This window comes from Podarcis gaigeae, assembly GCF_964106915.1.
Source record: "Podarcis gaigeae genome assembly, chromosome: 16".
NCBI lineage: Eukaryota > Metazoa > Chordata > Lepidosauria > Squamata > Lacertidae > Podarcis > Podarcis gaigeae.
Genome location: NC_139693.1, coordinates 33,346,538 through 33,418,626, shown reverse-complemented (window position 1 = coordinate 33,418,626; position 72,089 = coordinate 33,346,538). Strand labels below are relative to the sequence as shown.

The 72,089-nt window shown below is 45.9% G+C and overlaps 1 long non-coding RNA gene across 1 annotated transcript; it reads left to right on the top strand.

Moving 5' to 3' along the window:
- The first annotated feature begins 32,921 nt into the window (after nt 1-32,921).
- Nucleotides 32,922-50,841, top strand: LOC310834360. Its single transcript, XR_014559224.1, has 2 exons — nt 32,922-32,992; nt 49,979-50,841. It is a non-coding gene; the product is annotated as an uncharacterized lncRNA (long non-coding RNA).
- Nucleotides 50,842-72,089: the final 21,248 nt, after the last annotated feature.

The following is a 72,089-nucleotide window of genomic DNA, read 5'->3' as shown; positions in this document are numbered from 1 at the left end:
ACTCTGGGGTTGCGCGATCATCTCGCTCTATAGGCCAAGGGAGCCGGCATACAGCTTCCGGGTCATGTGGCCAACCATCTGGCGAACCAGAGCAGCGCACGGAAACGCCGTTCACCTTCCCACCGGAGCAGTACCTATTTATCTACTTGCACAGGCATGCTTTTGAACTGCTAGGTTGGAAGGCACCCCAAATGTCTGTTAGGATCATCCTCCCTTTGTGGCACATAACTCAGGGCTACATTCTTGGCAAAGTCCTGCTGCATCAGGCTGCTTTTCCCTTCCCTCTATGTAACTTAGGGACTGGGATTTTTACCCCTTCCAAAAGGTCCGTTCCGCAGCTTAGTTCAAGCTGGAACTACCTTTTCCTGTCCTTATCAAGCTATAAATCAAGCCTTCTTCTGCCGGCCTTAATTGCCTGGCAAGAACTTCAAAGGCTTCTTGCCTTCTTCTGTGCGCTAGCCGCTGGCATTGGCACAAAACAGTCCAGCTTGCCTTTTACTTTCACTTTTAGGCATTCGCCGTACTCACACAGTCTCCACGCAGTTGCTTTTTCCCTTCCGTCTCTGAAGAGGCTTGCTTCACTCTGCCAGTTCCAGGAGATGCCACCCGGGACAAAAACAGCCCCCAGTCCTACCTCTGCTGGCACCGGGTCTGTGGCCCCAATTCCTGGGCCCATAACCATTGTTAGGATCGTTCTACTCTTGTGTGGGACCCTGGCAGAGACACATGCCTGAATGGCATGTTCTCTCCCTCCTGGTCGATCGTTTGGGAGCTTCAACAGCTTTCTTCAGCCTGAACCTCACAGTGACCGATACCAAGAGGCACCAGCACACTCAGGGATCCGCAAAGTATTCGCAGTTTGTGTAACGGAACTCAGTAGCTCAGCATTTTGGCTAATCTACATTTATTTATATACAATACACTTGGAGCATTCTGCCTTAGCTCCTTCCTCTTTCTCATCAGACAGCAAAGAGAGAAAGAACAAAGGACAATAGTCCCACTTCACGGAACACAGTAACAGAAACATCCTGTCTCCCTCACTTCCCACCAGGTGGAATGAAAACATACACCATCATGTGATAGACAACATTCTCATGACTGCAAACAGGGAGCAGGAATCTTAACAGTGTCATCTAGTCCAACCCCTACAATGCAGGAATCTCAACATGTGGTCCCCCATCCAGTCTAAAACCATACCGGACCCTGCTTAGCTTTGCAAAATGTGCATGCAGTTTTTAATCCCTATCGGTCCCAGCCAGCAAGGCCAATGGGCAAGACTGGTGGGAATGGCAGCCCAACAATATTTGGAGGGTTGCAGGTTCCCTGTCCATGCCTTACAAAGACCCCAGAAGCTTTTCCCTCACTTTGCAACAGCATCCTCACTCCCTGTCATTCATGGGAATCAAGCTCAGAAGTGCAGGCTTCTTGGAAGTAGAAAAGGATCGGCAGATAGATGCAGAAGCAACTGCAAAAGGTCACAGAGCAAGGCGCTGGAAACCAGGAACTTCCATTCCATTGCAATTGGTTCCTCGAGGACATATCATCCAAGAACCCAGGAAATCAGAATGGCAGCTTATAAAGATCATGCCAGCCTATTTTGGGGACTGTAAATGGAACTCCTATATCTAGGAGGGTCTGCGCAAGCAACCTCAGCTTCAACGTGATCTTGCCTGGTAAATGGAAGCCTTGCTGCTGAACGAAAACACACACATGGAGTATTCCCCCCCCCCCCGCTCTTCCGATGCACTTTTGTCCCTCAGGGTGGCTTACAACATATGTTGAAGACATTGCTACCTCGCATTTATTTATCTATTTCATAAAATTTATACATCGTTTGATTGGGGAAAAAGAAAGAAACTCTCAAAGAGGTTGAGGGAAAAGATAAAACAATCAAATTGTTGATAAAACAATGAATGAAAATAATTGAAAACATCCAAAACAATTAAAATCAACAATAAACCATATTACACCGGGCCTTAAAGACTTACATTGCCTCCCACTATGTTTCCAAGCACAATTCAAAGTGTTGGTGCTGACCTTTAAAGCCCTAAATGGCCTCGGCCCAGTATACCTGAAGGAGCTGTCAGTATATGAGAACATCGCAGCTGCAGATAGCCAGCTTGTTGACATCACAAGATGCGGCTAGCTGTGGGAAAGAACTTTCCCGGAAGTTCACAGGCTTCTCAGAGCTCTGTGAAGAGTGTAATTTGAGACCTTCCGTTTGCATATGTACAGGAAGTTTGTCAGACTTGCTGGATGAAGTTTGAAGTGGTCGGACATGATTTCTGTAATGTCAGAAATAAACATCATGTAAATAGATTTCTGACTACTCTTCTTTCCCCTGCTAGGGAAGCAGGAGGAGGGGGTGTGCATTTACCCATGCTGGGAAAATGTCGCCTATCAAAATCTCCCTGGTCTGTCCGGGAATTCAGCCAGAGGAGGTTACCGGTACACGAGCTCCGAGAGCAGTGAGAGGGGCCAGCCTCTCTGGAAGGGGCTTCTTTAACCAACAGGAGCATCTCCACCTCCATGGTTCAGTCCGGACACTGAGGTCCAGCGCCAAGGGCCTTCTGGTGGTTCCCCCACTGCGAAAAGTGAAGCTACAGGGAACTAGGCAGAGGGTCTTCTTGGTAGTGGCGCCCGCCCTGTGGAATGCCCAAACAACTGACTTTTAGCAGACATCTGAAGGCAGCCCTGTTTAGGGAAGTTTTTAATGTTTGAAGTTTTATTCTGTTTTTAGTCCTCTGTTGGGACCCACCCAGAGTGGCTGGGGAGGCCCAGCCAGATGGGCGAAGTATAAAGAATGAAATAATAATAATAATAATAATAATAATAATAATAATAATAATAATAATAATGCAGATTAAACGATGCACCAAACATGTCTCTCCACTTCATTAACAGGGATACCGTAAGCTCCTGCAAAACCTGCCTGTTTTCTTTCTATAAACAATCTTTCTGCAGCAAGGAACAGGATGTGACAGATAACTTCAGTAAGGTCTTTCAGTCCACCCATGATAGATGAAAGGTGTTTGTGGGAAAAGTCACCTGATACAATCCATTGTCAAACCATCTTTCTGATTAACAGGTATGACCCTTGTGGAGCACCACCAGTCGTAAATTTGTCATGGATGATCAATGCTTCCAGTAAAAAGCTCCCCCCACACACACATTTTGTGAAGACAATGCTAAGGCTCTGTTTATAAGTTATAGGTGCCTATACCTCCTAGAAAGACCATCATAGGAAATCAAAGAGATCTGATCTTGGCTTAACTTTTACAATCAAGCCTTGTGATGTGCCTGTAGTGTTCTTTCTGTGATCTGAGCCGGCAGCCTGAGTTACTGCATTTGCAGACAAGGCCAGCCCTATTGTGAGATACTGCAAATTGGCTCTATCAGGGGTCGCACCCTCCTTCCCTCGGCCAGCCAAGGAGCAGAGTGCACATGGGCACCCTTTTGCTGGCCATAAGGAGAAGGAGGTGCCACCGCTGCCCCAACCATGAAAACCTGTCCCAGGCATGGCTTCCTCACGGGGTCTCTGCCATGGGAGCAGATTCACCCAGTGCTTTTCCAGCTGCACTGGCTCCCGGTAGAGTACAGGGTCAGATTTAAGGTGCTGCTTTTGACCTTTAAAGCCCTTCACGGCCTAGGATCCTCGTACCTACGGGACCGCCTCTCCTGGTATGCCCCACGGAGAGCCTCAAGGTCCATAAATAGCAACACCCTAGAGGTCCCGGGCCCTAAGGAAGTTAGATTGGCTTCAACCAGAGCCAGGGCCTTTTCAACACTGGCTCCAGCCTGGTGGAACGCTCTGCCTCATGAGACCAGGGCCCTGCAGGATCTGATTTCTTTCCTCAGGGCCTGTAAGACAGAGTTGTTCCGCCTGGCCTTTGGCTTGGAGCCAATTTGATTCCCTCCCCGTCTTTCTTTTTTCTTTTCCTTTCTCCTCCTGCGATGAGGCTACATTTTAATATTTTAATGTTTCAATATTTTAATGTTGTATTTTAATCTTGTTTTAAAGTTGTATTCATTCAACTTGTTTTTATTATTGCTTGTTAGCCGCCCTGAGGCTGGGGAGGGCGGGGTATACATAAAAATTATTATTATTATTATTATTATTATTATTATTATTCCTTTCCTGCGGCTCTGGCCTCGATGAGGGAGCCTGTTGTGTGGGGACCAGGTTGTGCCCCCTAAAAAAAACTGTGCCTGGGGCCACGGCCTCCAGCACCCCATGCTACGTCCCTGGCCAGAGGCATAACTGGGTGAAGCCGCAAATACCAATTCCTCTTTGAAGCAGGCAAATTTCTACCCACTCCGTCACATGCCCCTCTCTAGCCTCCATCCATCCAGGCAGGTGGCGTTATCAGAGCTCACCTGTAGCTGCATGGTGAGATGTGATTAGAGACAACCCAGTCTCTGCAGGCATTTTTTTTTTTTTTAATCTGAGAGTTAAAAATACTAAGAAAAGATTATTGTTTTTTTCATGTCTGCCTACCAGCCGGGCCCAAAACACTTTAAAAACCCGCCTCGTCACAATATTGTCACTCTTTTTGCGGTGCTTTCCTCCTCTGAAGCATTTTTCATTATTGATTGACGTCGCTTCTCGGGGAAGTTGAGACGGCATGTGGAGAAGGGCATGATTAAAGAACTGGTTTGAAACTGCAAAAGCGCTGATGATTCCTGACAAGTGTTTGGGTTTGTTAGAATCATAGACTTGTCGAGTTGGAAGGGATCCCAAGGGTCATCTAGTCCAACCCCCTGCAATGTAGGAATCTCAACTAAAGCATCTGCGATGGCCTGGGAATCTGATTCAGAGGCTGAACCTGAGGAATCCCAGCCTGCACAGGAGTCCCTGCCTCTAGGACCAGCTGAGCCAGGGCTGGGGCTTGAACCTGAAGGGCCCTCACCTGTGCCGGATCCTCAGGAGCAGACACCAGCTGAATCTGCTCTGGCTCCTGAGGTGATGGAGGACCCATTGCCTGCAGGTGCTCCACTCGAACTCAGAACGCAAGGGAGAAATGTGCTAACAGGAAGGCACGCTTGGGAAATCCACATCGTGATCAACTCCTGCCTGGGAACTAATGTCCCCACTGTGGAAGGACGTGTGGGTCCAGGATTGGCCTCCACAGTCACTTATGGTCTCATTGTTAAAACCATGTTTATGGAAGACAATCTTACTTGGCTACGAGGGATCGCCAAAGAAGACGAAGAAGAGAAGATAAAAAAATTCAAAAGTAGAGGGTCCATGGCTTAGCTTTTGCAAAACAGAGGGTCTGCAGTACTTAGCTAATTGGGAATCACTCTCCCAAACCATTTTTTCAAAATTGTGCTATTTCTGATAATGATGTCAATTCCAACACCAGAGAAATAATCTGTGTGGACCAACTGTTGTTCAGAAATGGCTTTGCCACCACATCTACAATAAAGACTTTTGAGGCCATGCGTTCGTGGAAAAGGCTGTATTTATCAATTTAATAGGAAGCTGACAGCCAGGAAACCCCCTTGGATTGATTGGCAAGGGTGGTGGGGGCAGGGGGCTGCCTGAGGTTTGTGAAGCAGCCCCCCATTCGTGCCAAAGGACTAGCACCCACCGAGTAAATCTCAACAGTCTGCAAGCTACGGCACACCAGACTTGCATAGCTTACTTAAGAGGTTGCAAGAGATTCCCTTAACCTTTCAAGCATTTTGCAATGCATTCGACAACGCACCCGTTCTTGCTGAACTTGACAAATTCGCAACCGGGATCAGTTTGCCAACTGTGCTGCGGAACAGCAGGTAAAGGTCAAGCTCAAGAACGCATGACAGATTGAAGCTTGTTCCTTCCAATGTAGCAATTTTTTCCCTTAAAATGCTGTTGTAAATTCGGCATGACACCGTGCAACATGAGACTATTCTTAAATATATTATTAGACTGCCAGAAGGGGAAACTATTACAAATGTGACCGATTTGCAAGGCTTAGCATACTAATGTCGATTCCCCCCCCCCTTCTCATACTTCTGCTGCTGCAAGAAATTTTGTTGTTTGGCTTCTCTCCCAGTTGTGCCTCCATACAGGGCCGGCCCACCCATGAAACAGACTGAAGCAAGCACCTCGGGCAGCGGAATCCCACAGAGCACTGCCCTATGTGTGCCCTGCCCTCCCCTGCCATCAAGGTTGTGTGGCTGTGGCATCTTCTAGTGAGATGTCATCAAAACCCACAGCGCAAACCTGGTAAGCGATGCTTCCAGGGGTGGGCCACACCTTCCAATTTTGCCTCAGGTGGCGAAATGGGATGGGCTGCCCCTGTCTTCATGCCATGACTCCATCAGCCTGCCACTGTCAATCAGCTTGTGCCTTCAGGGTTTCCCCTCCTAACGTTTAGTCATAGCATCATAGGAAAAGGTAAAGATTGAATTATGGTGCTGGAGGAGACTCTTGAGAGTCCCATGGACTGCAAGAAGATCAAACCTATCCATTCTGAAGGAAATCAGACCTGAGTGCTCACTGGAAGGACAGATCCTGAAGCTGAGGCTCCAATACTTTGGCCACCTCATGAGAAGAGAAGACTCCCTGGAAAAGACCCTGATGTTGGGAAAGATGGAGGGCACAAGGAGAAGGGGACGACAGAGGATGAGATGGTTGGACAGTGTTCTCGAAGCTACTAACATGAATTTGACCAAACTGCGGGAGGCAGTGGAAGACAGGAGTGCCTGGCATGCTCTGGTCCATGGGGTCACGAAGAGTCAGACATGACTAAACAACAACAACAAAGGTAGATAAAGAACCCCTGGACACTTTAGTCCAGTCAAAGGCGACTATGGGGTTGTGGGGCTCATCTCGCTTCTGGCCAAGGAAGCTGGCATTTGTCCACAGACAGCTTTCTAGGTAATGTGGCCAGCATGACTAAACCGCTTCTGGCACAATGGAACACCATGACGGAAACAAGAGTGCATGGAAACACTGTTTACCTTCCTGCCGCAGTGGTACCTATTTATCTACTTGCTCTGGTATGCTTTTGAATTGCTAGGTTTGCAGAAGCTGGGTCAGAGCAATGGGAGATCATCCCTGTGGGATGCGATCCATGAGAGGCAGTCAAGTACAACATTCCTTGTGATGCTAGAGAAGACATTTGAGGGAATGTTTGGTCCAGCCAGTCGAAACTTCCTGTTTCTCTTGGCTGGAGCATCCTTCCTTTTGCATGTGATAGAAGGTGGGTGTGACCTAACCTGTCCAGGTAACAAAAGGACGAGTCACACAGCACACCTTCCTCTTTTTGACTTCCTTCTTTGTTTGACCAGCTTCTAGCTAGGACTGCTTTGCTAGCTCTCAGCTAGCAGAAGCACTGGGATTATTCCCCCATATGGAATAGATCCACATGTACATATTTGTAACTAAGTCTGCCTTCAGGAATCCAACTATGAACTGATGTAAGTAAACTTCTTTTATTGACTTTGAATAAGATTGTTGCGTCTTTATTCTTTTAAGAGGGATTCGAGGGAACTTACCAGGAACATACAATTTAGTCTGAGATATATTGAATTGTATAACAGTGAGAGGCTCGCATGAGCCTGCAACTAGCTCGCTGCTGTGCATATAAAAGGGGAATGTAACTCTTCTACATAAAGGAACTTGCTAGTGCAAGTTAGGAAGGATACTAAGATACAATATATCCTCTCTTGCCACCCTGAATATTCCCACAACCCCGTAAAGCGGATTCGAACTGCCGACCTTCTGGTCAGCAAGAGCCCCAGAGGCTCAGTGGTTTAGACAACAACACTCCCTATAGAATCATAGAATCTGAGAGTTGGAAGGGACACCAAGGGTCATCTAGTCCAACCCCCTGCAATGCAGGAATCCCAGCTAAAGTATTCATGACAGATGGCCATCCAACCTCTGCTTAAAAACCTCCCTGGAAGGAGAGCCCACCATCTCCTCCAATGACCTCAGGGTGCTCTGTATGGTTCTCCTCTTTTCCATTTCCTCCTCACAACAACCCTGTGAGGTAGGTTAGGCCGAGAGACCATGACTGGCCCAAGGTCACCCAGTCAGCTTCCTAGTGGAGCCGGGATTCGAACCCTGGTTCGACACAATACCATTACCCCACAGTGGCTCATTGTTTGGCTGGGGAACCACGTTTCAAAATAAATAATATCTCACACTTTACCTTCTGTTTGCAGACATATTTGTTTGCTCCCCCCGCCCCGTTTTTGTTTTCCATCAACATGCACACACACATAAAGTCACTGTTCATCTTTTATTTTCACGCTGTGCTCCAACCAAAGAATAATTAGAGCTGGATCGATGCTGGTGGAGTTACAAGAAGGTAATATTTCTACAGCAAAAACCCAGCAGAAATAAAAGGATCTTGGAAGTAGGGGGTAGTTGTGGTTTGTGTGTGTGTGAAGCATAAGAAGCTGCTGGAAGGCAAACTAATAATCTCTTGGGATGGACATTATTCCGTCTCCAAATTCTCTTGTCCCTCTTCCTTGCACCTCTCCCTTTCACCACCTGCATCTCCCCTTGTACTGAACACATCTCTATTTTTTCTTTTCCCAGGGAAGGTGAAACACAGATCAGAATCTATTTAAAGCACTGTGTGCGCTACCCCACCCCCCCACCATTTTCATTTTTGCAAAAATGTCATGGAGATATTCAAAGATATTAGGACAGATTAGGACATGCTGAGGCAAAACTGGGAGGTAGGAATGGGCAAAATGTCAATTTTGGATTCTCCCTATTTCTCATTTTGCCAGTCTTAAAATCTCCACATTTCCACATCAGTTTGTGATGATGATTATTTTGTATGAAAATGTATCATCACGAATTTCTGCTAATATACACGTTTGTAAGCATTTTTGCCCAGACATTTTTGCATAGCAATTTTGCCTAATATAAATGCATTTTTTGCAAAGCAATTTTAATAAAGACATTTTTTGCAAAGCAAGTTTTCCTAATATATAGACAGGGGAGTTGTCCCCCACAGGGATAGAAGGGGGAAGGGCCACAGAACACATCTGGCTTGAAGTGAATATGTAGAAGCCCAATTGTGCTGCAGAATTGTACATGCATGGGAGCTCCCTCACCCACAGGGAATCTCTGGTCTGAGGTTAACATGCAGAAGCCAGTTTATGCTGGAGATACCAGGGAGCTCCTCCAGCCTATGGTTTTTTTACTGGTGTTCTCCCTCCATACTTCCTCAAGTGAAAAGTAAATACAGGATCAAATCCAAAACTCCTTTCTCAGGCCTAACTTCATCTTTACATGCGCGAACAGGTGATAAAGCATCCAAGATTAACAACTCTGGGATTTCGCCTCGCTTGCGTTTTAGCCATTTATATAGCAGCTGATTTATAGATGCCATTAGAACTGAGAGTGGTATTGATCAGTCTGAACTGCTCAAATTGGTAAGTAGATATTGAAAAAAGGCAGAATGCCGAGAGAGACAGAAAGACATGGTCTAGGGGGAAACTCAGGTTTTGCTGAATTTATTCTGCGCCCCCAACTGGGGCGTAAAGCAGTTTTTCCTGAAAGTTTTTGAACCCAGGTTGTCTTTCGAAACTTACTGTACCAGGTCAGCATTAACAGTCATGCAGCCATGCAGTGCTATTTTCTAGAAAAAGAGGTGCCAGAACTCACCATGAACACCTCCCTTGTTCTCTTAGAATAGCAATGGCACACACCAGAGAGGTAGCAAAACTGATTTCAGAGCGCTCCAGCTGAAAAACAGCCCTGCGGCTATCTGAGTACTCCGATGTGTGTGGCTTTATTCTGCAGATTGTGGCTGCACTTGAGGACCTCTGCTTTGAGGCACCAATCTTATACTGTAATTCATGAGAGATTCTGCCATAGCAAATACACTGGACTTTAGGGTGCCACAAAACGCTTGTTGCTTTTAATCTGCCCCTGCCTTTATTCAATCTGACCTTAGGCACTAACAGACGCGGGTGGCGCTGTGGGTTGAACCACAGAGCCTAGGGCTTGCCGATCAGAAGGTTGGCGGTTTGAATCCCCGTGACGGGGTGAGATCCTGTTGCTCAGTCCCTGCTCCTGCCAACCTAGCAGTTCGAAAGCACATCGAAGTGCAAGTAGATAAATAGGTACCGCTACGGCGGGAAGGTAAACAGCGTTTCCGTGCGCTGCTATGGTTTGCCAAAAGCGGCTTAGTCATGCTGGCCACATGACCCGGAAGCTGTACGCCGGCTCCATCGGCCAATAAAGCGAAATGAGCACCGCAACCCCAGAGTTGGCCACAACTGGACCTAATGGTCAGGGGTCCCTTTACCCTTTACCTAGGCACTAACAGCACCTTCTCCCAGCTTCGGCTAGTATGCCAGCAACAGTAATTCTTGGACTGGGTTAGTTTAGCCACAATGACTCAAGGCTGGATTTCCGCCATGTGCTCTATGTGGGACTTGTTAGGGAAGTCGCTTAAGTAATGCAGGTGGAGTGCAGAGAGAAAAAAGATCCCAATAACGTTTCACTGAGGAAAACTGAACAAAGACAGCGTATAATTTGAGAAGAAAGGGGGCATTGTTGTGCTCGGGTCTTCTCCTGAGTATCTGTTTGGCCAGTGTGAGAAAGGGATGCTGGACTAAGTGGAACTTCCACCTGGCCTGGCAGAGCTTTCCTTGTGCTCTTAAACTCATTGATGGGAACAGAGAGCTGCATTGCTCCTCTGGGGGCCTTTGCTATATCTATTTTTTCTGTCCGCACACTGTGTTCACCCTAAACGTGAGTGTGGTCATATGCAAAGGGATCAGAAACCCCCCCCCCCACAAAGAGCGATTTTGTGTATGTGAGCCCTATGCATTCTAAACGGTTGAATTAACTTGCCACCGCCGTGATATATAAGAGAGTTGGCATTGTGAATAAAGATTAGATAAACTGTTTAAAAGCTCGCAGGGCTGAATCATCGTGTTTGTTAATTGTTCTGTCTCCATTTATCTCTGTGCCTTATTTATTAGGAAACAGGCCCTGAAACTTTAATAAAATGGATCCTCAAAGGGGGGGGGGATTGCAAACCTACCCACAGCGACAACCCCATACCAACCTATTTAATTAGTTCCATTTAATTGAGCTTCTTACAACTTGGCTCCTGCTACAACTTACAACTTGGCTTCTTCCTATTTCTCTTCCAGCAGAAATAGCTGCGAGCATTTAGTCTGCCGTCGCTCATTGGTGGAGGGCATCAGGAAGAAATGTGGCCCTCTGTTACTCTCTGCCTGGCCTCCAGTGCTCTCTCCAGGCCACACACCCCATTGGGCCTGTTTCACACCCCAATTGTTTCTTCCTGGCTGGAATGTGTGCTTGAGCTGTGATGCTGCAGTCTGCTTGTGTGGAATGGAGGATGGAGATACGTTTTTGTGTTGAGAAACTAGCCTGCTGCACAAAAGAAAATATTAGTAGTGATGTATAGAAGTGAGAGCTGGACCATAAAGAAGGCTGATCGCCGAAGAATTGATGCTTTTGAATTATGGTGCTGGAGGAGACTCTTGAGAGTCCCATGGACTGCAAGAAGATCAAACCTATCCATTCTGAAGGAAATCAGCCCTGAGTGCTCATTGGAAGGACAGATCGTGAAGCTGAGGCTCCAATACTTTGGCCACCTCATGAGAAGAGAAGACTCCCTGGGAAAGACCCTGATGTTGGGAAAGAATGAGGGCACAAGGAGAAGGGGACGGCAGAGGACGAGATGGTTGGATAGTGTTCTCGAAGCTACCAGCATGAGTTTGACTAAACTGCGGGAGGCAGTGGAAGACAGGAGTGCCTGGTGTGCTCTGGTCCAGGGGGTCACGAAGAGTCGGACATGACTAAACGACTAAACAACAACAACAACAACATGTACCCAATCAGATCCTGAAGCTGGGAAAGATCAGACAGAGGACGAGATGGTTGGATAGTGTTCTCGAAGCTACCTGCGTCTATGCATGTCCGCGGCACTTCTGCGCATGCCCAGACACTGGAAATGGCACCTGTGCAGAAGCGATTTTCTCTCACTTCCATACATCACTACTGGGAAAACCATAGCTTTAACTATACGAACCTTTGTTGGCAAGGTGATGTCTCTACTTCTCAAGATGCTGTCTAGGCCTGTCATTGCCCTTCTCCCAAAAAGCAGGCGTCTTTTAATTTCGTGGCTGCTGTCACCATCTGCAGTGATCATTGAGCCCAAGAAAGTAAAATCTCTCACTACCTCCATTTCTTCCCCTTCTATTTGCCAGGAGGTGATGGGACCAGTGGTCATGATCTTCGTTTTTTTGATGTTGAGCTTCAGACCATATTTTGCGCTCTCCTCTTTCACCCTCATTAAAAGGTTCTTTAATTCCTCCTCACTTTCTGACATCAAGGTTGTGTCATCTGCATATTTGAGGTTGTTGATATTTCTTCCGGCAATCTTAATTCCAGCTAGGGATTCATCCAGCCCAGCCTTTCGCATGATGAATTCTGCATATAAGTTAAATAAGCAGGGAGACAAAATACAGCCTTGTCGTACTCCTTTCCCAATTTTGAACCAATCAGTTGTTCCATATCCAGTTCTAACTGTAGCTTCATGTCCCACATAGAGATTTCTCAGGAGACAGATGAGGTGATCTGGCACTCCCATTTCTTTAAGAACTTGCCATAGTTTGCCGTGTTCGACACAGTCAAAGGCTTTTGCATAGTCAATGAAGCAGAAGTAGATGTCTTTCTGGAACTCTCTAGCTTTCTCCATAATCCAGCGCATGTTTGCAATTTGGTCTCTGGTTCCTCTGCCTCTTCTAAATCCAGCTTGCACTTCTGGGAGTTCTCGGTCCACATACTGCTTGAGCCTTCCTTGTAGAATTTTAAGCATAACCTTGCTAGCGTGTGAAATGAGTGCAATTGTGCGGTAGTTGGAGCATTCTTTGGCACTGCCCTTCTTTGGGATTGGGATGTAGACTGATCTTCTCCAATCTTCTGGCCACTGCTGAGTTTTCCAAACTTGCTGGCATATTGAGTGTAGCACCTTAACAGCATCATCTTTTAAAATTTTAAATAGTTCAGCTGGAATACCATCACTTCCACTGGCCTTGTTATTTGCAGTGCTTTCTAAGGCCCATTTGACTTCACTCTCCAGGATGTCTGGCTCAAGGTCAGCAACCACACTACCTGGGGTATACGAGACATCCATTTCTTTCTGGTATAATTCCTCTGTGTATTCTTGCCACCTCTTCTTGATGTCTTCTGCTTCTGTTAGGTCCTTTCCACTTTTGTCCTTTATTATGGAAATCTTTGTATGAAATGTTCCTTTCATATCTCCAATTTTCTTGAACAGATCTCTGGTTTTTCCCATTCTATTGCTTTCCTCTATTTCTTTGCATTGCTCGTTTAAGAAGGTCTTCTTGTCTCTCCTTGCTATTCTTTGGAAATCTGCGTTCAATTTCCTGTATCTTTCACCATCTCCCTCGCATTTTGCTTGCCTTCTCTCCCCCGCTATTTGTAAGGCCTCATTGGACAGCCACTTTGCTTTCTTGCATTTCCTTTTCATTGGGATGGTTTTCGTTGCTGCCTCCTGTATAATGTTACGAGCCTCCATCCATAGTTCTTCAGGCATTCTGTCCACCAAATCTAAATCCTTAAACCTGTTCCTCACTTCCACTGTGTATTCATAAGGGATTTGACTTAGATTGTATCTTACCGGCCCAGTGGTTTTTCCTACTTTCTTCAGTTTAAGCTTGAATTTTGCTATAAGAAGCTGATGATCTGAGCCACAGTCAGCTCCAGGTCTTGTTTTTGCTGACTGTATAGAGCTTCTCCATCTTTGGCTGCAGAGAATATAATCAATCTGATTTCGATGCTGCCCATCTGGTGATGTCCATGTGTAGAGTCGTCTCTTGTGTTGTTGGAAAAGCGTGTTTGTGATGACCAGCTTGTTCTCTTGACAGAACTCTATTAGCCTTTGCCCTGCTTCGTTTTGATCTCCAAGGCCAAACTTGCCAGTTCTTCCTTTCATCTCTTGACTCCCTACTTTAGCATTCCAATCCCCTATAATGAGAAGAACATCCTTCTTTGGTGTCACTTCTATAAGGTCTTGTAAGTCTTCATAGAATTGGTCAATTTCAGTTTCTTCAGCACAAGTAGTTGGTGCATAAACTTGGATTACTGTGATGTTAAAAGGTCTGCCTTGGATTCGTATCGAGATCATTCTATCATTTTTGAGACTGCATCCCAGTACAGCTTTTGCCCCTCTTTGTTGACTATGAGGGCCACTCCATTTCTTTTACGGGTTTCTTGCCCACAGTAGTAGATATGATGGTCATCCGAACTGAATTCACCCATTCCCGTCCATTTTAGTTCACTGATGCCCAGGATGTCAATATTTATTCTTGCCATCTCATTTTTGACCACCTCCAACTTACCCAGGTTCATGGTTCTTACATTCCAGGTTCCTATGCAATATTTTTCTTTACAGCATTGGACTTTCCTTTCGCTTCCAGGCATATCCGCAACTGAGCGTCCTTTCGGCTTTGGCCCAGCCGCTTCATCAGCTCTGGATCTACTTGTACTTGTCCTCCGCTCTTCCCCAGTAGCATGTTGGACGCCTTCCGACCTGAGGGGCTCATCTTCCAGCGTCATATCTTTTATATGCCTGTTGTCTTTGTCCATGGAGTTTTCTTGGCAGGCATACTGGAGTGGTTTGCCGGTTCCTCCTCCAGGTGGATCACGTTTGGTCAAAACTCTCCACTATGACCTGTTCATCTTGGGTGCCCTGCTCGGCATAGTTCTGAGTTCTTCAAGCCCCTTCGCCACGGCAAGGCAGTGATCCATGAAGGGGGATTGGGTACATACCAGAGAGTAAATTCTATTGAACTCAGTGGGACATACTTCTGAGTAAAAATGTTTAGGATCGCAGTGTAAGACTACACAGTTATCTGGGAGTAAGCTCCATTGAATCTTACTTACCCTAGTGTGTCTTACTTCTGAGTAGGCATGTAAAGGCTAGCAGCGTAAGACTCTATTTACAATAAAGGAACAAAAATGCCACATGTTTTCTAAAAAACTGCTGGCTGCTGAACTATTGCAATTCAAGAGTTTAAAGTGGGTTGGGTACATTTTCCTTTTTAAATTGTAGGATGGCCTTCATATGTCAGCTTCACCTTTTATTTCATTTGGTGCAGGAATTTCATTTCCAGTATAATCAGGATTCCAGTTTTGCTACCGACACCTTCATTGGACTAGAGCGGAGCTGAATTTTCTAAGAAAGTCACTGACTTTTCCAGGATCCCTCTGGACTGTTAGATGTTAGGAGAATATTCAGTGACGTGCCCCCACTCCCTGATGACATGGCCTGGAAAGAGGGGGCAGTCCCCCTCTTTCAGCCTTTATATACTTTCATTCCTTGCCAAACACACATTTACCTCCACCTCTGCCATTTGTGAATGGTAGGCAAACAGTCGCAATATGATTTGCAGACAAATCCTCAGGGTATCCCATGTGATGAAAAGTATCCCATCGGTCTCCATTTCCCTTTCCTCTTTCATTGCTGAAAAGACACCCCCTTTCGCAGTGAAAAGGCCATTTACTTCACCACAGAATATTTGTTTCCATGCCTCTTGTATTCTCCACTCTAGAATGATGACACATTTGACAGCATCTCAGCACCTTTTGGCGCAGCAGAGAATCCATCACACATAGTTTGGCTTCTTATTTCCCCAAAGCAAAACTAGATGCCACAGGACTCTTGTTGCTGGACTGCAGCTCCCATAATCCCTTGCTATTAGTCATTGTTGTCTAAGACAGAAGGGAGTTGGAGTCTGACAACATCTAGAGGACCATAGGTTCCCCATCTCTGTGTAAGCACAAGATACAAGCCAGATGAGATGGGCTGAGGGTATTTTTTCGGAACACACAGGAACCTGCCCTGTATTCAGATTGAACTTCTGGCCCATCTATTCCCATGCTGATTACTCTAAGGCCTCAGGTAGAGGTCTACCTGCTATTTGAAAAAACGACAGCCAACAATTGGTAATGCTGGGAATCAAATCTAGAACCTTCTGCTTTATACCACTGATGGTCTTCCCCAACTAATATCTATCAACATGCAAGCATTCAAAAGATGTCAGCCAGCCAATCAAAAATTTCACTGCATTAAATGAAGGTCACCACACTTTCCTCAAGGAGCAAGACAGGCAGGGAAAGACAAAAATAAATAAATAAATAAATAAATAAATAAATAAATAAATAAATAAATAAATAAAATTGAACTACCTCCAAAGCATTGGATAGGTATCCTGAAGAATGACAACTCTAGCAATTCAACCCTAACCTAGTTTTAATAATCTTCAAAAAGACAATCATAGCAATGGGGATATATCAGCAATGGGAATGAGAAGTTAGAGACGGCTTCTGTGCATAGGGGACAGCAGGTGCACACATTGCTCTCACATTGCTGTGGGCCTTCAGATTTCCCCTGCTTCTTCATCTCTCTAGTCTTTTTATTATTATTTTTATTGAATAATCTCTACGGATCTATTATGCGCTCCCAGCTTGCAGTGACATATGACTGAAATTGGAGAGATACATGGCAGTGCTCTCTCCAGGGGGGCGCACATGGCAGAGCCAGCTTTTCACTGTCAAACGCATCATTCTTAACAGGATGTATGAAAAGGGAAAGTGTCTGTCGCGTTGATGGATGCTCGGATACATTCTCAAAAGCCAGGGCATCTAGGCTGCAGTGTTTGAGGGAAAGAAGAAGGGGGGGGGGGGAGAGCAAGAAAAGATACCCAAAGAGGGAGATGTCATGGTTTAGTTATTCTGGCCTAGTACCTCCTTTAGTTTCAATAGCAGGGATTTTTAAAAAGGGCAAAATGGAAGGTTGCCTCTGCCAGACGGCAACTAAGGTTAGTTTTGCATTGTTAAGCAAAGGGCTTAATTAGCAGACACACACACATATATGAGATCTCCTCACTATTTCTAATGGAGGGGTTCTTTCGATGCATCGTACATACCTTTCTCTTAAGAGAAATCTAACTACCACTTCTTTTCAAGATGCCTTCGCCCTTGAAAAAGCAACATATGTTTAGAATGGCATTCATGTTGAGGTGTTTTTGAAGCAGGGCATTCAGCGAGGATGAAGAAAGGCCACTGACAACAATTGCACTTTAAAGGCTGAATAGCACAGGGATGTCAAAGATCACAGACTCAACGTTGCTTACTATTTAAAGCAGGAGGTGTTCACCTTTTCTGTAGCCAGAGAGCATGTTTCACCCCAATCGCAAAGCGCAACTCACTTTTCCTCTGGCTCTGTGGCATTGCATAGAGAAAGCTGTCCTATATTGAGTCAGAACATCAGCCCACGTTGCTCAATATTGTTTACACTGGCTCTCCAGATTTGCAAGACAGGGGATATTCCCAGTCCTATCAGGAGATGTTGGCCATTGAACCGGGAACATTTTGCAAAGAAAACTGATGTCCTACCATTGAGCCACGGCCCTTCCACTTTCTCCCTTGCATGCAGAAGGACCCAGGCTCAATCTATGGCTAAACCAGGGGTAGGAAATCTTTTGCATTCCAGATGTCTTTGGGTTCCAACTCTCATCAATCCCAACCTGCTGGAAGAAACAGTCCAACCACATCTGGAGGGCTGCAGAGTCTCTATCTCTCTCAAACTCCCCCCCCCAGGTGCTTTTTCTAAAGTAATTAGATGGCAATCCTAGTGTCTAGTGTCATATTCCCAATAGTGAAAATCTGGACAAAGTTGCTGAGCCCTACTTACCATATGTCTAGGTTTTCCCCATTTTCCGATTTGGTAAAAATCTGCCGAAACGCCATTTTGCTGAGTGATTCCCATATGTGTCCAGCAAAACCAGGAAAAATACGACAGACATACTAAACACACCTTGTTGTTGTTTAGTCATTTAGTCGTGCCTAACTCTTTGTGACCCCATGGACCAGAGCACGCCAGGCACTCCTGTCTTCCACTGCCTCCCACAGTTTGGTCAAACTCATGCTGGTAGCTTCGAGAACACTGTCCAACCATCTTGTCCTCTGTCATCCCCTTCTCCTTGTGCCCTCCTTGTGCCCTCAAGGAGTCTTTTCCAGGGCATCTTCTCTTCTCATGAGGTGGCCAAAGTATTGGAGCCTCAGCTTCAGGATCTGTCCTTCCAGTGAGCACTCAGGGCTGATTTCCTTCAGAGTGGATAGGTTTGATCTTCTTGCAGTCCATGGGACTCTCAAGAGTCTCCTCCAGCACCATAATTCAAAAGCATCAATTCTTCGGTGATCAGCCTTCTTTATGGTCCAGCTCTCACTTCCATACATCACTACTGGGAACACCATAGCTTTAACTAGACGGACCTTTGTTGGCAAGGTTATGTCTCTGCTTTTAAGATGCTGTCTAGGTTTGTCATTGCTTTTCTCTCAAGAAGCAGGTGTCTTTTAATTTCATGACTGCTGTCACCATCTGCAGTGATCATGGACTACACATACCTACTTGGGAACAAGTTCTATTGGACTAAGTAGGAATTACTTCTGAGTAGACATGCATGGGATTCAAAGGGGCTATATCTTAACCATGGTTGCTTGCATCCTAGCCATTTTCTCTTATATCACCATTCATTGTTCACTTTCTCATAGACAGTTGAAACGCTCATTGTTATTACGCAGCCCAGTGTTTTCTATACTGTCTCCTGCTTTTTCAAACCTGATTGCTCATTACAGATATATTTTGCAATAAAATGCAATCATGGTACAAAACTATCAGTGTGGACAGGTGAAGCACTATTGAAGTTTCTAAGACAAGAGTAGGCAACCACTGGCCCATACGCCAAATTAGGGCCACAAAATCTCCCTATATGGTCTGTTAGCATGGGTTGGCTCAAGCCACGCCTACCTGCCCACCACCAGACATCAGGGCCCACACTGAAAAGAAAGAGCTGAGAGCAAGCAGTGGTAGAATTAGGCACTGATTTTCTGCCTTTTGCTTTTGCCAAAGTACAACTGGAAAGGAAGAATTGGGAGTGCACTTAGACTGTGCTCCTGATAATTCCTTTGTATCCGCAGCTGATGGTTGAATTCAAACCATGGTTGCAAAGGAAAATTAGGCACACTTAGGGGGTATGGTGCCAATTCTTCCTTTGCAAGCCACAGATTCAAAGCTGAATCACCTGACATCAGATGATTGATAGGTGGGTGGCCCTGCCAACCTGTCAAAGGGGCCTGCAGAGGCTGGGGGATTTCAGGATATGTCCTTCTATGTGAATCCAGTTCCCCACTGCTCTTCTATTGGCTCCTGTGCTTTTAATTAAAAGCTTCCTGCTTGTAGGTTCTGACTACATTATTTCTTCCTTCTCAGAATGACTGGGGGGTGAACTATTGCTTAATTGGCTGCTGTTTTCCAAGGGGATGAAGTTAATTACAGGTTTCCTTTAACCATTGTTTCTTTCCTTTATAGTGAAATAGCACTGTTTCACTAGAACATAAAGGGGCAATCAAAGGGCAATTCATCATTTATCCTCCAACCACTCTGCAATGGTAAAGTCTTCCAGGAATTAGAGTAGCTTCCCCTATCTTGTTTGGTCACTGGGTGTTTTCAAGCGGAAATGATATAAAGGCTTTCTATTTCAATTTGCGGCTGGACAACAATAGTCTTGCCTTGTTTTCATTTGTTCTGATTCTGACCTCTCAGTCCTGACACTTGGCTCTAGGAATGGAGTGATCTCTCAATTTTGGTCCTCTCAGTTTCTCATTTCCCCAATCTTAAATTCAGTTCTCCCCATTTCTCAAGGCATTTGCTTTTTTTTAAAAAAAAACAAAAACAAAATATCCTCATGAAAATTCTTCAGCATTTTAGTGCAAATTTCTCCCAATAAACAATTTTTTTATGCAGATTTTGACCATTGTAGACATTTGTGCAAGCAATTTCTCTTGATACCATGCATTCCTCCATGTTATTTTCACTAATACATTCATTTTTATGAACATGTATGCCCAATTTACTCATTTTGGAACACATTGTCTGGTTGGAGAACTGCATCAGAAAATTCGGATAAGTGCAAATTTTCAAGTTGGGCTGTGTTTTGGTTCTCATATCCTTTCAGAAAGTGCAAATTTGATAGATTCACCTTTAAATCTGAACTGCATCAGATTTCTCCCCCATCCTAACCTGGTTCTCCCTTAGCAGCTTATCTCCAGCCATCTCCATCCAGGATGTGCCCTAGTCATGGATCACAAGGCATCAGCTGTAGATGAATACAATTGATTAATTGCCTCTTAACGCTCTTGCATATAATCAGAACTGTTACATCCACAAAGCCAGAGAGAAGGCGAGAGGAAAAGAAACCATTCCTGGCAAACCCCATTACATCCTGGAGTTAATTTATGTTCTTGCAGGGCGCCTACATTGAGGATGAGCGATTGCCGATATCCATATACATGAGGCCTCAAGTGCAGTTGGAACACACTTAAGCAGCTCACTCTTTTTCTTTTTCTGCCTCGGAGAGGTGTCAAAACTGGTTCGCCATTGTTCTGTCTGAGTAATTTAATTTCCTTTGCAGTGTTTATTAGGGCAAGAAAGAAGGGACGTTCTTTGGCATAATTGAAGCAAATCCCAGCAGGACGAGGAGGAGAACAAAAACCTCCCAGTTACGGTGTGTCAGATCCTTACCTACAGTGTACCATGAACAAATGCGTTCTTTGTGAGTAAAGCCAGTTTCCCCAATGAGCTCATTAGCTTGTGAAGTTTGAGAATCCTATGATTACACACACACACACACACACACACCCCTTTTGTAACTTTTCTATAAGGAATTTTAACTTGGGGTGGGCAGTTGAGGCAAGGATTCGCAAGGCACGGTGTTGCTCTGATATTTAATATTTACTCAATACATTGAGTCCTTGCCTTTTGTGCAATGAGCTCAGGGCAGAAGACAGCGCCTCCCACCCAAGCCGACCGGGAGCCTAACTTAATAGTAATAATAATAATAATTTTTTATTTATACCCCACCCTCCCCAGCCAAGGCCAGGCTCAGAGCAGCTTACAAGCAATAATAAAAACAAGATGAATGATTACAACGTAAAAACAAAAATAAAATACAACATTAAAATAATGGAACATTAAAATATTAAAATGTAGCCTCATCGCAGGAGAAGGAGAAGGAAAAGAAAGAAAGAGGAGAAAAAGAGAGAGAGAGAGAGAGAGAGAGAGAGAGAGAGGGAGGGAATCAAATTGGCTCCAAGCCAAAGGCCAGGCGGAACAACTCTGTCTTCCAGGCCCTGCGGAAAGAAATCAGATCCTGCAGGGCCCTGGTCTCATGAGGCAGAGCGTTCCACCAGGCCAGAGCCAGAGTTGAAAAGGCCCTGGCTCTGGTTGAAGCCAATCTAACTTCTTGCCATCTAACTTGGCAAGCGAGCGACACCAGAACTATGAGGGCATGGGGGGTTTGAAGTAGAACATAAGAAGATCCTTCAGCAACCTGTTCTCACAATAGCCAACCAGATGCCTCTGAGAAGCCTTGAAAGCAGGACCTGAGCGCAGCACTGCTCTCCCCACTCACGATTCCCAGCAACCGGTAACATGAAAGTCCATAACAACATGAAGGTTGGGGAAAATGAAGGTCTTTAACAGCTACTCGGTCCAGTATATCTGAAGGAGCAGTGTATCTGAAGGAGCGTCTTCACCCCCATCGTTCTACCCGGACACTGAGATCCAGCACCGAAGGCCTTCTGGTGGTTCCCTCGCTGTGAGAAGCCATGTTACAGGGAAACAGGCAGAGGGCCTTCTCAGTAGTGGCACCCGCCCTGTGGAACACCCTCAAAGAGAAGAACAACTACCAGACTTTTAGAAGACATCTGAAGGCAGCCCTGCTTAGGGGAGATTTAATGTTTGATGCATTACTGTATTTTAATATTTTGTTGGAAGCTGCCAAGAGTGGCTCTGGGGAAGCCCAGCCAGATGGGCAGGGTATAAATAATAAATTATTATTATTATTACTACTTTTGCTACTTTTGATTCCCAACAGGTAACTTAAGAGCCCTGCTGGATCTGGCCAAAGGCCCATCTGGTCTCACAATTGTGTTGTCCATGGGCAGCCTCCAAGCGTGACACAAGTGAACAGTGCTCTACATTTGGGATTCTCAGCTACTGGCATTCATAGGAAGGCTGACTCTGACAGTGGAGATACAGGAGATAATTGCTACTAGAGATTGAGTGGCAATCTTTACCTGGCCAGGTGAGAGATGGGGAAGAGAATGACAGGGGAGACCCTGATGGGAGCTGGGCAGGAAGGCTGCCACAAGAGGTGTGACTACCATCCTAAGAGTGTAAATTAATTGTGGTGTGTAAGCTTTTGTGGAATGTCCTTTGGGAATAGTGGCCTTTCCACTATTTTATTTCTATGCAGTTTAGTCTTAAGTTGTTAAAGCTCATGACCTTATTTGTATTGTTTTTATATAAGGATTTATTTTGATATTTATTGACATCTTGATTATTGTCTAATATATAGATATTTAATTGTTCTATTTATTACTACTCATTTAGAATGTTGTGAGCCACTGCGGGAAAGTGGAATACAACAAATATAGAGGGAGCCCAAGAGGCATCTGGCCCACCCTCTGCAATGCAGGGATCACATCTAAAAAATGCCTCCGGCTATTTGAACAGCTGCAACAGGAAAGAGACTGGGTCAGGTTGATTCTAGATTTAGAACACTTGTTTAGCCCCTTGTTGAGCATTTCTCCTATGTTCCCACCCTCATTCCCCAACAATTTATGAGAAAAGAATTTCCATTAGAAAATGATCAAAGGGGCATCAAGCAAAAGAGCCACCCACTGTTCTCAAAAACTATATCAATTAACAATCGGCTTGCTGCTGGTCTGCATTATATCTGGGAGCTGTAGAGAATTCAGCAGATGGATGAGCATTGACTGACTTCTTTCGGAGTCGACAGCTCTTCGACGTAAGATTAGCACAACTTGATTCTTAGCAATACAGATTTCAAGGGAACTGCGGCCATCAAGGCCAAACATGGCCTGCACCATGCACATTAACGGTTAAGGTCCTCTTCATAGGCATGAATGAGCAGCACGGCAGCAGTCGTCTTCATGAGTTGGTGGTTGGTGATGGGGCTGTTGGCATGCAGAGGGTTGGGAGGCCAGCTGGCAAGCCCCAGCTCGGCCGACTCCTTCCATCGGCCTACGCTCCGACGTAAATCAGTGACCCAGACTTCAAAAGCCAAGGCACGCTATTAGCAGAGAGAACTGCACACACAGAATAGGCGTGAGGCTTGTGGAAGCATACTACAACTACAGATTTATTAATCATAAATCAGGACAAAGAACCATGTCGTCTCTCTCTCTCATGTCTTCTCAAAGAGAACAGCTAAAAGCAAAAGCTATACACAACGGAAGTTCCCAGCATACTGGGCTGGAATGTAAACAGACATGTGGCACACAACAATTCCACACATCTGCCCTTGAGGTTGTTAAGAAAGTTGTAGGGTTTTTAAGGTCATTTAAAGGCACAGGCTGCAGTGGCATCAGTCCATAGACAGGAACTCAAGAGGCTTGTGAAAGCCATGTGCTTGAGCTAGAGCAACCAGATAGATTCTCATGGGTAGAGTTGCTGTTTTTGTTACTATTGCACCCCTCTTTGACATGTTGAAAGTAAGTTGTGTTCATAGAACAGCAGAGTTGGAAGGGGACCCAAAGGTCATCCAGTCCAACTCCTTGCAATTCAGGGACCACACTTAAAGAGTCCCTGACAGATGGCCATCCAACCTTTGTTTAAAGAAACCTGCAATGAAAAAGTGTCCACCACAATGCCAGGTAACCCATTCCACAGCTGAACAGCTCTTAATGTCATAAAGTCCTTCCTGATGTTCAGTTGGAATCTCCTTGTCATTTGAATCCATAGGTTCAGGTCTTAGCCTTTGGAGCAGCAGAAAACAGGCTTGCTCCATCTTCCACGTGAGCCCTTCAGATACCTGAAGATGGTCCAGGTCATTGGATTGGATGGGTCTTTTGAGCCTGTTTTGAATTTGACTAGGGGCTCAGTGACGTTCAGTCTGAAACGGTCCATTTCAAAGTAATCAAGCGGTAGTAGGCTTACCCAGTGACCTCTGAGTTCTTCTGCCTACATGCCCATTCAGAAACTTCAGCTCAAAGAAAGAGAGTCAAAGAAGGAGTTGCTGGAGCAAACTATTGAATGTTACAAGAGAGAAGTTAATAGATATTGACTATTCTTTGCTAAAAGTAGGTCATACATTGCAGGAAAATGTTACGAATGCTGTCTGAGCTGGAATAAGGGAAAGAGGGAAAAATCTTACCATTTGCTCAAAGCTTCGATCAGTATGGCATCAAGCGAAAGAGCCACTCATTGTTCTCAAAAACTATATCAATTAACAAACGGCTTGCTGCTAGGCTGCATTATATCTGGGAGCTGTAGAGAATTCAGTTGATGGATGAACATCGACTGATTTCTTTCGGAGGCGACAGCTCTTCGACGTTAGATTAGCACAACTTGATTCTTCGAAATACAGATTTCAAGGGGACTGGGGCCATCAAGGCCAAACATGGCCTGCATCATGCACATTAACGGTTAAGGTCCTGTTCATAGGTATGAATGAGCAGCATGGCAACAGTTGTCTTCATGAGTTGGTGGTTAATATTTGGTGATCTTGAGGTTGTTAAGAAAGTTGTAGGGTTTAAGGTCATTAAAGGCACAGGCTGCAGTGGCATCAGTCCATAGATTATTGGTATAGGAACTCAAGGCTTGTGAAAGCCATGTGCTTGACCTAGAGTGAGTTTCTCACATAGACTGGTGTGGGAACAAAAGGCTTGATTACCTGTTTCCTCCCAAGGTAAGGGAAGTGACATAGCTGTTCTGGAAGGACAGTTTACTCTATCGTCTTAACCCCTTCATGCATTAATTAAAGCATGTTGGTTATATGGGTTATATGGGGATTTCCTGCAAGTCAACTTCAACTTTATGATCAACACAAACAGCAAACAAACTCATAAATGAATATGATCTGGCAGGGGGAATCGAGGGTTTCCTACACTCTGGCAAGCCACTTTGGCAGGTGGCTTGGGCTCCATCCACCTGCCAATCAACTGACGTTATTATGACACTAGAAGACCCAATTTTCCTTCATAGTGGAGCTTGAGTTTAAGCCACAACAGAAAGGTTGCCAGGGTAACTGGGTGTGAAGTGATAGGAAGAGAGTCCTGAGCAAGGGTTGCTGGGAAGAAGAGGGGGAAGAAAGAAGACTGGGATCCATCTTGGGCAGGCTGGCAGCAGGCTGTCTGGGGAAAATGCCTTGGACTCCACGGCTGCACTGCTGTGGGGTACAAGCCCCAATGACTGTGCTGAAAGGTTCAGTCCTGGCAACTGCCCTATAGCCGCAAGACCTGTTGGTAAAGGTTGCTGAGTTGTATGCTGTTTCATTGAATAAAGACAATTAACTCTGCCTCTGCATGTCCTTCCAGCCCTGACATACTGGCATAATGGATTGTATCCAAGTGAGCTCTGCTCAGAGTAGAACCACTGAAATTAATGCACCTATGTTGATCATGTCTATTAACTTCAATGGATCTACTCCAAGTAGGACTAAGCATTGAACGCAACCCAGTATTTCTGCTTAAACTATACTAATCATTTCTAAATCTGCATCTCCCTCTCTATAAATTAGCATATGCAAGATTTATGCAAATGCACACTGTCTTCTGCCCTCCTTTTGGAGGGCAAGTGGAATTTGGAATCTATCATTTCTGCATTCATGAAAGCCAGTGAACAGCAAATCTCTATAGCTGGTAGGAGGAAGCTGACTTTAAAAGCATTCTGTTGGCACAAGTGGGGTATACATTTAGTTGCATGTAATTATGTGTAATGAGATTTGGATAATAATAGAAGGAGGCGATAAGAAATGTTCATGCTCCTAATTGGCATTGAGCAAATTAACTGCAGCAAATTAGATATCAATGAACACGGACATTTCACTGCAAATGTCAGTTATTCATCGGAATATTAATTCATGCCTAATCAATTTTCATTTTTGGTGGGACGTGTTGACATTTACCACTGTAACCGTGATCCATATTTCATGAGGAGTTCATAAACTGCTACATGGAGCAGAAAATCCCTCCCCATCCTAAAAGACAGGGATACGAGCAAGAAAAACCCCAAGAGAAAACGCTGAAATCATCCTTCTGTTTTAAGTGTGTGGAAGTGACTGTCACAGTTTATGCAGTCAAAACAGCACCATCAACACCCAAAAGCAGCCTGCAGTAAATCCCAAGGGTTGCAGAAGGACAAAAGTCTTGGGGGGGGAGCCTAAGGGGAGAGGGACCCCCAAAACAGACTAGTGAGGACTGGTGTACTCAGCGAGCATCTAATATTGACTGCTGGAATTAAAAGAGAAAACTGGGTTTGAGTTGGAAATGGAATTGAGTATCCGGGCACAGGGCATGACTCTGACTAGAACAATGAGCAAGAGCTCCTAACACGGCAATAATTTGGTGGGTTCTCCCTTGTAACCTTTAATTGCCACTGATTAGTCTCATACTTGAAAGGTCCATGAGTTAGACCTACCTAGAAGCTGTATGATCTGGTTCTTCAAGATACCTCATACCTTAATTCCTGTCATAGATGTCAGGCAAACCTGAGCTGTGGGCATCAACATATGGCAGTCAGGTAGAAAGGCAGGTGGGCCGACAATGTAGAGGTAGAGTTTGGTGCCCCCACTAGGAAAATATTTGCCCAGACCAAGAGAAAGTAGAAGATCTGGGAGCACTGTAACAGAAAGTGGCACCTGACTCTGGACTCAGGAAGATTCTAGGTTGTCATCATGACAGTGCTCTGTAGCCAATGCTGGTCCTACTCAGAGTAAATCAATTGGAATTAATGGACATTGCCACTGGGAGTTAAGGTTCAATGGAGGGGGTGGAGCTGCCTGCCCTTGCCCACCCCCAAAATGCACCCCAGGTTTGGACAACATGCTAAGCCTAATCTTGACTTGATCTGACCGAAAAAAACCTGGGGAGGAAGAAAGCAGGTGCAATCTCTGACTTGGGAGCCAGTAGGTTCATGCTTGAGAGTCCCATGGACTGCAAGAAGATCAAACCTCTCCATTCTTAAGGAAATCAGCCCTGAGTGCTCACTGGAAGGACAGATCCTGAAGCTGAGGCTCCAGTACTTTGGCCACCTCATGAGAAGAGAAGACTCCCTGGAAAAGACCCTGATGTTGGGAAAGATGGAGGGCACAAGGAGAAGGGGACGACAGAGGGTGAGATGTTTGTACAGTGTTCTCAAAGCTACCAACATGAATTTGACCAAACTGTGGGAGGCAGTGGAAGACAGGAGTGCCTGGCGTGCTCTGGTCCATGGGGTCACGAAGAGTCGGACACGTCTAAACAATAACAACAAGGTTCATGCTAAACTATGGTTTGTCTTAGAATGATGTGTGAACACAGCCAGTGCGAGACAGCTGCACAGATTGGGTCCTTGCATGGGCAGACCAAAGGACTTGCCCATTGAACTTTGCTACCCTTTGTGAAATCATGCTGCCTAGCAAACGGGCTGTGTACACACCATACATTTACACACACACATGAATCCCAGGACTACAGCTTACCCCTCACAGAGCCCAGCACCCTTAACAAACTACAGTTCCCAGATATGTGCTTTAACTGTATGGTGTATTCGCAGCTCAAGCCAAGGTTTTGGCAGCCTTAGACTGTAAATTCTCTTCTCTTGTATGTTGCACAGACAAACACAGAACGTGCACAGGATAACAAATTTTTGTTTGTGATATTGTTATCTCAGCTCACCACCCCAACAACTCCCTGCATAAAATGGTTAAGTCAAGGAAACCACAAGGTCAGCCTGCCGACTCTTTATAGAAGGAGCCTTATATTTCAAAAAAACAAAAATGTAAAGGGTGGTCTGATCAAGCAACAAATAAATATGGGATCTAATAATCCAAAGATTCAATAAGACAGACACGTCAGTAGTTAATATCTGACAACCTTCATCAAAGCCAAGAAGTCGTCGTTGGTTTGGTGGGGGGGGGGAGAGACTCTATGCTTTTCAAACAATCTTTTTCCAGAGCTCACTACACAAAATGAAAAGACCTGGGACTCTGGGGTCTTGAGGTTCTGGGAAACTGCACAAATGCGACTTCTTCAAAACAGCAGCTAGCCCTGAGTGAATTCCTAATTTCACACATCTAGAGAAGTGGCACGGCAGTTGAAGCTGTCTATGCGGCGGTGTGACCCGTCAGCATCTCATCTTAATTTCCAAAAGGTCACCATCCCATGTGCGCACACAGCCGCGCTAAGTATCACAGAATCAAAGATCTCCATCTGTGGCCTCCAAGTCCCCTGAGGAGCAAACAAGATGAACACTGTCAGGATTGAAGGTTGAGAACTTCTACAAACACACCAGGTTCAAAGGCAGCCACAAGTCCCAGAGTGAATCTGTAATTAGGCGGCGGTTGCGCCAGCCCATCTCTGTTTCAGACTTAGACATTTTTCCTTAATGAAATGTTTTTCTCAACTCCTCATGATCCATGTCATTGTCCTGCCTGCTTATGGAGACCTGCTTATTTTATTATCTTCCTATTGAAGATTCTTCCTACAAAGCTTAGTGCCTTCTATTTTGGGAGCCAGGCTGCTATTATTATTATTATTATTATTATTATTATTATTATTATTATTATTATTATTATTATATATTAGTGCATAGCATGGCATGCCCTGCCTCAGACACGATTTAATAGAATAATAGAATTATAGAGTTGGAAGAGACCCACAAGGGTCAACTAGTCCAGTGTTTTTCAACCTTTTTTGGGCAAAGGCACACTTGTTTCATGAAAAAAATCACGAGGCACACCACCATTAGAAAATGTTAACAAATTTAACTCTGTGCCTATATTGACTATATATAAAGTAATTCTCTTGAATAGGAATCAAATAAACACAAAGAAAGTATTTTATAATTACTTTATTATGAAATAGTAAGTAAGCAGAAATATGAAAAATTATAAAATACTTTATTCAGTGCGCAACCTGGGCCTGTTTGGCTGAACACAAAGCTGATATTCTGGCTGGAATCAAAGAAAGACACACACGTAGCTCTTCGTCAACAGCTCTCAGTCTCTCTCTGTATTTGGTTTTTATAGCTTGAAAAACTCATCTCACACAGATATGTAGTGGAAAATGGGAGCAATGTCAAAATAGCTTTGTTTGCCAGAAGGGGGAACTCCTTGGCAGTACCCAACCAAAAACTGTCCAAAGGTAGATCAGCAAATCTTAGCTTGAAACTACGATTTTGTCTCAGTTCAGTTAGTTCCTCCTGCTCCTGTAAAGTCATGTCCTTTCCACCAACTGATGCTGAGCTATAAGGGTCCCTAACCCAGTCAAGGCATTCAGTGGAGACTGAAGAGAAATAAAATGACAACTTCTCCTCGAGAGTTTTTAAATGTTTAACTATTATCTCACACAGTGCAGCAGTGTGAACACCTTGCCATTGCTTGGTGAGTGTGAACATTTCAAGATTGCCACTTTCCGCATGTTGATTCCAGAGTTGCACCTTTGAATGGAATCCATTTATTTTATCTGTACTTATAAGCAGGTTTTCATTTCGGCCTTGCATTCATGTGTTCAGTTCATTCAGATGATGAAATATATCTGCCAGGTATGCCAGTCTTGCACACCACTCATCACTTGCAAGCAGCTTTGCGTAATCTGACCTCTCATTTGTCAGAAACACTTTAAGTTCCTCCCGCAGCTCATACACACGAACCAAGACCTTGCCACGCGACAACCACCGGACCTCCGTATGAAACAGCAAGGTTTTATGTTTTGCTCCCATCTCCTCACACAAAGCTGCAAATATGCAACTTTTCACGGGTCGTGACTTTACAAGGTTTACCATGCGCACAACATCATCCAACACATGAACTAGGTCTGCTGGTAAAGTCTTGGCTACGAGGGCCTCACGGTGTAAAAAACAATGCGTAACAATCACATCTGGATTTCTTTCCTTCACTCTGCTTACAAAGCCTTTGGTGTGCCCAACCATGGCTGCAGCTCCATCGGTGCAGACACTTGTGCAGTTTTCCCACTTAAGTCCTCCTTGTTCAAGGTATTCTGATGTGACCCGAAAATTTTCTTCTCCTGTTGATTTTTCTGGCAATGCCTTGCAAAAAAAAGAAGTTTTCTCTAATTGCATCACCATCAACAAAACGCACATTGGCCAAGAGTTGAGCATGTCCACTGATATCAGTAGACTTGTCAAGTTGCAATGCAAATTTCTCACTGATACGGATTTTTTCCAAAACCACACTTTCGATGTCTGCAGACATGTCATTAATACGTCTGGAAATTGTGTTGTCTGAGAGAGGGACTTTGGCTATTTGACCTGCTCCGTCTCCGACCTGGGCCGGTTCACCCCTCCTTGGGCAACCTGGTGTGCCTCGGCTCCCCGGGGCTCGCCATATTGATGCCGAACTTAGTGCGGACACCCGATCGGCATAGCCCACAGCAGCTCCGAACTCCTGAGCTCAAGCGATTCGCCAGACTCAGCCTCCAGGAGTAGCTGGATTACAGGCATGCGCCACCGCACCCGGCTGGGCTATTTGGACCTGCTTCAGGTCCGAGCATCTCCTCTACAATGGCTTTGCAGGTGGGAAGTATTAATGTCTCTGCCACAGTGTGCGACTTTTTTGACGTGGCTATAAGTTCAGCAACTTGATAGCAAGCTTTAAGAGCTCTTTTGTTTACCTTTGTGGTTTTTCTCATGAAAGTTGCCTGTTTCTCCGTGTTTTCACGCAGGGGAACAAAATAGTCCGCATTCTTGTTTTGAAGCGAAGGGTGTTTTGTTTGGAGATGGCGTTCAAGTTTGCTTGGGACCATAGCACTGTTAGCTAGCTTTTCACCACACACCATGCACAGTGGAGTTGGTTGGTTTGCATCTCCGGTGAAAGTAAATCCAAATGAAATATAGCTTTCGCAATATTGCCTTGTGCCAGAGAATTTGCTTGAGCTAACCATCTTTGCTTTCTTTTGATCCCCACTCATACTTGGGCTCTCATCTGGCTCCAAATTTTGTTCAGAGTCCAGTTCTTTCCTTTTCAAAAACTTGTCCATCACTGCAGTATCTCACTGTCACTCAGTACTTACTGCGCTTGTCTCCTCCAGATAGCCGCTGTCCGTCACACTCAGCACTCTTCTGCGCACGTCTCCATCCAGATCCATCAGTCAGCACTCTTCTGCTCTTCTGCTCATGTTTCCTCCAAATCCAGATCCGACCGTGACCGACTGGTTCCAGATGACCTCCTCACCTCACGCTGCACCTGCGGCCTGGTCTGGATCTGGATGCGGTCTCTCTGCAGTGCCGACTCCCGCTGAGTCCTGGTCTCCGTCCGTCTCCTCCTGCTCCTGGTGACTCGAGTCGTGACGTCTTCTTCTCTCCGCTGCTGAGCACACTGTGCTCGGGCGGGAAGGAAGTCGGAAGATGATCTCCTACTGTGATAGGTCCAGGCTGGAGGCTGGACCAATCACAGCCCGGACATCAGAAAAGTGGAGGGTGTCCCCCTGAGGAGCGCCAATCGGTGCCCCTGCTGGCCGAGGGTGGGATCAACCCCCCCCATATCCAGGACACAGTCCGGCGCCCGCCTAGTGGGTGAAAATTTGACATTTTTTTAAAAAAAGAAATCTTTCGAATTTTTCAATTTTTCCCACAGCACACCAGGCAACATCAATAGTGGTTGAAAAACACTGAACTAGTCTAACTGCCTGCAATGCAATTTCAATCCATTAGCAGTTCTGTGCATAGCATAGGGTGCTCTCCACAGGGTCTGCATTTCAGATTGTGAATTGTTTTGGAACATGTGAATTAGGTAGAGCTCTGTTGCATCAGGAAGAAAGGCCTATCTTTTACATCAGGCACGTCCAAATCCCAAGAGACTGCGATCTACTCAAAGTATAAAAAAACCCTGGCAGCGATCTACCCGTTGTCGCTGGAGGATTGACCAGAGTTGTTGAGCTTTTTTAGACATATTAGGGGGGCCAAACATCAACCAGGGACACCCCCCAATCAACCACTTTGACATGCCTGTTCTACTTCATCTCTCATATTAGTCAACCAGACGCCTAAGGGAAGCCCACAAGCTGGGCACGAGCACAATCACATTCCCTTGTTGTTGCTGTTGTTGCTGTCCTGCAGTGTCTAGTTTTGGGCAGCTTTTAATGTGTGATTTTCTATTGTGTTCAGAGTGGCTGAGGCAACCCAGACAGATGGTTGGGGTATATTAATAATAATAATAATAATAATAATAATAATAATAATAATAATAGCGTTATCCTCCATGAATTTGTCAAAATCCTGCCTTGAAGCCATCTAACTTGATGGCCAGGGACACGGGTGGCGCTGTGGTCTAAACTACAGAGCCAAGAGCTTGCTTATCAGAAGGCTGGTGGTTCAAATCCCCGCGGCGGGGTGAGCTCCTGTTGCTCGGTTCCTGCTGCTGCCCATCTAGCAGTTCAAAAGCACATCAAAGTGCAAGTAGATAAATAGGTACTGCTCCGGTGGGAAGGTAAACGGCGTTTCCGTGCGCTGCTCTGGTTTGCCAGAAGCGGCTTAGTCATGCTGGCCACTTGACCTGGAAGCTGTCTGCGGACAAACGCCGGCTCCCTCAGCCTATATAGCAAGTTGAGAGCACAATCCCAGAGTCGTCCACGACTGGACCTAATGGTCAGGGGTACCTTTACCTTTACCTTTAACTTGATGGCCAAGCAAATACATAAATAAATGCTTTCTGTTTCTTTGACCAAAATAATGGATAAGAACCCCCTGGCATTTTTCAAATGCCCCCATTCCCATTACAACTCTGTTTATCATTCAGGTTTATATAAGATCAGGAGACAGAGAGAGATATAGACAGACCAGTTCTGTAGGGGTTGAGTTTATGTGCAAAAGATAGGACCCAAACCAATGGATTCAAGCTACAAGAAAGGAGATTCTGTCTAAGCATCAAGAAGAATTTTCTGGCAGTAAGAGCTGTCCGATAGTTGACCACACTCCCACAAGAGGTGATGGACTCTATAGCTGGAATGGGAGGCAAAGGATGAACAAGTAAAATGCTCAATGATACATTGGGCAATAGATATTGGTCATGACACAGATATGGAAGCATGGGAACGATTGTGGAATATGGATATAAAATTTACAGCATGTTATGGTCTAGGAGGGGACGTGGGTGGCGCTGAGGTCTAAACCACAGAGCCTAGGGCTTGCCGATCAAAAGGTTGTGGTTCGAATCCCTGTGACCAGGTGAGCTCCCGTTGCTCGGTCCCTGCTCCTGCCAACCTAGGAGTTCAAAAGCACGTCAAAGTGCAAGTAGATAAATAGGTACCGTTCTGGCGGGAAGGTAAACAGCGTTTCTGTGCGCTGCTCTGGTTTCGCAAGAAACCATGCTGGCCACCTGACCTGGAAAAACTGTCTGTGGACAAACGTTGGCTCCCTTGGCCAGTAAAGCAAGATGAGTGCCGCAACCCCAGAGTCGTTCGTGACTGGACTTAACTGTCAGGGGTCCTTTACCTTTACCTTTATAGTCCTTTATAGTCCTTTACCTTTACCTTTATAGTCCTTTATAGTCTTACCTTAAGAGAAAATTATATAAAAAATGATATATCAATGGTACCTAACACCAAGTAAATTGGCAAAAATGTATAAAAATAAATCAAATAAGTATTGGAAATGTAAAGAGAAAGAATGTTATTTTTTATCATATGTGGTGGTCTTGTAGTAAGGTTAAGGCTTAGAGGGAAATGATATACAATGAAATGAAAAGGATGTTTAAAATAACATTTGTAAAAAAAAAACCAAAGCCTTTCTCTTGGGAATTATAGGGACAGAACTACCTAAATTGTATAGAAATTTATTCATGTATGCAACTACAGTGGCAAAAATGTTACTTGCCCAAAAATGGAAAGAAGAAGAAGTCCCAGCAAAGGAAGAATGGATACAAAAACTTATGGAATATACAGAAATGGCGAAACTTACTGGAAGAATAAGAAATCAAGATAACAATTTCTTAAATAAAAGAATGGAAATGGTTTATTGAATATTTACAAATAAATTGTAAACAGATAAAAACATTAGCAGGATTATTGTAATAACCTGCAGTTACATAAGAGTAAACGTTTAAAGAAGACAAATGAATGAGTAAACTAAGTTAATTTGGATATGCAGAAGATATTAAAAATAAATTTAAGGAAGCGCAGAAAGAAGGGGAAGGAAGTCAAGTTTTAATATGTCAAAATGATTGTAAAATCGGTGAAATGTATATATCTGAAAAGTATAAATATATATATATATATTAAAGAAGAAGTGATAAACTCTCCTTCCTTAGAGATTTGTAAGCCTAAATTGATCCCTCCCAATTCTACAATCCTATGATGCTATGAAAAGTTGCAAATAAAAAATGATTCCACAAGTAACAGTTCTTCCTATTTTTTTTATTGGCAGCCTCCAACTCTCGTCAGAATGTGGTTGCCACAGCTCTGCACCAGGTTACTGGCAGCAATTTTGTAAGAGTAACAACAACTCATTGCCCATGCAAATGAATTCAGAGCTTCAAGAAAGGAGTCTTGATTATGAAATGCTGCAATCATACCATTGCTTCTGGCCAGCTGAGTGTAAATTCATCAAGCTTTTTTTAAAAAAAAACAAAGCAAGAACAAGAACCAAAAATCCTAGTGATGAATGAATATGTGCCTTCATATATAACCGCAAGCTAAAGACAAGGCAGCGTGTGTGGAACACTGGCGAATAAATGAGCAAGGACACCATTGACTTCTTGGTTAAAGTTTCTGGATACGGAGGTTGCCATGCAAAAGCTGGCTACCTAGTCCAGCACCTCTTTGATCTAGTAGAGCATAGCTTCCCCAAACTCCAGCTGTTTTTGACTACAACTCTCATCGTCCCTAGCTAGCAGGACCGGTGGTCAGGGATGATGGGAATTGTAGTCCAAGAACAGCTAGAGAAACAAGTTTGGGAAATCCTGATCTAGAGCTAGAGGATCTTCCTTCACATCTGAAGGGAGGGTGTTCCCCAGGGTGGGCGCCACTACCGAGAAGGCCCTCTGTCTGGTTCCCTGTAACCTCACTTCTCCCAATCAGGGAACCGCCAGAAGGCCCTCGGCGCTGGATCTCTGTGTCCGGGCTGAACGATGGGGGTGGAGACGCTCCTTCAGGTATACAGGACCAAGGCCGTTTAGGGCTTTAAAGGTCAGCACCAACACTTTGAATTGTGCTCAGAAACGTACTGGGAACCAATGCAGATCTCTCTTCTTGTGCAATGTCTGTTGTTTTGAATTAAAATGGGTGTGCTGGTCCAGGGGGGAGGTAACCGTGGGGCGAGGTCCAGGACCTGAGTTGAGGGTCAGCAGACAGTCCTCCTCAGGCAAAGCAGGGTCCACAGCGGGAAGCCGGGAAAGGACAGGGACTCTGGGGGAAACAGGACTGGATGCTGGCCAAAACAGCTCATCAGTGACGTTGCTCCCGCAACCTGGGACTGGGCTGACTGGCCTTTATCTTCTCTGAGGCCAGGGGCGTTCCCGGCCCCCAGGAGACCCGCCTCTCCTGGCCTTAAGGCGAGCACTCCTCCTGGGAGAAACCAGTTCCCTTCGCCTCTCTGCCCTGAGCCTCTGCAGTTCAGGAGAGGCTGAAGGGTTACTGGGCCCTGGGGGAGACTCACCTGTAGGCACTGAGTCCTCAACCACCTCTGGAGCCAGAGCGGATTCACCTGGTGTCTGCTCCTGAGGATCCGGCACAGGTGCAGGCACTTCAGAATCAAGACCCTGCCCCAGTTCAGCCGGCCCTGGAGGCGGGGACTCCTGTGCAGGCTGGGATTCCTCCGGTTCAGCCTCTGAATTGGATTCCCAGGCCATCACAACAGGACACCTACAGGTCTTATGAGACAATGAGAGCTTCTCAATTGTTCATGCTACGATTCCCCCCCACCCGGCCCAGTTGTTGGGTGTCTTTTCTCACACGGCCTTACCAAAAAAGGAAACGAATTCACAACAGCAGAACCTTAACGTCCCAATTGAAGCTGATTGTTTTCAGGGTTCGATGAAGAGTCAATGTTCTCTCCGACGCAGCGTAATAATCAGTGACAAACAATGTACCGACCTGGGTGGTGTTAATCATGATGAACGGTCGCGCTAATGAAAGTGGAGGCACCATTTTGAGCCGCTGAAATTCTACTTGGTGTTTAGCTGGGGTGAGCTGGGGAGGTCCCCACACTTTTGCCAGCAAACAGCAGGCAAGAACTGATTGCTCAGGAAGGCACAGCCGCAAGGGTGCAAGGCAGTGGCGGAGGAAAGGGGTGGGTGGTGGGGGTGGGCCACCCCAGGTGTCATCACTTTGGGGGGGTGCTGGTCCAGGGGGGGTTACCATGAGGCGTGGTCAGAGTCCAGTCCTGGGTCGAGGGTCTGGAAACTGTCCACCAAGGGCAAAGCCGGGCGTGATCGGGGACTCCGGAAAAAACAGGTCTGGGTGCTGGCAGAAACAGGTTTCCAACGACGTTGCTCCCGCAACCTGGGACTGGGCTGACTGGCCTTTATCTCCTCTGGGGCCTAGGGCGGTCCCGGCCCACAGGTGACTCGCCTCTCCTGGCCTTAAGGCGAGCACTCCTCCTGAGAGAACTTAGTTCCCTCCACCTCTCTGCCCTGAGCCTCTGCAGCTCAGGAGAGGTTGGAGGGTTACTGGACCCAGAGGCCGCCTCACCTTCCCCTGACAGGGCTGGGAGAGGAGCACCTGCAGGCAATGGGTCCTCAATCACCCCCGGAGCCAGAGTGGATTCATCTGGTGTCTGCTCCTGAGGATCCAGCACAGGTGCGGGCCCTTCAGATTCAAGGCCCTGCCCCAGCTCAGCCGGCCCTGGAGGCGGGGACTCCTGTGCAGGCTGGGATTCCTCCGGTTCAGCCTCTGAATCAGATTCCCAGGCCATCACAGGGGTTGACAAAATGCCGGGTGGCACTCACTGTGGGGCCTGCAGCACGCCTGAGCCATGCATATCTCCTGTGAGTGACGCGGTGGCGTTGGCGCTCGCAGGCTCCACGCTGCTCTGAATGGTCCTCCCACCACCTCCCCCTCAGCTATAGGGCGGCTGAGTGGGTGGAGGCCGGAAGACTCCTCAGAGACCCTGTGGAGCATCCTGCCCCGGCTGGACCCGCCCCCACAGGTGGCTGGCCATGCCCCCGGACGCAGGGTATGCGTGCTGCCCCAGGTGCCTGATCGGCTTGCTCCACCGCTGGTGCAAGGTCATGAGTGCACCAATGCAGTGACATAGACAAGATACAGCTCGTTCACACTGCCATTGCAATTTTGTAAGTGTGGCAGCGTGGGCCACTGTTCACATGGGAGAAGGGGAGACTGAGAACCCTTTGCTTGTGTCTTGGACTGGAAAAGGGTGAGCCATTCTGGGAAACGATATATAATGAGATGAAAAGAATGTTTAAAAAAACATTTGTGGAAAAACCAGAGGCTTTCTTGTTAGGCATTTTAGGTACAGAGATTCTAAAAGAGCAGAAAAGACTATTTATGTACGCGACGACAGCATCAAGAATATTGGTCCAGAGATGGAAAGAAGACAAAGTTCCAATCAGAGAAGAATGGCTGATGAAGATGATGGATTATGCCGAAATGGCGAAACTGACCGGGAGAATAAGAGACCAGGATGAGAAGAAGTTTAGGAAAGAATGGGAAAAAATTATAGAAGAAGTTTAGGAAAAAATGGGAAAAAATTGTTGTGACGTGGGGTTTGTGATTTCAGCTCTCTTGACATAATATGCTGGAGACAGTTCTCTAGTAACACTTCTTTATTAAAGCAAACAAGACTGAGACTTGAGGAGGGGAGAGCTACATTTATAGGGACAGGGAACAAGTTAGAAAGGATACATTTTGGAGGGAACAATATCAGGCAATCACAGTCCTGCCTTTTGGAGGCAACCAATAAGACAGAGGATCCAAATACAGCAGCTTAAATGAACCAATAGTAGCTGTACCCTCTGGGTACAAAAGGCAGTTACTTTACCCTAATGCAATACAGACAATAATAATACAGATATAAAATCCTTTGACTCAATACACAACAAAAATTAAATTATATTTATGAGAACATTGTAAACAGCTAAAAGCTTTGGCAGGATTCGAGTAATACTTGTAAAAGATAAAATATAATGAAAAAGTTAATAATAGATATGACAAATTGGGGTGGGGGGGGGGAGGATAAGTTGAATAAAAAGGGATGGAAAATAGAAACCAGAGAAGGGTGAAGGGAAGTCAAGGGATTCTGAGAATCCTAAATGTAAAGCTGATTGATATGTTTAAAGTGAACCTTGTTATGTAAAATTTTATAAAAAACATTTTGTTTTGTTTTTTAAAAGGAAAAGAGTGAGCCAGTGGGAGAGCCAGCCCATCGGCTCTGGATGAAGTCAAAACATGCCTCCTAATAAATAAAGGATGGAGAAGATATTCAGAACAGTTTGCATTTGAATTTAAGCCTATCTAATTTTCATGTCTCAAAACAAGATTCAAACAAAAGCACAGCTACCCTTTGAAATCTGCATGTCCCCAGATTTTGTGGTGGAATTCTCCAGTGAAATAATCTATCTCAAAAGGCTTGTATCAGGGGAACATGTGCACAAAATGCATATATTAGTGAACTCAATATGCAGAAATTCATATCAGACAAGATTGCTTACAAAAACATGTGTATTCTTAGAAATACACACTGACACAGATTTTCATGAGGACTTTTTTTTTTTTAAGCAGACTGATGCAGAAATCTGGATACCATATTTTTTGCACCACAACACTCACTTTTTTCCTCCTAGAAAGTAAGGGGAAATGTCTGTGCGTGTTATGGAGCGAATGCCTGCGGGTGGCAGGGGGGATCTGCTGCAGTCGTGAGCAGAGGATCCATGGTTCCCCTTCCTTCCCTCCTCCGTGGTTACAAAGCATGGATCCACATGGATCCTCAGGATTTTTGCATTGGGCTACTCCAAACTCACTGTCAGATCACATGTCTGTGGCCACAGCATGAACCACAAAAATCATATATCCACTATTTTGTTTAGAATATTTTTTTTCTTGTTTTCCTCCTCTAAAAACTATGTGCGTGTTATGGTCTGGTGCGTGTTATAGAGCGAAAAATACGGGTAAGTGAATTCAACATTGGAAAAATGAGAACTCAAAACTGAGATGTTCATGCATCCCTATGAAGGACCCAGGCATGCCTAGGGAGATGTCTAGGGAGAGGGTTTAACAGTTTGTAAAAAGCTAGCAGCAGATAATAGAGAGGGACAGTCAAAAAGATGTGTTGCTGCTATGATGCTCTTAAGCTTACAACCTTTTCTTTAGCTCTTTAATTGCATGTCATGTTATACTTGAAAAGTGACAACAGCCTGTCATTCATTTGAAAATAAAAATGCACTCTTAGTAGGTGTGTGAGCACAATCAGGTAAAGTTCACAGTCAAGGAATTTATGCCTCTCTAATTCGTGGATAAACTTAATGATCATGCTTGGTTACTTGAAAATGCTGTGGGATAACCAGCCTCATATGACCAACATGCTAAAGTCTAATTAAAGCATGAAAGGGTTAAGACCAGTGAGTAAGCTGTCCTGCCAGGATTAACTCACCATGGGGCTGGATAATCAAGCCTTTGTTCCCCTCCAGTCTACCAGAGAAGATCAACGTGTGAGGAGGTCTAAGCTGATTGCTCCAGCTCAGACCACATGGCTCTTACAAGCCTCTTTTGAGTTCCTATACCAATTTAGGAACTGTGTCGCCCTTGCAAATAAGCCTAGTTTTACTGCCTGTGCAACTTTTTCTGAATGCTGTTTGGAAAAGCACATGAATCTGACATTTGGAGAGTTTGCAAGTAAACCATTGTTAACTTACCAAATGTGTGGCCTTTTTCTATGCTAGGGGATGAAGGAAGTTTTGGAACTCACAAGAGCATATTTTAAAGGTCTCTATTTCCACCATTTGCTGCATGTGCTATGATTTTAAATATCTATATATCCTTGCACCAACAAATGCCTGAGATGGTGGTTCCCCAACTGAGGAAATAGCATAAAGGGGTTTAAACTCTAGCAGACAAGCAGGGAGTGATGGGGATTTCAGCTCCCTTAGGATGGGCGAGAGGAAGCATCCTAGGTGACATTCCATGGAATCACCTTTTGTCTGCAAGCCACACTATTCCCCAAATTTTGTGTTAGTTACAAAAAATCTTAAAGAAAACCTGAATGGGAGGGATTATCTAAAAACAGCCAAATGAAGACAGAATGCATTCACTAAGTTCACATCCTCACCATACATTTAAAGCACATTTAATGCATGTGCCTTCCACCCAAAGAATCATGAGAACTGTAGTTTATGCCTCACGGAGCTATAGTTTCCAGCACCTGTAATAAGCTACAGTTCAGGGGTGAAACTAGGCTTTCTTTCACCTGGGTCAAAGGCCGAGTTTTGCATCCCCCATGCATTTGTGTACAAAGACACACACACACACACAGGTTGGGAGCCTCTGGAGGCTTCACCCAGGGCAATAAACCCAGCTAGACCCCCCCCATTGTAGCTACAGCACTGGTTCCCAAGATTCTTTGGGAGAGGTCATGTGTTTTACATGTGCTTTAAATGCATGATGCAGATGTGATGAGTGGCCACAAAATTCAGATTTGTGGTGATGGTGGGGAGAACGTAAAACTCTTCAGAGCAGAAATGGAATGTAGTAGTCTGGAAAAGAGCTTGGCTGATTGGAACAATGAGCAGGACACTCTACAGTGCAACATTTTGTTCCAATGACTGGAAGCATTTGATGCGAAGTGTAGACTGTGCAAAAATGCATTTGCCACCGAGACAAGTTTTTCAAGTGGAAGAGCTTAGAAAATAATATATAAAGTGGTAGACTTTTTGATTGCCCACAAAAGACAATTCAGACAGAAAAAAGAGAAATGGCAACATGATTTGCAGGTTGTTTTGATGTTATTCTGTTTGGGGCAGAAAACAATCCAGTTTTTAGTGGCGCTTAAGAGAAATTATTGGTAGTCCTAGTGTGGGAACCTTTCTAAATTTCATGAATTGATTAACCATTATGATAGTGAAGTTAAAAGCCATTTGTTCAGCTATAAAAGATGGGCTGTGAAGTATTTATCACATAAAATACAAAATAAACTCCTTAAATTATCAGGGGAAAATGCTCATGGTGAGACGATTTTTGGAATAAAAATCCACACTACTATTTGAATGTGTTCCAGACATTTCTCATCACTAGGCAGAATGTCAAAATTATCATCTGCCTCCATATTGATGCTGGGAACTTTTTGATCTAGGAAATTTTCTGTAGAGTTCATTGAAGTAAAACAGAGAACATGCAGTGATTTAGCAGACAAAATAATGAAGAGATTAAAACAAGATGGCACTGAAATTTAAAAGGCCCAAGGCCAAGGATACAGCAATGGGACAAATTTGTCTGCTGTGTGTAAAAGTGTTCAAGCTTTTAGATTAATACAAGAAGGAGGAGGAGGAGGAGGAGGAGGAGGAGGAGGAGGAGGAGAAGAAGAAGAAGAAGAAGAAGAAGAAGAAGAAGAAGAAGAAGAAGAAGAAGAAGTTAAGAAGAGTTTGGATTTGATATCCTGCTTTATCACTACCCGAAGGAGTCTCAAAGTGGCTAACATTCTCCTTTCCCTTCCTCCCCCACAACAAACACTCTGTGTGGTGAGTGAGGCTGAGAGACTTCAGAGAAGTGTGACTAGCTCAAGGTCACCCAGCAGCTACATGTGGTGGAGCGGGGAAGCGAACCTGGTTCACCAGATTACAAGACTACCGCTCTTAACCACTACACCACACTGGCTCACAAATTCAGCTACAAAACAAATTCAGCAATGTTTAAGACATAAAATAGGGAGCTAGCTTAGGGGTGCATTTCATGGTGCTTGTCCCAGACACCAAGATACCTAGTTCCGGCCCTGAGTGGAACCATAGGAGGTGGAATGTTCATAGCCACTCAGAAGGTCAGCAAGTCCTTTGGAAAGTTTGTCCCAAGCTCTTACTGGTTTACAGCTATTGGGACCAACATCTGCTTGGCCAACCCTCTCAGCAACGTGTTTGCTGTGTTAGGCAGCACTGGCAACATCTGTTCTTTCACCCTTGGGCTCCCCAGCAGGAGTAAGCATTCACTGTCCGGCTCTGCCCTGTGTCACGAGCTTGCTCCTTCTGCACCAACAAGAAGTGCTCCTTTTGCCTATTACTCCTCTCAGGCTCAGTGGCGCCATTAGGGTTGGCCTGCGATGGCCTGGCCTGAGGCAAAACAGGAAGATGCTGCTGCCTTGCTTACTGGGGTCACATGATGGTGGCTTCCGGTGAGATCTTACAAGAGTTCCACAAGATGTTGAGTGACATGGCTGCTCCCACTTCTCACTTCTCCAGTGGTGGTGGTAGGGGTGCCTGCGGAGAGCGTCTCCCCGAGGGATTCTGCTGCACCAAATGGCTACTTCAGCTTGCCTCAAGGGCAACCTTGCCCTGGGGTTGGCATTTCTGGAAGATTTCCAGGTACCCCACTTAGCTCAGTGATCCAGAGGTCCTCTATTGCCATCACTTGGAAAGCTGAGGTGTGGAGGAGAGGGAGCAATTGTGAGGAGGAGGCGAGCAATGTGCATTTACTGTATTTTTTTGGCACCCGCTGAAGGCATTCTTATTTAGAAAAGCCTACCCAGTTGCTTGGGACGCTGGTGGCGCTGTGGGTTAAACCACAGAGCCTAGGACTTGCTGATCAGAAGGTCGGCGGTTCGAATCCTTTCAACGGGGTGAGCTTCCGTTGCTTGGTCCCTGCTCCTGCCCACCTAGCAGTTCGAAAGCACGTCAAAGTGCAAGTAGATCAATAGGTACCACTCCGATTGGAAGGTAAAGGGCGTTTCTGTGTGCTGCTCTGGTTCGCCAGAAGCCGCTTAGTCATGCTGGCCACATGACCTGGAAGCTGTACGCCGGCTTCCTTGGCCAATAAAGCGAGATGAGCGCCACAACCCCAGAGTCAGCCACGACTGGACCTAATGGTCAGGGGTCCCTTTACCTTTACATTTACCCAGTTGCTTGGAGTGTTAGTGGAGGGGTAGTATCTTAGTGGGGGGCATGTTGTGCTCCTTCTGGGGGAGTTTGTCCACCTTTGGTCCCCACCCTGCACTCAGCTCCCACCTGTGGCTCCTGGAAGTTGTCAGCATGTGACAGTGGCCATACCCTGGGAACAGTTTGACTGGCTGGCTAAACCAGGCGAGGGTAGCCAATGGGTCTCAAACCCTCAAAGAGTCAAGGGCTTCCCCTGCATGAGAAGACAGGCTCCGGTGGATTGAGCGCAGGAGACCAATAGTGCGTCCAACAGTCAAGAAGGCAGTTTCAGCCCATGCTGCAGGGACAAGTGAGGAGCAGATGGGGCTCATTAACCTGGGAAGTTAGCTCATCTAGAAGAAGCAAACTTATGGTCCTAAACCTCCGCTGCCTTGTAGGATATCTTCAGGTGAAGAAAATAAGGAATAAATTCTAAGGAATAAATTCTACACAATTCTAGAGTCCCTAAGATGGTTGGATGGTGCCTTGTACTCCTGCCAGGGTGGTGTAGTGGTTAAGAGCGGTGGACTCGTAATCTGGGGAACCGGGTTCGCGTCTCCACTCCTCCACATGTAGCTGCTGGGTGACCTTGGGCTAGTCACATTTCTTTGAAGTCTCTCAGCCCCACTCACCTCACAGAGTGTTTGTTGTGGGGGAGGAAGGGAAAGGAGATGTTAGCTGCTTTGAGACTCCTTCGGGTAGTGATAAAGCGGGATATCAAATCCAAACTCTTCTTCTTCTGCTGCAGACAAGCTGATGCCAATGTATTGCTCTGCTTTCTTTTGGATCACATCAGTGTGGCCGAAAGATGGGTCTTGTCATCTGGGCAGCCCAGGACCTCCAGACACACTGCCCAGGATTGTGCCCCAGAGAAGTCATAGAATCATGGAGTTGGAAGAGACCACAAGGGCCATCGAGTCCAACCCCCTGCCAAGCAGGAAACACCATCAGAGCACTCCTGACATATGGTTGTCAAGTCTCTGCTTAAAGACCTCCAAAGAAGGAGACTCCACCACACTCCTTGGCAGCAAATTCCACTGTCGAACAGCTCTTACTGTCAGGAAGTTCTTCCTAATGTTTAGGTGGAATCTTCTTTCTTGTAGTTTGGATCCATTGCTCCGTGTCCGCTTCTCTGGAGCAGCAGAAAACAACCTTTCTCCCTCCTCTATGTGACATTCTTTTATATATTTGAACATGGCTATCATATCACCCCTTAACCTCCTCTTCTCCAGGCTAAACATGCCCAGCTCCCTTAGCCATTCCTCATAGGGCATCGTTTCCAGGCCTTTGACCATTTTGGTTGCCCTCCTCTGGACACGTTCCAGTTTGTCAGTGTCCTTCTTGAACTGTGGTGCCCAGAACTGGACACAGTACTCCAGGTGAGGTCTGACCAGAGCAGAATACAGTAGCTCATCAAGTCACTTCAGTGTTGCTAACATTTCAATTTGACTTCACCCCTGGAGGCTCACTGCATCATCTCTCTAGAGAGACAGATGTCAACAACAACAGCCATGCAGTTGCTTAGAAAGTTTGTTTGAGTTTTAATTTGTTTCAGTCTATTCTATTGTGGTTTTAACTTTCTGTATCTTTTAAACTTTGGATACAATTTTTTTTTTAGTGGTCATTTTATTGTTTTATTTTCTTTTGCAAATTGCCTTGTGGTATATAAAGTTTATGAAATAACCCTCCTCCCCGCATATTTGTACATATTATTTGCTTGGAGAACTGCATTACAAAATTTGAATTTTAAAGGATAGCTGCATTGCGGTTCATCTCTTGTTTCAGAAAGTGGGAATAAGGTAGGTTTCTCCCCCCACTTTTACCCCCAGAGGTGAATTAAAGTTATCCAGGGACCCAGATAGGGCCCACAGGTTGCCTGTTTAACATCAAGGCCTGAACCACACCATGCCTTTGGGTGAAGATCCTGACAATAATTCTTGCAACAACCCCTTCGAACCAGCCAATATTACCGTATGTGACGTTTGACTTGCTCAGATGCAAGAAACCCAGCTCTCCAACCTGCCATCCCACAAGAAAATGACAAGAGTGTTCCAGGGGGAGGAGGGACCTCACTTTATTCGTTTATTTACCAAATTTATAATCCACACTTCACTGAATGGTTCCAGGGTGGAAATACATATAACATTAAAACAATAATTAATAATGTCTCTAAGGGCTGAAAACAACAAAACATTAAGCCATGCATGAAACATCAATAGCAATCTACATAGCAGTGAGTGAGCAAATAAAATGAAATGATACCTTTGCAACAGGAAACTTTGCCGCTCCCAAAAGCCTGGGCACAGAGGTACTTTGTCACCTGCCAACGAAATGCCAGTAACATTGGTGCACGATGCACCTTGGAGGAAAGGTCGTTACACATTCTTTATTTGCATTAGATAATTGAATCCATCCAGATTTGTGCATTTCGCCCCCAGGAGATAACCCGGAGAACTATGCTTCAATTGACTTTCTCTAGACCTTTGTTATTAGATGAACTTTTCAGAAAATGGGAGCGTTTAGTTCAAATAGGCTCCGAGTCAATATATTTACTATGGACAGGCATGCGTTTCTTTCATCTCTCCTGGGTGTTTAGTGCCACAAGAAGTGATTGGTCCATTCATCTTCTGTATGCACAGGATAAAGCGCTAGTGGCTCAGATGCCCAATTGCCAAAGGAATGGAACTCTGCAGGAGTATTAAAATAACTTAGAATCATAGAATTGTAGGGTCGGAAGGGACTTCAAGGTTCACCCCCTAGTCCAACTCCTTGCAATGCAGGAATCACAGCTGACAGATGGCCATCCAACCTCTGTTTAAAAACCACCAATGAAAGAGAGTCCACCACAATGCCAGATAGCCTAATTCCATAGCCGAACAGCTCTTAATGTCATAAAGTTCTTCCTGATATTCAGTTGGAATCTCCTTTCTTGGCATTTGAATATACAGTGGTACCTCGGGTTAAGAACTTAATTCGTTCTGGAGGTCCGTTCTTAACCTGAAATTGTTCTTAACCTGAGGTACCACTTTAGCTAATGGGGCCTCCCGCTGCCCCCACGCCACCGCCGTGCGGTTTCTGTTCTCATCCTGCAGCAAAGTTCTTAACCCGAGGTACTATTTCTGGGTTGGCGGAGTCTGTAACCTGAAGCGTCTGTAACCCGAGGTACCACTGTATAGGTTCATCCAACCTCTGTTTAAAAAACTTCCAATGAAGGAGAGCCCACCACCTTCTGAGGTGATTCATTCCATTGTCAAACAGCTCTTACCACCAGTTCTTCCCAATGTTTAGTCATAATCTCATTTCTTGTAATTTAAACGCTTTAGTTCAGGTCCTACCCTGCAGTGAAAAACAAGCTTGCTCCATCTTCTACATGAACACCCTTCTTATATTTAAAGGTGGCTATCATATCACCTCTCCCCTTCATGGATCACTGCCTTGCCGTGGCGAAGGGGCTTGAATAACTCAGAGAAGCTATGAGCTATGCCGTGCAGGGACACCCAAGATGGACAGGTCATAGTGGAGAGTTTTGACCAAACGTGATCCACCTGGAGCAGGAACCGGCAAGCCACTCCAGTATCCCTGCCAAGAAAACTCCATGGACAAAGGCAACAGGCATATAAAAGTTATGACGCTGGAAGATGAGCCCCTCAGGTTGGAAGGCGTCCAACATGCTACTGAGGAAGAGCGGAGGACAAGTACAAGTAGATCCAGAGCCAAAAGGACGCTCAGTTGCGGATATGCCTGGAAGCAAAAGGAAAGTCCAAGGCTGTAAAGAAAAATATTGCATAGGAACCTGGAATGTAAGAACCATGAACCTGGGTAAGTTGGATGTGGTCAAAAATGAGATGGCAAGAATAAATATTGACAACCTGGGCATCAGTGAACTAAAATGGACGAGAATGGGCGAATTCAGTTCGGATGACCATCATATCTACTACTGTGGGCAAGAATCCCGTAAAAGAAATGGAGTGGCCCTCATAGTCAACAAAAGAGTGGTGAAAGCTGTACTGGGATGCAATCTCAAAAATGATAGAATGATCTCGATACGAATCCAAGGCAGACCTTTTAACATCACAGTAATCCAAGTTTATGCACCAACCACTGGTGCTGAAGAAACTGAAATTGACCAGTTCTATGAAGACTTACAACACCTTATAGAAATGACACCAAAGAAGGATGTTCTTCTCATTATAGGGGATTGGAATGCTAAAGTAGGGAGTCAAGAGATAAAAGGAACAACTGGCAAGTTTGGCCTTGGAGTTCAAAACGAAGCAGGGCAAAGGCTAATAGAGTTCTGCCAAGAGAACAAGCTGGTCATCACAAACACTCTTTTCCAACAACACAAGAGACGACTCTACACATGGACATCACCAGATGGGCAGCATCGAAATCAGATTGATTATATTCTCTGCAGCCAAAGATGGAGAAGCTCTATACAGTCAGCAAAAACAAGACCTGGAGCTGACTGTGGCTCAGATCATCAGCTTCTTATAGCAAAATTCAAGCTTACACTGAAGAAAATAGGAAGAACCACTGGGCCGGTAAGATACAATCTAAGTCAAATCCCTTATGAATACACAGTGGAAGTGAGGAACAGGTTTAAGGATTTAGATTTGGTGGACAGAGTGCCTGAAGAACTATGGATGGAAGCTCGGAACATTATACAGGAGGCAGCAACTAAAACCATCCCAATGAAAAGGAAATGCAAGAAAGCAAAGTGGCTGTCCAACGAGGCCTTACAAATAGCGGGGGAGAGAAGGCAAGCAAAATGCGAGGGAGATGGTGAAAGATACAGGAAACTGAATGCAGATTTCCAAAAAATAGCAAGGAGAGACAAGAAGGCCTTCTTAAACGAGCAATGCAAAGAAATAGAGGAAAGCAATAGAATGGGAAGAACCAGAGATCTGTTCAAGAAAATTGGAGATATGAAAGGAACACTTTGTACAAAGATTACCATAATAAAAGACAAAAGTGGAAAGGACCTAACAGAAACAGAAGACATCAAGAAGAGGTGGCAAGAATACACAGAGGAATTATACCAGAAAGAAATGGATGTCTCGTATACCCCAGGTAGTGTGGTTGCTGACCTTGAGCCAGACATCCTGGAGAGTGAAGTCAAATGGGCCTTAGAAAGCACTGCTAATAACAAGGCCAGTGGAAGTGATGATATTCCAGCTGAACTATTTAAAATTTTAAACGATGATGCTGTCAAGGTGCTACACTCAATATGCCAGCAAGTTTGGAAAACTCAGCAGTGGCCAGAGGACTGGAGAAGATCAGTCTACATCCCAATCCCAAAGAAGGGCAGTGCCAAAGAATGCTCCAACTACCACACAATTGCACTCATTTCACACGCTAGCAAGGTTATGCTTAAAATTCTACAAGGCAGGCTTAAGCAGTATGTGGACAGAGAACTCCCAGAAGCGCAAGCTGGATTTCAAAGGGGCACAGGAACCAGAGACCAAATTGCACACATGCGATGGATTATGGAGAAAGCTAGAGAGTTCCAGAAAGACATCTACTTCTGCTTCATTGACTATGCAAAAGCCTTTGACTGTGTGGACCACAGCAAACTATGGCAAGTTCTTAAAGAAATGGGAGTACCTGATCACCTCATCTGTCTCCTGAGAAATCTCTATGTGGGACAAGAAGCTACAGTTAGAACTGGATATGGAACAACTGATTGGTTCAAAATTGGGAAAGGAGTACAGTGGTGCCTCGCAAGACGAAATTAATTCGTTCCGCAAGTTTTTTCTTCTTGCGAGTTTTTCGTCTTGCGAAGCACGGTTTCCCATAGGAATGCATTGAAAATCAATTAATGCGTTCCTAGGGAGACCGCCTTCAGACCAGGTCCGGGGACAGTCTGTCCCCGGACCTCTTCTGAAGGCTGGCGGGGGGAGAAGGACTTTTCTCCCCACCGCCAGCCTTCAGAACAGCCTTCTGAAGGCTGGCGGTGGGAAGAAAAGCCTTTCTCCCGCCGCCAGCCTTCAGAAGAGTTCCTGCAGGGCTGCCTAGGCTGCGGATAGCAGCCTGCTGCCCGGCGCGAGGGGCGCTCTGAAGCAGAGCGCCCCTCGCGCGGGGCAGACATCTGCAGCTTGGGGAGCCCTGCAGGACTTCCCCGCTGGGCTCTCCAAGCTGCGGATAGCAGCCTGCTGCCCCGCACGAGGGGCAGACATTCGCAGCTTGGGGAGCCCTGCAGGACTTCCCCGCAGGGCTCTCCAAGCTGCGGATAGGGGCAGCAGGCTGCTATCCGCAGCTTGGAGAGCCCTGTGGGGAACTCTTCTGAAGGCTGGCGGGGGAAAAGGGCTTTTCTTCCCACCGCCAGCCTTCAGAACAGCCTTCTGAATGTTGGCGGTGGGGAGGAAAACCTTCCTCCCACCGCAAGTCTTCAAGTCAGGTCCGGGAACAGAGGAGAAGCGCTGCGTGCCTTCCCCTCTGTTCCCGGACGTGTCCTGAAGGCTTGCGGTGGGAGGAGGGCTTTCCTCCCCACCGCCAACATTCAGAATGCTGTTCTGAATGTTGGCGGTGGGGAGGAAAAACCCTCCTCCCACTGCAAGCCCCGGGAACAGAGGAGAAGTGCTGCGCGCCTTCTCCTCTGTTCCCGGACCTCCCACCGCAAGCCTTCAGGACAGGTCCGGGAACAGAGGAGAAGGCGCGCTGCGCTTCCCCGCTGTCCCCGGAGATTTCCATATGGGCTTCCGTCTTGCGAAGCAAGCCCATAGGGAAATTCGTCTTGCGAAGCCGCTAAAAATCGGAAAACCCTTTCGTCTTGCGGGTTTTTCGTTTAGCGAGGCATTCGTCTTGCGGGGCACCACTGTACGACAAGGCTGTATATTGTCTCCCTGGTTATTTAACTTATATGCAGAATTCATCACGCGAAAGGCTGGACTGGATGAATCCCAAGTCGGAATTAAGATCGCCGGAAGAAATATCAACAACCTCAGATATGCAGATGACACAACCTTGATGGCAGAAAGTGAGGAGGAATTAAAGAACCTTTTAATGAGGGTGAAAGAAGAGAGTGCAAAATATGGTCTGAAGCTCAACATCAAAAAAACGAAGATCATGGCCACTGGTCCCATCACCTCCTGGCAAATAGAAGGGGAAGAAATGGAGGCAGTGAGAGATTTTACTTTTTTGGGCTCCATGATCACTGCAGATGGTGACAGCAGTCACGAAATTAAAAGACGCCTGCTCCTTGAAAGAAAGGCGATGGCAAACCTAGACAGCACCTTAAAAAGCAGAGACATCACCTTGCCAACAAAGGTCCGTATAGTTAAAGCTATGGTTTTCCCAGTAGTGATGTATGCAAGTGAGAGCTGGACCATCAAGAAGGCTGATCGCCGAAGAATAGATGCTTTTGAATTATGGTGCTGGAGGAGACTCTTGAGAGTTCCATGGACTGCAAGAAGATCAAATGTATCCATTCTTAAGGAAATCAGCCCTGAGTGCTCACTGGAAGGACAGATCATGAAGTTGAGGCTCCAATACTTTGGCCACCTCATGAGAAGAGAAGACTCCCTGGAAAAGACCCTGATGTTGGGGAAGATGGAGGGCACAAGGAGAAGGGGACGACAGAGGACAAGATGGTTGGACAGTGTTCTCGAAGCTACAAACATGAGCCTGACCAAACTGCGGGAGGCGGTGGAAGACAGGAGTGCCTGGCGTGCTCTGGTCCATGGGGTCACGAAGAGTCGGACACGACTAAACGACTAAACAACAACAACATCATCATCATATCACCTCGCAGTGTTCTCTTCTCCAGCCTAAACCAGGCCCAACTTGACTCTCAACACCATTAAATCCAGTTAAAAGTCCTGCCCTCCAATTACACTTCCTCACTGTCCTCTGACAATGCCAGTGCCTTAAGCTCCCCTTCCAGTGGCCTGCAAAATCCAATGCCATCCATTGTCTCTAAGCCCTTTGCTTCTTGGGTGGCATTTGATGAACCCAGGAGCATTCTCCAAAAGTCATGTTTGGCATAGTGGCTTCTAGTTGCCAATTCATCATCCTAGTGTATTCCATTTTTCACCAACTATCTCCAGTTTTATTTATTTCTTTAAAGAGATTCATGCGCTATTTAATTTTTAAAGAGCCCACCTCGAAATGATTTATACAAAGTAAAGATTTCATACAAAAATACCAGTAAAATCAACAGGCTTTAAAGACAAGCAGACATAAAATTAGCCAGATGTATGTGAAAACCGACACTTTTAGAAACAAACATAAGAAATTGACATTTGTGGGCAGGCATGCCTAAACAAAAAAGTTTTTAGCAATAATAATAATAATAATAATAATAATAATAATAATAATAATAATAATATATTTATACCCCACCCACCTTGCTGGGTTTCCCCAACCACTCTGGGTGGCTCCCAACAGAATATTAATATTAATATTAAAGTGATAAAATATCAAGCATTAAAAACTTCCCTAAACAGGGCTGCCTTCAGATGTCATCTAAAAGTCAGATAGTTGTTTATTTCCTTGACATCTGCTGGGAGGGCATTTCACAGGGTGGGTGCCACTACTGAAAAGGCCCTCTGCCTGGTTCCCTGTAACTTGGCTACTCGCAGTGAGGGAACCGCCAGAAGGCCCTTGGCACTGGACCTCAGTGTCTGGGCTGAACGATGGGGGTGGAGATGCTCCTTCAGGTATAGCAGCCTGCAGCCTGAAGCCCGGGGAGTGGATAACAGCAAGCTCTGGAAGCGAAGGCGAGATTGCGCGCAAGCTTGTCACCGCTCCCGGACCGTTCTGGGGGCTGGGGTCGGGGGAAGCTTGGGCTTCCCCCGCCCCAGCCCCGCGGCTAAAAACGAAGCCAAGACAGCGAGCGGGATCCATCCCGTTCGCTGTCTTGGCTTCTGCCAAAGCTGCATGCAGCCTCTCCCGGCTGGAGAGGTTGTGCGTGGCTAAAGAGGAAGCCAAGACAGCCAGCGGGATGGATCTGTCTTGGCTTCTTTGCTATTTGGGGCTGGGGGGATATTTTTTTCCTTTATTCCCCCCCCCTAAAAACTAGGTGCGCCCTATGGTCCGGTGTGCCCTATGGAGCGAAAAATACGGTAATTCAATTTGTTGTCTTCTGTTTCCAGATGTTTCTTGGATTTTCTCTCCCCCATCCCACAAAGCTCTTCCCAGTTTTTTTGCATCTCAGATAACCAGTGGAAGATATTTAGTTTTAAATGGCACTTTTGCACCCTCTCTTGTCATCAAGTGCTGTAACAAACCATCGGCTGCTGAGCGTTTATCACCGTTAAAGCTGATGATGCCCAAATTCCACAATGCGGTATTTGTCTGAGCTCCTCGCTTGGGATGAAGCGAGCCCATTACTTTCCATTGACCTTTTGACAGTGCAATCTGCACAACACTGATAACTTTTGAAAAATGGGGCGGCGGGGGTGGAGAATCCCTCCCCTGCTAATGTAACGGATTGCATTCAAGGCAGAAGGGACACGAGACGAGCACAGCAGAAGCTCCTCTGTTCTGTCATGGCATTGTAAGCCCTTCAAAGACATGTGCCATTATTCTTGGAGGGCTCAGAGTCTGTGTCTGGGCATGTATTCCAGAGGTAAGGGAAGCACTTGTTAATTTTGCTGCTGTTGCACAAGAAGAAGGAGGGAAACTCTTGCTATGGTGCTACATTCCTGGCCAAAGTAGAGCATCTGTTAGGCTATGATACTCTCTTACAGGACAAGGTGGAGCACTCCTTAGACTGCTGTATTTTAGGGGGTGAGGGAACATTAGTTAGACCATGGTGCACTTTTCCAGGGTAAGGAGAGTACTTGCTAGGTTACACTGCTGCATTCAATTCATTAGGCTATGGTGCTGTTTGTATGCTGGCAGCCATTTTTAATCAAGATGGCAGACCCAATGTTAGGAGTCTAGGTTCCCGGCTTGATAACACAGTAAGCGTACGTAATTAAAAAAGAGGATTTATTGCACAAAAACACACAAAAAAACAATTATCTCCGGATGGCTCTAGCAAGTCTCCGGCCCCCATCACTCAGTTGACCCTTCTGAGGAGTTCTTCCTGTGTCAACAGAAGAGATTGAACCTTCGACCTTTACGTTTCTTATTTTGCTTCCTGTCTAGCAGCCTTCCTATATGCCTACGCCTCAGACTTAATTGGTCAGCTGCAGCCCCTTCCTGTTCCAGAAAGCTGTCTCTGTAGCTTTCCGTGCCTGTCTGGGCTCCCAGGGAGCTTTGGCTGTGTTTCAGCCTGTTCTCTGTTCCTCCCTTATCAGCCGGCCATCCAAAGTCATGGGGAGTCGATGCTGGCAGCTGTGGGCTCTCCTGTGCCAGCGTGAAAGCCCAGCCTCCCCGTTCCTGACTGCATTCTGCAGCTGGCTGCGAGATTACACTTGGAGCTGGTGTGTTCATGACACCCAAGCATGACTTCTGTGTGACTTTGCCAATTTTTTTTGCAATAGATTTGGCTGACTCTTGAAAAATCGCCGCCAAACTCAACTCAAGGGTTCCTGAGGTGGAGGTGGCAGGCTGTCACTGTTTGGACACTGGAGACTATTTTGTGTCAAGATGGCGGAACAAAAAGTTACATTGGCGTGACTTTGCTCATTTTGGGGCATAGCTTTTGGTCATTTATCTAGGTATCATCACCAAGCGCAGCATGAGGGTTCACGAGATGGGGGCAACCTTTGGTGATGTTTGGATGACGGGCACCATTTAGAATCAATATGGTGGGCTGAAACATCATTTTGGCATAACTTGACCTGAATTTTGGCATGATGTGTCCAAACTCACAAATTCATTATCCATTTAAAAAACATATTTTGGTTTGCTTGTTTGTTCCTACAAATTCCCGGGCAGTGAATAAAGCAGAGTAGAATCTTCAGCAGAGTGTAATAGTGGGGGCAAGACCAGTGGTCCTTGGGATGTTACAAGCAGGCACCTACCCCTCCACTCTCCAGCTCGCCCAAGGGGAGTTTACCCAGTCCTCTGGGGAGCAGAACATATACAGATTCCTATGGCAGAGCTCTCATTCCTACTGCAGATTTCCAGGGGCAGGAGTCCCTTGTGAGCAGTGGGAAAAGGTTCCCCCTCTTCTTTACTTTCTCCAAACCCCACACCAGTGGTGTGCTGTCAGTGGACTAGGGGGATTAGGTTAGGGGACTAAATGTTCATGGCAAATCAGAATATTAAAGTATTAAAGCCTGGTGCCTCCCTTCCAAAGCCCAGGAAGCTTCTGCTTGGCTTAGGAAGGGAGGCGTGATGCTCTGATGGGATCCAAGAGCTCTCCCGCCACCTTCCCAAAGCCCGCCTGGCTTTGAGAAAGTGTCAGAGACCTGGCACCTCCTTCCCAAAGCATGGGATGCTTCTGCCCAGCTTAGGCAATGAGGCACAACGCTCATGAGCGTGATGTGCCCTCTCCAATTGCTCTTACAAGCTGGTGCCTCTGGCCTTAACTGTTCCCCTATGGAAAATTTCACCGCATGCCACTGCCCCACACAAATGAGAGAAGACCCTGCCTATCTCCCAAGCCCTCTGGGCAAGTCAGGGGATTTGTGATAATCAGAAATAATGGTTAGCTCATAGATCAATTCAACACTTGTGGGTTCAAGTGGACCCTGTTTTCCTTTGTGAAATGTTGGAGGGGGGTGCAGTAGTTGTAGAAGTAATACTATAAATACTATAGTAGTGCTACGAATAGTACTAGCTCTGCTACTGGCAGGGACAGGGGTGGCGCTGTGGTGGAAACCACTGAGCCTTGGGCATGCCGATCGGAAGGTCAGTGATTTGAATCCCCACAACGGGGTGAGCTCCCGTTGCTCTGTCCCAGCTCCTGCCAACCTAGCAGTTCAAAAGCACACCGGTGCAAGTAGATAAATAGGTACCACTCCAGTGGGAAGGTAAACGGCGTTTCCGTGCGCTGCTCTGGTTTCACCAGAAGTGGCTTAGTCATGCTAGCCACATGACCCGGAAAAACTGTCTGCGGACAAACGTCAGCTCCTTTGGCCAGTAAAGCAAAATAGTGCCACAACCCCAGAGTCGTTTGCAACTGGACATAACTGTCAGGGGTCCTTTACCTTTACCTTTACTGCTACTGGCAGATGTGCTGTTACCACTGAGTTAGAATTCTAATACTAATTGGTTAGAATTCTGGACCTGTGTTCAAATCCTTGCTCAGCCATGAAGTTCGCTATATGACCTTGGGCCAATTACTGGCTCTCAGCCCAACCTATCATGGCTGTTGTGAGGTTAAAACGGGAAGGGTGGAGGTCTATGTATTGAGCTCCTTGAGGAAATGGTGGGGTGGAAATAAATGATGCGTCAAAGGAGCATTCCTTAAAGCAATCTACCTGTAGCACAGTCTAGGATTAATTTCCTTCCCTGCTCTCTTTTTCAAGAGATTTACAAAAGGTCAAAGATTCATTTGCAACGCTCCCGCCCCCCAGCCACAACGACTCCTATGAGAAGGGTTACTGCCTCCTTACAAGTGAGCAGGTTAATGGCACATTTATAATCATGCTTTATAAAGATTTTATAAGAATGGACTGAATAATATTAATGATATGTGAACATGTGGCAAGAATGGATTTATGTTCCAAGCGATTACATTTTACAAGCTGAACTCGAGCACTGACATAATTAACACGGTTAGCAGAAAGCACTGCCTTGTTATGAATCGTTGTTTTGATTTTTAGGAAAACAGTAAATAACAAGAAAGCGGGGGTGGCTGGGGTGGGTTATGAGCTGATTATTCATCTGCCCGAGAGGGAAAGAGTAGGTTTCACTAGTGAAACGGTGGCACCACCAATTTTGATCCGCAGAGGTAATCTTGAGACTTCCAAACATTAAGGGGGACAAAGGAGACATAATGCAAATTGCATTCTCAAAATTGCAATCAGGGGAGTCAAGTTTTAATGAAATGATTGAGTTTTTTGTTTTGATTTGTTTAGCAAGCCTGTTGGATGTGGCACAAGATTCTTTGCTGGTTAAGTTTCTGCTTCGCTCTCTAACCACAATATTGAAGTTACCACTTCACACAGAGATGGAGGGTGGTGAGTTTTTACTTCAAAGGTAGCATTTAGATGAGCAAATGGTCAACCGGTCTAATACAAGGCTTTGATACAAAGTCTTTCTCTCTTACAAGAGAGTTGTTACAGGAGTCCAAGGTTGCTTGGGTGCCCCTTTCTTCTCCTGGATGGCTCCTGGTAGGACGTTCTCCAGCCTCTTCCACGCTGAGACCATTCAGCCAGCTGGCTCCCACAGCAGTAATCCTCCTGCATTCTCCTCTCAGACCCTACTCTGCTCCTCCGCCAGAAAGATTCTGTTAAGGAGAGTCACAAGACATAAGACAGGGACTCGGGAGCTGGTCCTTAATTACATCCCTCTATTTCACCGCTGTTACGCTTAACTCCTTAATGCATGACACTGCTTTAAACATATGGCACAGATGGAGCCTAAGGTCCAAAGGAATGCGTTCTTGCGCAGCTCCTGTTCATTTGGGGCTTGTGCAGGAGAACAATATGCAGGGTTAGGCCGCAACACGTCGTTTATGTCTTTGTGATTCCAAGCATGATATTATTTTCTTCTCTTTAATAACAATTTGTAAGATTGGTCCGTCCGCCCCCACACCTCCCTGCCCACTGCCGGCTGAAATGTATGTGTCTCAACTGGTCGGAGTCTAATTATGTCTGTGTTGTTGCGACTGACACACAGGCGGGACTTCATTATGTACTCTGCAGTCACGCCTGTCAGCTGCAATCCATTTGTCACTACAAGTTAGATTTCCATAAGAGATGACATGATGTCTTAAATTGGATCTCATGTGGATAACCGAAGCAGGAGTCTTGGAGGAATTGGGTGCAAGCTCAGATAAGCCGAACCATTTTTACAGCTCATGCCTGAAAATTCAAAGGCGGAGGTAGAAAATGATAAACACCCAGGGCCGTCTTTAGCATATGCAGCGCCGGGGCGCAAAGACTTGTCCAGCACCCCCAACTTTTTTGGAGGGGGCAGGTCAAAGTTTTTGAGCTTTTAAGGAGGGGTACAGCAAAAACAGCTAACATGAGGGGGGAAAAAGTTTTTCTGTTTTTGCATTCATGTGGAAATGAAAGACACCATTAGGGAGCGCCACCAAATATGTTGATTCTTTAGCTCTTCCGCAAAAGAAAATGGAAATGACCCATCGACCACAATCACCCAGGGGTCACAGTTAAGAGCTTAGTTAGCTTCAGTGGGGGGCACCCCCCAGAATTCAGTGCCCGGGTGCACCGCACCCCTTGCACCCCTGGGTAAAGACGGCCCTGTAAACACAGCCTCTTTTTCTCAACCTTCATACCCAGTGGCTGACCTATATATCTGCAACCGAATCACTCAGTACAGCAGAGCAGGGGGCTCCCAAGTGCTTTGAACTACAACTCCCATCATCCCTGATCACTGGGCCATGCTGGCTGGGGCTGATGGGAGTTGGAGTCCCAGAGCATCTGGAAAGCCACAGGTTCCCCATCTCAGTTTGATCTGCAGTGGCTGATTCACACATGCAAACTTCCGTTTGATCAGAGATGGGGATCCTCAGGCACAGGGTCTATATCAGGGCCTTTCCACCTGGCCTTTAGTACTCTCCCCAGGCCCTAACTCTCCCTGGCCCTCCTCAAGAGCTTTTGCCCGGCTGGAATGTGCCATTAAACTCTGATAGCACCTCTTGCGTATCTGGATGGGAATCCAGTGAAGGGCATGGGGAGTCCGTGTAGAAACCAGCCTTTAGAAACAATTGGCATTTGTTGCTCCACCAATTTTTCAGTGTGGCTGTTGGAATTTTGCTCAGAAGAGAATGGACTGGACTGAAAAACCTGCAGTTGATGGTGCAATCGGGGGCAATAGCACGCATGTGAGAACTCTCCCTTAACCATCCTCTTCCAAAACCAAACCCAGCCATATGCATCTCCCCATTTCTGTTTACGATATCCTTGCCCACACAAGCAACAGAATGAAACAGGCTGCGCAACGGGAGACCTGCCAGCCTGCTAACACGACGTTGAATAAGCCTAATAAATAGAGGGAATTGGAAAATTATGTCGTCGCTTACATGACATCTTCTGTTAACCCGGCGCTGTTCTTTTCGCAACTTGCTGGCTCCCCTTTCGCTGGTAGAGCAACAAGTTTCAACACAAGCACCAACCCTGCAATCATGGCGTATTGTTTCTGAAGAATTCCATCTGGCAACCAAGCCAATGATTACTTTATTCCAACAGTGCGTGTTGGAAGCGACCTCTTTATCTGTCATCTTTCTGCATTCTGAAGTAATCAGCTGCGCCCTCTCTTCCCCCAATTATTTCTGAACTATGGTAGTAATCACTGGGAAACAGTTCTTCTTTCTTAAAAGCTCTCTCTTTGAAAGAGCCTCATAATTTTCTCTAATGCTAGTAGTCATAAACAATATCGGAAAGTCGTAAAAACATAACGGCTTGCGATTAATATGAAGGGAGTGGGGGGTGGGTGGGAGGGGTTTGACAGGAACACAGCCTAAGTTTAGAAGCACATATTTGGCAGAGATCTGGGTTTGGGGGATCAAGATTTCTGCTGAAGTGCAGAAGGCTGCAGGATGGTATAGGGACCAGGAATTTTGTTTGCATTTTAAGGAACTTTGTTGGCCTTCTCCTGAGTTGGTGGGGCTCATTTCACAACAATGAGAAACCAAACCTTTGGCATCATCATCCCAGTCCTGTGTAACACCCTGCCAATAGATATTCAGCGGGCGCCTTCTATGCCAACTTTTAAATGCCTGCTGACGTATTTTCTATTCCACCAGGTCTCTGCAGACTATTAAGAGTACGTCCTTCTACAATGGTTGATAGGGATCTGCTTTTATCCCTTTAAAAAATGGTTCTGTAGTGTGGTGGTTGTTGCTGCTGCTGTTATAAACCACACACAAACACACACACACACACACACACACACACACGATATAGTGCAATATAAATACTATTATAAATAAATAGCATATACAAATATAAACTACTTAATTCATGCTTCTTGAACCAGTATGTGAGCTGAAACAACCATATACCTAAATTTGCATTTCTCTGAAAGTTGTGATGCAGTTCTCTGATCAATGTACACAAAAAGTGCATTGCACAGGGGCGGGGGAGGAGGAGAAAACGCTTGGGGGAAATTGGATATATTAGTCAACATCAAAATGTGTTTATTAGGAGAGATTTGCACTAAGATACTGACAAATTTTCAACATGATTCCCCCCCCCCAATGCAAAATCGCTATGTATAGAATTGAATTTGAGATGAGAAGAATGTGCAGAATTGAATTTGAGATGAGAAGAATGAACAAGGGAGAGAAACTGAAGGCAACAGATTTACTCATCCCATAGTATGGAGTGGAGAAACAGAAGGCAGGAAGAAAGGTGCTTCACTTGTCTTCCCAGCACCCTTGATCATTGACTATGCAGGCTGGGACAGATGGAAGTTGACAGTGGTAGAGCGTCATGCTCTGGGACCGGGGGGCGGAGAGCAGACGGGGGTGGGGCTGGAACGAGTCCCATGGGTGGGGGACGCCACCTGAAGGGGTGTGGCACATGTCCTGGGGGCGTGGTGTGCTGCCTGCAGGGGCGTGGTGCCAGCGTGGGCACGCGTGGGGCACCCACAATGGCACCCTGGGGATTGCGCTGCTGGGGCTTAGTCCCAAGAGCATCTGCAGGGCATTCTGTCAGCAGCACCCCCCAGGCAAATCACTTTTTGTAATGTGACTTAATGCCTTCCAGGAAACCAATTCCATAGAACTAAGCAGCCTATGTGGCAACTCTCTGGTCTCCACCTGTCTTTGTAATAGCAATGGTTTAGTACAAGTCGGACAAAGTGGATTTAGTTGTCCCATGTATAACTCTAATTATTTGCTATTCTGTAATATTGCACATCAAGCCATCTTACATACTGTGTTAATAAATATTATTGTGTTTCTACATGCACACACTGCTTCTTCTGCCTTCTATTCACCCTTACAAGCCTCTCTTCCCTTTTCCTCCTCCCACCCAGGATGGAATAAAGCAGGGGTAGCCAATGTACTGCCCTCTGCATGCTAGGCTACAACACTGTAAGGGAGGCAGGTGTCGGTAAGGACCAACAAGGTGATACTTCATACCGTGATTGACCTGTTGGACATGCATGGTCTAGACAGCAGAACCTTACACAGAAATCAAACCTTTCCCTTCGTGCAACTATCTAAAAGGTTAAATGCAATTAAAAGTGAAACATTGAAACATTATTAAAATAAAAAACCACACACCTTGTGTCTCTAATTCTTATATCAACAAGAAACAGAAAAGGCCTCGGCCCAGTATACCTGAAGGAGTGTTTCCACCCCCATCGTTCTGCCCAGAGGCTGAGGTCCAGCGCCGAGGGCCTTCTGGCGGTTCCCTCGCTGCGAGAAGCAAAGTTACAGGGAACCAGGCAGAGGGCCTTATCAGTAGTGATGCCTTCCCTGTGGAACACCCTCCCAGCAGATGTCAAAGAGATAAACAACTGCCTGATATTTAGAAGACATCTGAAGGGAGCCCTGTTCAGGGAAATTTTTAATGTGTGACATTTTAATGTATTTTTAATCTTTGTTGGAAGACACCCTGAGTGGCTGGGGAAACCCAGCCAGATGGGCGGGGTACAAATAAATTATTATTATTATTATTATTATTATTATTATTATTATTATTATTATTAGTTTGTGTGTTTACACATGCAGGACATCACTTGTGTGAACAAGCCCTAAGAATCCCAACATATCACTTTGAATGCAATTAGACACCAGCATGCACCAATGTAATAAAGCACTCTTTTTTGCAGACCTAAAGTAGCCTGTTTAGTTTTGCCTGTGTAGAATTATCCTTCCCCATCAAATATGGAAACAAAGCAGGAGAAGTTTCCAAATGGTTCCATAAAGAATCTTTTGGTTGATAGGGAAGGGGGGCTGTTGACCAATGGAGGATGTTGAGAAACAGCCCCCAAACAGCTTTCTCCTTTCATAAAATTAATAAATGGCACCTCCAGCGTGCCAAGGAAAATGCTGAAAAGATGCAAACTTTAAACCACTGCCTTAGTGTGAATTACTTGCAAAAAATAAAATAAAAAATGCCTCTTCTGCAGATGAATGCCTTCCCATATATCTGCTCCATACATTGCACAGACACCATGAAAATTGCTTATTTCTAATAAAATGTAGCTACTGTACCCCGAGGAAAAATTACTGCATTATGAAATATTTTTTCTCCCCCTTTTCCCTCAGTCAATTTAGTTTTCATTTAAAATTCAATAACTGCATCATACTCAGAATCTTCCAAAACCGCTGTAATGATTCTGAACCAAAAATGTGAGCAGTAAACAAGGAAGATTAGAAAGCCATTATGAAGGCAATTTTTCCGCTTTAACCACGCAGATGCAGAAGAGGATAATCTGGAAATGAAGTAAATGGAATAAAGGAGGCCCATTTATTCTCCAAAAAACCCATGGAATCACAGAGTGGTGAGGAAAGGGGAAGGGAAGAGATCATGTAGTCCAACACTCTCATTCAATGCAAGATTTACAGTGCAGGATGTAGCTATTAGTTCAGGTTACTAGTTTAGGTGTATCCAACTTGGGACCAAGATCCTGAAAGATCAGCTCACCCCTCATGTAAATGATTGATCATTGCACTCTGCTGGCGAAGGCCTTCTGCAGATACCATCTTATTGAGAGGTCGGTTCCATACAAAACAGGAATTGGGCCTTATTGTGGCAGCACTGAACCTTTGGAATTTATTCCTGTTTAATATTAGACGGGTGCCATTTTTGTTGTGTTTTCAGCACCTTTCTCTTTCAGCAAGCCCTTTGAGTGGAGATCTTTATCCCAGTCTCCATCTATGTTGGAATTGTTTTAAAGTTTCCCTTGGTATGTAGATCCAGTCTCCAGATTTCAGAGAATGGCAAGACTCCTTCACTGGTTCCAGGAGGGTCCCACTAGCAGCAAACAAAAATGGTCTTCTTTGATTGTTTTAGCGGCAAATCCTTTTTCACCAGCTTGCAGTTTTCTAGCCTGTGAATCCTGTTCCTTTTTTTTTTTTACAAAGTGTCAGAGCCACCCGAGGTCCCAGCTCACAAGAGACCAAAATCCAGTCCAAGTTATATACAAAAGGTTTTATTGAAGAACATTGTTGTCGTTACATCCAAGCTCCGTGGCTCAGCATCTGTTACCCTTAGATGTTTGAAGTCCCCTCTGAGTCAGTCCCGCCCCTGCACCAGCTTAAGAGGCTTGTACTGCTCCACCTTTTCCTCTCCTTCCTTTTCCGCAGGGTCTTCCTGCCCCCCTGTGCTCCCTCCCTTCGGGACTCCCCCGAGGCTGAGTCTTCTGACGCCTGCTCCCCCCTCCTTCGTGCTTTGGGACCAGGCTCCTCCTCAGAGCTCTCCTCATTTCCGCGCGCCTCCACATTTGAACTTGGCGCGCGTACGTTGCCTCTGACCTTCCTTTCGACCGTTACGCTACTCTCGGTACTACACTCCTCCCCTTCCGGCAGGACGTTCTGCTCCGAACTCCTTCCCCTCTCTGCTCCCTGTTCTGCTCCTTCTGACACACTGGTAACTCCACCCCCTTCACTCCGTTCCGACAGAGAGGCCGGTCCCGATCTCCAACCCCCACTGGGGATTCCCTCTTCGTTCCCCTGCTTCTGACTGCTTCCCTCTCTACTGCCCCTTGGCCTGACCAGGGGGGCTCCCTTTTGGGAATCCTCGGATTCACTTGACGGACTCACTGACAACCTCGGGTCATCGTCGTCCTCTTCCTCGTCACCCTGGGACCCCTCCCCCTCGCTCTCTGTCCCTGAAACCCTGACACAAAGTTTTTGGCCTTATGTCTCTTTCAAGTATGTTGGTGATTGTATTGGTTTTGAAACAAGGGAAAGCCAACCCAGTTTTTAATAGCAGCAACAGCATGACACAAGTTTGTTCCTCCCCCTTTTTGTGTTTAACCCATTCACACACAAAACACACAAATTTTGGCTGTTCAGTCCCAGCTGGTTTGCAATTGCTAGGGCTGAACTTTTATCAGACCCTCCAAGTGTCCCTATTTCCTAGGGGCAGTCTTGGATTTACAGAAACCACCCTAGTTTCTGATCTGATCCCAGAATGTCCCACTTTTCCTTAGGCCACCCTGATTTTCATCGGTCATGGAGTTATGCAACCCCTGAACCAAGGAGATACAGTACAACCTTTAGAAGACACCTGAAAACAGCCCTGTAGAGGGAAATTTTTGAACGTTAAATGTTTTATTATGTTTTTATATATGTTGGGAACCTGCCAGAGCGGCTGGGACAACCCAGTTAGATGGCTGGGGTATGATTATTATTATTATTATTATTATTATTGCTATTATTGAAAAGGATGTCCCTATTTTCACCAGAGAAATGTTGAAGGATATGTTCTGATCAAGGCTGGGATGCCCTGAGCTTTGCAGAGCATGATGTAAGTTTTTCAATTTAACTGAATTAAAACACAATCAGGTTGCCAAATGTACACCTTTGTATTGCTTTGAGTTGTCAATTTACTGAATTCCCAGGCAAGGGTGAGAGCAGCTGCAGGAGTGCCAACGTGGGTGCCCGGGGCTGTGGGTGCCATGCAACGCGCTTGGCCCTGGCACCAAAATTTGTGGGTGCCCAGCCCTTCATGGGGAATTTTGTGGGTGCTTGGGCCCCCATGGCCCCAGGGAGTTGGCACCTATGAGCAGCAGGGTGGGTCATAATAGTAAAGAAGCAATAAAATAATAAAGTAAAAAGCAGAGACATCACCTTGCCGACAAAGGTCTGTATTGTTAAAGCTATAGTTTTCCCAGTAGTGGTGTATGGAAGTGAGAGCTGGACCATAAAGAAGGCTGATCACTGAAGAATGGATGCTTTTGAATTATGGTGCTGGAGGAGACTCTTGAGAGTCCCATGAACTGCAAGAAGATCAAACCTATCCATTCTTAAGGAAATCAGCCCTGAGTGCTCACTGGAAGGACAGATCCTGAAGCTGAGGCTCCAATACTTTGGCCACCTCATGAGAAGAGAAGACTCCCTGGAAAAGACCCTGATGTTGGGAAAGATTGAGGGCACAAGGAGAAGGGGACGACAGAAGACAAGATGGTTGGACAGAGTTGTCAAAGCTACTAACATGAGTTTGACCAAACTGTGGGAGGCAGTGGAAGACAGGAGTGCCTGGTGTGCTCTGGTCCATGGGGTCACATAGAGTCGGACACGACTAAACGACTAAACAACAACAAAAACACAGCAAAAGTCAAAACTTAATACTCCAATCGAGGGCAAGAAGATTGCTGAACTTTGAATGTTTCAAAATAATCTGCTTATAATACTTCTGAACTTTGGAAATTTTCCTTTAAATTGACATTCATACATTTCAACATTTCCTGCCATTGTAAGAACAGAATGCTGGTCAAGATGGGCCTGATCCAGCAGGCTCCTCTTAATTCCTTATGTTAAACAGGTAAAACCAACCAGCCAGCAGCTGAAACAATATCTGCAAAGAGGACCAGGGGCCCTGCAACGTCAGCATGCACCCATAACATTGGTGACAACCCCTGGTGACTGTCTCATTGCACACACAAGCTGGCCCCCGTCTACATGACTCTGAAATCAATGTGGCATCACAAAAGTGTTTCAATATATGGCACTTTGCTATACGGAGATTTTAATTTTTTCTCTCTTTTCCTGCCCGCTGCTGTTTCCTATGTATGTGTTTGTGTGGGGACACATGGAGGCAAAATGAGATAGTCAAGCCTGCTCTTTCCCTCCCCAAGAAAAAGATCCAGAACAGAGCTGGGGGAAGGAAGGAGGGAGGGAGGAAAAGACTGAGTGAGAGAGAAAGAGAGAAAGAAAGAAAGAAAGAAAGGTATATGCTCCCCAAACTCAAGCATGCCAGGCTGAATCAACAAGCAGTTAATATTCTGGATAACGGAAACCTGTTCCATTAGATTAATCAAACCCCCTTCTGCTTGCCAAAGCCTAATTATCCTTTGATCCACATTAATGACTTCCAAAACCACAGTACACCTGGTGGGAGGACTCAGCATGGAGCATTGAAGGCTAAAAGGGAAGAGCCCCTCCCCCAACACAAAACCATCTCTAATTTTCTGGTCTCACATGCTATATTCAGATCTGCTGGTCTCCCAGAGGTGCAAAACTAGTGCACCCCAGAGAATACATGCATGCCATTTCATCAGCATTGCAAACTGATGTTGCTGCAAATGGCAAAGTACATACTGCGGCAGATTTAAGCAAGACAAGACAGAAGTTATTTTTTGGGGGACAGGGGGTGGGCGGGTGTGGGGGACAGGGGGTGGGCGGGTGTGGGGGACTCCCTGGTCCTGAATGGGGCAACTGTGCCCCTGAAGGACCAGGTGCGCAGCCTGGGAGTCTTTCTGGACTCACAGCTGTCCATGGAGGTGCAGGTTAATTCTGTGTCCAGGGCGACTGTCTACCAGCTCCATCTGGTATGCAGGCTGTGACCCTACCTCGCCAGAGTGGGGCATGCTCTAGTTATCTCCGCTTGGACTACTGCAATGCGCTCTACGTGGGGCTACCTTTGAAGGTCACCCGGAAGCTACGATTAATCCAGAATGCGGCAGCTAGACTGGTGACTGGGAATGGCCGCCGGGACCACATAACACCGGTCCTGAGAGATCTGGATTGGCTCCCAGCACGTTTCCAAGCACAATTCTAATTGTTGGTGCTGACTTTTAAAGCCCTAAATGGCCTCGGTCCTGTATACCTGAAGGAGCGTCTCCACCCCCATCGTTCAGCCCGGACACTGAGATCCAGCGTCGAGGGCCTTCTGGCAGTTCCCTTATTGTGAGAAGTGAGGTTGCAGGGAACCAGACAGAGGGCCTTCTTGGTAGTGGTGCCCGCACTGTGGAACTCCCTCCCTTCAGATGTCAAGGAAATAAGTAGCTATCTTATCTTTAAAAGACATCTGAAGGCAGCCCTGTTCAGGGAAGTTTTTAATATTTAATGCTGTATTGTTTTTAACACTCGATTGGGAGCTGCCCAGAGTGGCTGGGGAAACTCAGCCAGATGGGCGGGGTATAAATAATAAATTATTATTATTACTGCTATGCGAGACACACAAGCAGGATTCAAGCACAAGTGCACTATCCCCTCTTGTTGATTCCAGCAACTGGTTTTCAGAAGCATTCCTGCTGTGGAAGCAGAGCTTAGCCATAATGGCTAATGATATTGTAAGACATGCTTAAAAACTTGTGGGTGGGTGTGCGGAAAGGAGGTAAGTGGCACATTCAAGGTGACAACGAAGTGCTTAATGATGCTATCAAAGCCATGCCTTTCAAAAGAGCCACACACATCTCTGTGCAACACACAAAAATACAAGCAGCATACTGAGCATCCAAACTCTTCTCTGCATTCATGAGCACCATGCAAGATGGATAGCTCTGTTCTTAATGGAATTATTCCACTGGGGCTGGTGTTCCTGGGTATCCAGTTAGAGGCTTGGTATAATCAAATTTCTGCGTGCTTTGCTGTCTTTGCAAAGTAGGGCTCAATAATAATTCAAATCCCCTGTTAGGCTAAGATGAAAATATTGGCAGATGCCTGAAAAGTCATTTGCTCTAAAGTTTTCCTTTTTGGAACACTTCGCAGGCGAAGAGCAAGAGCTTTTGTTGATTGGAAAAGATGTGATTTTGAGAAGGGTCTTTGAAAGAGAATTCAAAAGGAGCCTCTTTCATCTCATATCAGGCTGCTGCTACTAATGTTTGTATTTACATCCGCAGGAGCCTGCAGGCATATTGCTCATGTTATTGGGATGGAGGGGAAGAAGAAACCCAATCAGAACAATATCTTCAGAACCACAGTCTCCTCTATTACATTGTCCTTTCTTTAAGATCTTCATACGATCTGGGTTCCCCAGTCTGTAGATCAGGTAGGAGGAACCTTTGGCCCTCCAGATGTTGCTGAACTGCAAATCCCATCAGCCCCAACAAGCATAGCCAATGTCCAGGGATGATGGGAGTTGTAGTTCAGCGGCATCAATTGATGGGCTGCATCAATAGGCGTATAGCATCTAGATCAAGGGAAGTAATAGTGCCACTGTATTCTGCTCTGGTCAGACCTCACCTGGAGTACTGTGTCCAGTTCTGGGCACCACAGTTCAAGAAGGACACTGACAAACTGGAACGTGTCCAGAGGAGGGCAACCAAAATGGTCAAAGGCCTGGAAATGATGCCTTATGAGGAACGGCTAAGGGAGCTGGGCATGTTTAGCCTGGAGAAGAGGAGGTTAAGGGGTGATATGATAGCCATGTTCAAATATATAAAAGGATGTCACATAGAGGAGGGAGAAAGGTTGTTTTCTGCTGCTCCAGAGAAGCGGACACGGAGCAATGGTTCCAAACTACAAGAAAGAAAATTCCACCTAAACATTAGGAAGAACTTCCTGACAGTAAGAGCTGTTCGACAGTGGAATTTGCTGCCAAGGAGTGTGGTGGAGTCTCCTTCTTTGGAGGTCTTTAAGCAGAGGCTTGACAACCATATGTCAGGAGTGCTCTGATGGTGTTTCCTGCTTGGCAGGGGGTTGGACTCGATGGCCCTTGTGGTCTCCTCCAACTCTATGATTCTATGATTCTATGATCTGCAGAGCCAGAGGTTTCTGTAGATACAGAATAGAATCATCAATCATAGAATTGGAAGGGACCATGAGGATCATCTAGTCCAACTGCTGCAATGCAGGAATCTTTTGCTCAACGTGGGAAGATTCAGAGTCTCATGTTCCACCAACTGAGCTATTCCAGGCTCCCCGATTCAGTGTACCACTGAATTACTGAAGACTGTACCTTTTTAGGCTGCTTATTTCTACATTGCTTTAATTTCAATAGACATCTTTTATTTCTATCCTGTACGCTGTGTCGTTTGGGGTTGAAGACCTTGTCGCCAAGCTGGATGCTTGCTGAAGCAAAGGCCACACCCCTTTATGAAGTGCCATAAGTCCGAAGGCCCAATCACAGGACAGGAGGGCAGTGCTGATCAAACAGACCACTGTATTGACAACAGAGGCAATACAATGGGAGGAAGAAGAAGAAGCTCAGTGGGTCAAGGCTGCCTGGTGATGACAGAAGGCTGGTTACTTTGGAGACTGAGAGCCAATTCAGATGTCAGCTTGGCAAGTGCACCAGTGGTGGCGGGTCTGTTAGAGTGCAAAGGGACAGGACCCATCCATCTCAGCCAGCCTCCACGTGCCCATATTCTCAGTGGCGTAGCGTGGGGGGTGCAGGGGGGGCGGCCGCACCTGGCGCAACATCTGGGGGTTAGGGTTAGGGGGTGCAAATCCACGGGTTAGGGGGCACAAATTACTTGCCTTGCCCCGGGTGCTGACAACCCATGCTACGCCACTGCATATTCTTACTTATACCCAGTCTATAGGATAGCATTGGCTGAGAGCTTCCACCACCTCCTTATTCCATGGTCTCCATGTATTTCTGTTTACTACTAATAAAAGACAGGACATGGGTGGTGCTGTGGGTTAAACCACAGAGCCTAGGACTTGCCGATCAGAAGGTCGGCGGTTCGAATCTCCACGACGGGGTGAGCTCCCATTGTTTGGTCCCTGCTCCTGCCAACCTAGCAGGTCGAAAGCACGTCAAAGTGCAAGTAGATAGGTACCGCTCCGGCGGGAAGGTAAACGGCGTTTCTGTGTGCTGCTCTGGTTCGCCAGAAGTGGCTTAGTCATGCTGGTCGCATGACCCGGAAGCTGTACGCCAGCTCCCTTGGCCAATAAAGCGAGATGAGCACCGCAACCCCAGAGTCGGTCACGACTGGACCTAATGGTCAGGGGTCCCTTTACCCTTTACCTTTACTAATAAAATAACGGAAAAGTAGGTCTCTGCATGTCTGGTTTCACTTGGCAGTTAGCCAAGTGAGCTGTTTGAAGTCTTCCTCATGACGCCCAGCCTGTAGAGAGTCCCGCAAGGGTCATCAACTCCCTGCAATGCAGGAATCACAGCTAAAGAATTCCTGACAGATGGGCATCCAACCTTTGCTTAAAAACCTCCAATGAAGGAGAGTCCACCAAAGCTCTGTAAACAGCCTTCTTACTCGATCATGCATAGTGTGAGATCTGAAGATCACTTCCAGGTGTATGGAGGCAACTCTTCAGAAACTTAATCTTTTGCTAATCCTGATCAGTGGTGACTCCCTTGACAAATTCTATTGACAGCAGGCTGTCGGAAGGTGACAGAAGGTTCTCCTCTCAGAGGACCATGTCTCACTCTGTTAATGAGATCTTGTTTGAAGGGTTGACAATTGAGAAACGCCTCTGATGATCAGAAGCTCTTTGTCAAGCCAACAGGTTAGATTAGAAGGCAGATCTATGTGGCAAGATCCAGGTACTTCCAAAGAGCTCCTTCTCCCTCTGGTATACGTGTTAGAAGCATAACCAACCTCATTACTCAGTGTCCACTTTTATAAAGATCCCCATGGAAAAATATTTGTCAGTGTTTAGTGGCAGGAAGGACTTCATTCCACATAGTGAGTCTGTATGTATTTTGCTGTTTGATCATGAAAATTACGATATGTCACCTTCTGTCCTTATTTGTGCTGGTTGCCAGGAAAATTTTTGACTCAACTCAGGGTGTTTATTTTTTAATAGTATTTCTGTTTTGTTAAGGCTTATAGCAACACAAACACATTATTACCTACCTACCAGTACCTACCTACCAAACTGAGCCAGTAATTTGAGGGTAATTATTTCACAGTATTTATCACAGCAGCCTCTATTTCACTGTTAAATTTCCAGGCTGTTTTTGGTGCACTTGGAGAGCATGGAAGCGGAGCACTGATGAATGGGAAAGCAGCTGGTTTTGTCTGGATGCCCAGGCAATGCAGAATCTTCGTGTCTAGTCAGCTGCTTCTCCTGACTGTGGACAGAAATTTCCTTGGGAAATAGGTATGGCTTACCTGTGAACAAGCACATCTGTGATACAGCTGCGAGTCTTTGAGTGCCTCTTTGCTCCTGCCTAGGCCTCTGCACCCGCATTTTTATTTTTACCAAATATGGCCACAAAAAGCTTCAGTTCTGCATATCCAGATATGTACCAAGGGAGTTTTGTTGCTTCCTTTTTCTAGCATAGGGACGCGGGTGGTGCTGTGGGTTAAACCACAGAGCCTAGGACCTGGTGATCAGAAGGTCGGCGGTTCGAATCCCCGCGAAGGGGTGAGCTCCTGTTGCTTGGTCCCTGCTCCTGCCAACCTAGCAGTTCGAAAGCACATTAAAGTGCAAGTAGATAAATAGTTACTGCTCTGGCAAGAAGGTAAACAGCGTTTCCGTGCACTGCTCTGGTTCGCCAGAAGCAGCTTAGTCATGCAGCTAGCCACATAATCCAGAAGCTGTACGCTGGCTCCCTCGGCCAATAAAGCGAGATGAGAACCGCAACCCCAGAGTCGTCTGCGACTGGACCTAATGATCGGTCAGAGTTGGTCATGACTGGACGTAATGGTCAGGGGTCCCTTTACCTTTAATATGTGCCCCCACCAATAACATACATCCCATGTGCATTTAAATTAGCAGTTTTTACAATAGGGGTGTGTTTTATAATACTCATGAAGCATTTGAGCAAGAGTACTAGTTCTTAAACTATCACCTGTTATTTCTCCTTGTTATTTCGGGTCACCTCTAAACTATAAGTCTATCCCTCTTTCAAGGCTAACAATCTACTTCTAACACATTCTTTACTTAATTGTGACATTAGCCAGGAAAAGAGCCTCTTAGGGAGTCAAGCTTGTGAGTCCAACATTTGCTTTGTCTCAGCAACACAGGATGCAAGACATTTACAACTCAGGTTGTAAAGATAGGTTGTAAAACATGCAGATAAACAGTTCTGCAAAGGGGACCTTCTTGGGGCTCCTTTGAACCTCTTTGCTCACAGAATCGGTCTTAATGCAGGCATGGTCATCCACTGGCGGAGGAACGGGAGTGCGGAGGGTGGGGACCGCCCCTGGCACCACTATTCCGATAGGGTGCCATTGCGTTGACCCCCTTGGACACACGCCATGCACTCCCCTGTGCACCGGGCAGCATGCCCCCCCAGATGGCGCGCCACGCCCCTGTGGGCAGCATGCCACACCCTCGCAGGTGACGTACCTGTTAGTTTCTGTTTGTGCCACTGTGCAGTGCTTGGAGTCACAAGACTCTGTTTTGGATTCAAGAGATTCCAGGCTGTTGGAAGTCGCACGGAAGATGGGAAATGGATGTGATGTTTACTGGTTTCCTGTTCCTTTGTTTCTCAGTTGCTCTCTGCCTTTCACAGAGAGAGCATGTATATTTCTTTTCTGTCTGCGTAGCTAGAAATAAAACTCTTTGCAATGTAGCTCATACTATCTCGTCCTTCCCTGCATGCTGCTTTGATACTCTGCGTAATGAGGGATCGTGCCTGGAACCTTATCAGAGGCTCCGGTCGTTAATAATTGTTGGAGGACTTGACCGGAGGAGGAGCTTGGTTGAACGCAAGGTCCGACAGTACCACATCACCGGGATGTGTGCCATGCCCCCGCAGGCAGCATGCCAGGTCCCTGGGAGGCGGGCACCAGCCACGCCCCTGCCTGCTCTCCGCCCCCGGTAGCGGAGCATGCAGCTTCACCACTGTGGTCATCCTCACCATACCTTCCCTAAGAATAAAACTCTTTTGCATTTATTTATTCCACACTCACTAATCCTGCTTTATACCCTCCTTGAGTGTTTTTGCCTGGCTAGACTGTGCTCTCGAGCTCCAGTCATACTTCTTGCCAGATGGAGAGCAGAGAGGGACATGTGAGCGTGTACAGAAACTAGCCTGCCATATAAAGTTCATGTTCATTGCTCACCCGCTTTTGCCTCTGCCCCTCACAACCACTCTCATCTGCCTCCCCAAGGTTGCCCAGAAAGGAATGCAGCCCTCAGGCTGAAAAGTGCTTCCTGCTCCTGATCTATATCAAAGGCAGTCTCAAGCTTT